This window comes from Nothobranchius furzeri, chromosome 5 (assembly GCF_043380555.1).
Source record: "Nothobranchius furzeri strain GRZ-AD chromosome 5, NfurGRZ-RIMD1, whole genome shotgun sequence".
Taxonomy (NCBI): Eukaryota; Metazoa; Chordata; class Actinopteri; order Cyprinodontiformes; family Nothobranchiidae; genus Nothobranchius; species Nothobranchius furzeri.
In genome coordinates, this window is record NC_091745.1 from 67,556,920 (window position 1) to 67,623,767 (window position 66,848).

At 42.1% G+C, this 66,848-nt stretch overlaps 2 protein-coding genes across 3 annotated transcripts; one reads left to right on the forward strand and one right to left on the reverse strand.

The window, feature by feature from the left end:
- Nucleotides 1-212: 212 nt before the first annotated feature.
- plekhf2 (pleckstrin homology domain containing, family F (with FYVE domain) member 2) lies at nucleotides 213-32,994 on the reverse strand. Of its 2 annotated transcripts, none has more exons than XM_015949968.3 (2): nucleotides 32,349-32,994; nucleotides 213-6,263 (listed from the first exon to the last, which is right to left on the reverse strand). In XM_015949968.3, exon 2 carries the CDS (start codon nucleotides 6,250-6,252, stop codon nucleotides 5,515-5,517), a length of 738 nt encoding a protein of 245 aa, XP_015805454.1. In that variant the 5' UTR covers nucleotides 6,253-6,263; nucleotides 32,349-32,994; the 3' UTR covers nucleotides 213-5,514. The 2 variants fall into 2 exon arrangements, with proteins under 2 accessions (XP_015805454.1, XP_015805453.1); XM_015949967.3 differs by having other exon boundaries at nucleotides 32,332-32,994.
- Nucleotides 32,995-56,857: 23,863 nt separating this feature from the next.
- On the forward strand, nucleotides 56,858-58,634 carry LOC139070144 (uncharacterized). Its single transcript, XM_070551840.1, has one exon. It carries the CDS (start codon nucleotides 56,881-56,883, stop codon nucleotides 58,369-58,371), a length of 1,491 nt encoding a protein of 496 aa, XP_070407941.1. The 5' UTR covers nucleotides 56,858-56,880; the 3' UTR covers nucleotides 58,372-58,634.
- Nucleotides 58,635-66,848: the final 8,214 nt, after the last annotated feature.

Consider the following 66,848-nt stretch of genomic DNA (forward strand, 5'->3'; position numbering starts at 1 on the left):
TGCATAAAGGAGAAATAAGGATTAAAATGGGATAACTATATCTTTGAGTGTATTTATGGGCTACCAAATCAATAAGTAAATAACGAAAAAAGATTTTTCCCACTAAAACCTTTTACAGAAAATGAAGTGAGCCGACACCACCTCTGGTTTCATCTCCAAATATTTTAACAGTTTGCTTCTCCCCCAAAAACCCAGAAAGAAAACAGAGAAACTCTAAGCAATACTTTTATTTCTCAACAGTGTAATTAAACATCTCAGAAAGCATTAGTATTCCAGACTATATGCAGCATTACATTCTGGCTGAAGCCCTTTTAGGGAGAAAAAATATATAACATGAAAGGAATTTAAAACGCCTCCACCTAATGATCAGAAACAGGAAATAAAACAGAAGCTGAGAAAGAACAGAAATAAACACATTTTTAAAAAAGGAGCAGAAACGTTCCTTTCTGGAGCAGCGATCTTCTCAGGATATGCAGCTCGGCTCCAGGTGACATCATCTGCACAGATGGCGGTCACGCTTTGAGCAGCGTGAGCTCTGAAGTACTCAAACCCATCGGATTTCATTAAACATTGATCAGGAAATTAACTGTCTCTCAAAAAAACTTTTCTTCTTTTGAGTTGTGTCAAATAATCTGGGACTGTTAATTCTTTGTTTCATATCCAGATAGAACATAAATGAGCCTTTGGAAAGTTGATTCTGCAAAATTGTACTCTATAAGCTTAAAAACCAAATACTACTCATTAGAATAGTTTAAAATTTGATTTCTAAATTTGCATCAAAGCATTTTTTATCCATTAGCTAAAGTTGAGTGGTGACGTTCTGCTTGTGTCCCGTGTGTGTTTGAATGTATTAGACGGCTTTTTATGTTCCCTTCAGACAACCGGAACAGTTGGTCCAACTGATCTGAGCTAAAACCCAAACTAACATAATCCAGAACCTGACATGGAAGTTATATTTCATTCTTGACATATTAGTTTTAGCACAACAGGAAAAATCCTCCAAATTCAACATTTATACCAGGAACATTGACAAGTCCTGGAGTTAATATTTCATGTGTTTTTCTCATTGCTTCACCAGATTGCACAGCAATAACTTTGAAAACGAGAGCAAAAAAACAACATCTGATGGAAACGATCAGCTCAACAAAAATAAATCAACATTGAAAACATTTTATTATTATGAGCTCAAACGTCTCTGCACTTGTTTCAACCACAAGCTGCTCAAAATAAACCTCAATTTAAATATGTATGAGAACAGAAACCTTTAATTTAATCATGTTCTAAGCATGCTGCTCACAGTGTGAACACACACACAGCTGGATAGTGTCACTGAGCTCTACACTTTTAAACACCGCCGGGGAGTTTCAGCAGCAGATTCATCCATTTAAAGAGCAAGTCACCCCCAAATCAACTTTTATTTCTGATAAACTATATAAATGCGTGTCTAATCTAGGGTTGTCACGGTAACCGGTGTAGCGGTAAAAAAGTTGACAATAATAATAACCATCTTGTTTTTAAAAAAACTATATTATCTCGGTGGGTTTACCGTGGCTGCGGTGTAGGTGCGGTGACCCTTACCAGCCACCGTACCATCTGCTGAAGTTGCCGGCGGCACATGCGCACTTTGTTGTTTACAACCAAAACTTTCTTGAAGCTAAAGCTGAAATAATAGCCAAAGGAGGAGACGGCAGCGCTCAGGACATTTTTTATCCCTCAAAGAAGACAAAGTCGGAAGTACGGGCATCTTTTGGATATTTGAAGAATGCCGAGGGACAGTTGAAGTAGAAGACGGCTATCCTGTTTGCAGCACGTGCAGAAAAAGTGTCTGTGAAAGGCAGCAACGCTTCAAATCTCATGACACATCTGCGTGACCATCACCCACAACTCTACAGTCAACGCAAGGCAAGCTAACGTTAGCGTTTTAGCTAAAATGCATGATCCGAGGATTTGGGTTGAGGGAGAATGCAACGAGTCTCTATATAAAGCAGTTGCAGCACCGCTACCTGCATATAAACCGTGTCGCGGACACCCCCATGTTGAAATGACGCTATGCATTACGGGGCTCCCAGGGGCAGATAAGAGTTGGTCTCTCTCCGAGAATAATTATCAATTTAACAATGATTACTGCCTGATGATATTTTCCCAAATCTGCAAAGCTCACTGGAAGGACACAAACCGAGGACAATATTTTCCTGATATAGGGTTTATTACTCAAGTAAGGGTAAAAAAGTATCTGTTTAGAAGGCTACTTGAGTACTGAGTGTCATCTGATCTAATATTTTTAAAATGATGACATCAAACAGACAAAAAATAAGAAGTTATGGGCAAATATTGGTATTTTAAAGACTAAAGGGAAAAAGTAAACAAGTAAACAACATTACAAAATAACACATTTTATGCAAAATTTTGACACAAACTGAGGACAATATTTCCTGACATACAGGGTTTATTTAATTGTGTGAAAATGTAGCACGTTTAAAAAAAATGCCGCAATAATACCGAAAACCATGGTAATTTTGGTCACAATAACCGTGAGGTTAAATTTTCACTGTGACAACCCTAGTCTAATCGTGCTGCAGACACGTGTAGTCAATAGTTTTGCACTTTAGTGCATTTTAGTTACATTTTTAATTTTCTGCCTAAAACTGTCAGTGTTGTGCCGTTGTCGAGTAAAAAAATCTGCACTGCATTTGAATTTAAATCTGCCATTGCTATTGGCTAAGAGGTACCCTAGGACGTTAGCTGGTACCATATGATGTCACAATGTCGTTGTGAGCCTTTGTGTGTGTGTGTGTGGTCTGCTAGGTAACAGCATTTGTTGCATTTTTCAAACAGGAGGTGGGAGTGGAATAATACTCTGGTAGGGGGTGACTTGCTCTTTAATTAGGAAACTGCTAGAAGCAGATATCTGTGTGCTGAAAAGTTCTTTATATTTTCAGCTACTTTATTACTTTATTTTTGGCTTAATTTTGAAGAAACTGTTCCACCTGATCAGAAATCAGGAGAAAGAGGTTACTTAAGTGTCATAAAAACACAGGAACTCAAACATCTCAATTCCCTGCCTGCTGCTGACCTTTGACCTTTCTGGGGAAAAGGGACTGACGAGCTGCAGAAGCAGCTGGTGGTTAAACGACCATCCGACGGGTCTGCTGCCGTGTCGGGTTCATGAAACACCTTCCTGCCTCGTCCGTCTGTTGTGAGCGAGTTAGCAAAGCTGCTGAGGTCTCACAGGTGCCGAGGAGGAAAACCTCGGGCAGAATCGATTTCAAAACAAAAACAAAGAAAAAACCAAACATTTCTGCACATATAGAGAAAATCATTAGGATTAAACATGCAGTCAGCGGATCTGACCCCGATCAGACTTTAGGTGCATCCAACCCGAGGCTTCTGGACATCAGCCACAGCAAAGCTTAGTTAGTTAGTGAACATTAACCGGTAATTCCTCTAATCACATACCATGCTTTTATAGCAGCAACATAAAGACAAACTAAAAGAAAATCCCTGTCTTTCTTCTGCTGTGCTGCTTTTAGAGCAGAAGCATTTAACATAAAACTGGATTTACAGTAACATTATAGACGATCGTCAGAAACTACCAGTCAAACCAGAACCGGTCTGAAAAATTTAGCGTCTAGAAACGAGCTCAGAACATCTGCTAAAAACTGAAATGAGACAAAAACAGCAGAGAAAAAAGGTCCCTTTAGGTCCAGCATTAGTAAATAACTCAGATTCACCCATTCATTCAGAAATAAGTCGACTAGACGGGCATTTCCTCAAACGTGGGCATAAACGTAAAATTTTAACAAAGAAATAGAACTAGAAACACCTCAAAGGAGACTTTTTGGAAGGGAAAAACTGATTAAAGGTGAATTTAAAAAAATGCATAATTTAATAAATTATATTATTACTTTTAATGGCATTATTGCTGTATATTCCACCTTTTATGATGCAAAACTGGAGATGTTTTTTTAATCTCTACATAAATACATCTAGAACTGTTCATCTGAGCTGAATCTGTTTTCTACCTTTTTAAAATCTGAACCTTCACAAGAAGCTGCAGCAGAAACTGAAGCCCAACTCGTAGCAGGTACGTTTGTACAAGCTCCACCCACAGCTGTTCTCAGTTCCTGGTCTGGAGACGGATCACATGACTGACGTCACACTTTGTGTCATGTGATATGTTACAATACAAAGTCATGGTGGTGCAAATGGAAGGAAGGAAGGATGGAAGTGTTGGCTTTCAGAGGAGCAGAGTTCAGAGGAGGTGTGTTTGTTTGATGACTCAGAGCAGTGGCGGGAGGAGTTACAGGCAGGAAGACGCCACGCTGATATCCTGACTCAGCTTCAGCTGCTGGACCGGATTTAGATTGTGAACATGGAATCAGGGTCCCACTTCCATACACCCCAGCTGTGAACTTAAACTAACAGATTCCATCATTGGAGATTCCATCAAGAATTCCCAGGATGGTAAAACTCTAAAAGCTGTTTGGGACACAAGAATACTAACACTGAGCGTGTCTAAATCACAACAGCAGAGGTGGGTGGAACAAATCATGATGTTAGCTCTTCAGTGATCGTCCCTCCATTTATTTATGCTCTGGGTCAGACAAAGGTAATCTATACAGATTCCTGAAACTTGGTTGAAATCTGCGCTTTAAGAATGACTGACTGGCTGACCAGAGAAAAACCCAACCTGTCTTTAGCCATTGGACACACAAACGCACCCAGGAAACGGTTTGCAGCCTGGATTCCTGTAAAAACAGCTTCATCCCACTAAAAGTAGTGATGAATTTGCTAGAAGGCACTAAATAACAATAAAGGCAGAAACGCTCACAAAAGCGTGTTAAAGAGGATCAACACTCAGTGAGATGAGCTGTAGTTGATTTGTCATAAGCAACAGCATTAGGTCTACTAGAAAAAGCTCTAGGTTTAGCGTGTTATCTACATTTTGTTATTGTAAAAGAATATTTACGGAGGACAAATGTACAAAAATAGGGCAGAAAATGCCAGTCTGTTAGAAAAGAGCCCTGCTTGGTGTCATTAAAGGGATAAATTAGGTGAGGATGAAAAAAAGTGACGAATTTTAGTTTCTTCGTTGTTTAAGATCATGAAAAATAAAGAAAGAAGAGCTGAGCAGATGGGAGAAACCATTAGCACCTTTGTTTCTGTAGTGAATATATGCTAACCCCAATGACTTCAGAGGAGAACTCTGAAGAGTCCAGATTAAATCCCAGCTTTCTGCCGATCATTCCAGTAATTCCATATTTTCTGATGAATTTCAGGAACGTATTTTATCCCAGGTGGATTTAATGGAAGGCATTTTTGATTTTTATCTCCACAGAAAGATTTAAACTCCAAAGCAAAAGGTAACTTCATTCTCAAGAGGTGAAATTCTCTCAGTGGTGAATCAGCAAAGGGAAGAAGCTAGATGGGAATATAGTGATGTGATAATCTGAGGGAAGAGTACGTTCTCCTTGGGGCAGAGGTGAGACAGGTCCTCAAAGTTCCGGCTGTCTTTCAGTCACTGCTGTTGTCGTCGTCCTCGTCATCTGACAGGGTGTTGTTGTTGAAGTTGGAGGTGGGCCGGCTGATGGAATCGTGCGGCCCGAGGCCTCCTGACATCAGCACCGTGTAGCAGTGCTCGCAGACGCGAACGGGTTTGGACGACTGGCTGGGCAGGAGGAACCTCTTTTCTGAGCACGGACCGCAAACCACAAAGCCGCACTTCCTGCAATGATGGCGCCGACTGACTGGCGTGAACTTGACCTTGTGGCAGCACATGCATAACGGCGCCTCAGAGTCAGGCACCCAGACCGCGGCATGCTCGCCCGTCGGGGATTTGCCGCTCTTTTGCAGCAATTCTCTCACACACTTCCCGATGTGGTTCATCCATTCAGATTTCTCCGTGGCGGTAGCGGCGTAGACAGCAAACGACTTGGTGGGGGTCTTGATTAACCAACCGTTGCGCAGCTCGCCTTCGTCCGGCACCGTGTCGATGGTGACGCTCTCAAGGGGGATGATGTGCTGCTTGTTGTACTTCTTCTTCTGGATGACGATGTTGCCGTAGACCAGGATGTCGTTGAAGAGGAAAAACTGCCGCGCCTTGGGCTTTTTTCGGCAGAGTTTGGTGAGGACGCCCTCTCCGATCAGTACGCGGCCCGGGATAGCTAGTGGCTGGCCCGCAGCGCCAAAGCAGCTCTCCACCAATCCAATCCGTTTGGAGTTAGCCTCACTGTTAGCAAGCCGGTCCACCATCTTCGCCTTATCTGTTAGGAAACCAAAACAAAGGAACCAATTACAAAAGCAGTTTTTACTGACAGCCTCCTAGACTTAGATGGAACAAAGCAAAGCTGGAAAATTATCTCATCGTTTTCCTTTTGACTTTTCTTTAAAACTACACTTAAGGATTTTAACACTTGGTAATTTTGGTCACATTAACCGTGAGGTAAAATTTTCACACCGTGACAACCCTAACACAGACCATTTTAGATTAGGTTACATTTCCTTTATTCCCAGAATTATGTAGTTTGTAGCACTCATTATAATGTTGTAGAAAATTTCTGGCCAATCCACGTGATCGGTATCGGTGATCGGCAGCAAAAAACCTGATCGGTGCATCCCTAATTAAGAGATTTATTGACTTCTTTAATTTATATTTCACACAGTGAGTGTACAGTTGTCTTTCACAATCCATGTGCTGCTAAAACACGCACATACATCAGCCTTAATAATTAGCTTTAGATATCGGCAATCGGCAACAAAATTCTTTTAAAATCTGAATCGGCCTTAAAAAAATCATATTTGTCAGCCACTAGATAAAAGTCTTTAAGTTGGGCCTTAAAATCTGAATCAATTACCTATTTACATTTGTTTCTACAAAGTAAACCAATATAAGTGTATTTTTCTGACTGGACTGTTTAAAAATAAAAGTCCTGTCCTTTTCACCTTGATGTAACACAATCCAAGCCGCTGAAGCGTACCACACCAATAATTACATTAATGTGTAACTGTCTTCCAAGTCGTGGAAAATCACTTTTTAGTTAAATGCGCTGTCCTGACAAGGAAATCACTTCTTTTTTGCCATTTCCTTTCACTTCAACAAAGTAGGAAATTGGAAATTCCCGATCATCATCATGGAATTCTGCATCAACAACGCATAAAACTTCAGTACCATGAAATGTTCGTAATGTTAGCCTTTAAAACCTCAAGCAAAACAGACGAAAGGACAAATGGTGAAGTGAAGGATTTATGGAGCTGATATGTGGCAGCATGACGAGCCAACTGGTGCTTATGTAAAGATCTGTCCTGCTGTGGGGATTTTTCCCTTCCTAAACCGGAGCGCCTTGTCCTCAGTCGAGAGGCTTTTTATCAGAAGAAAAACAAAATATCTAAAGGTCAAAATGAAGCATGGACTCTTTTGGGGATGGCTCAGTCAGAACATAATCAGTTTGACCTGAGTGGACAAAAGCTAAAAGACGATGGGAGGTCTAAAGTCAGAGACACTTTGGGTGGTGATGTACAAACACCACCTGTGCTGCTGCGTATGTCACAACCCCCCAGGTGTGCTTACAGGTAACTCTTTTTCTCTTTTGCTCCCTCCAGCTGTGAATTTCAATAACTTGTTTTTATGCATTTTATCTCCATTGTTGCTGCGTGAACAAATCCACCACTGCAGCAACACTTTACAAACACAAGACCAATAAAAAACTACAGATAATACAGACATAGAATCTCAAAGATAACATTAGTCCACATTTTTGTAGAGAATTGGTAAATGGTCTATCCTGAAGCTTGATTTGCTGCAGCGCTGAGAAACAAACATCCTGAAACAACAGAACACCACCTCTTTACACTGGTGAGCACAGAAGGATTTAGCTCCTGATGTTTTCATCTAGAGAGTGTGTGTGTGTGTGTGGGTGGGGGGGATTTGGAGGACACGGGAGAAAAACAGACCGAATAATTACTTTCATTCATATCCAACAGTTTGATAATGGGTAGCAGTCCACTTACAAATTTAAGGGCATTAAAGGTCATTGTGAAATTTCATTAATGTGATTTATGTAGGATTTGTACTACAGTTTGACTGAATAAACGCATCAAAACTGGACCCATTTATTTGAATAGTATTAAATTAAAGCTCTAATATTATGACAAATTCCACTGTTCGTCACTGAGATCCTTAGCGTAGCAACTGGATTAAGACGTTAACTTAAGTGAAACATCTGTATGAACATTCACGCTCCACAGAAGACTTGCCAATCGTCTCCCAAAACGGTAACAAGCAGGTTGTGCCTTTGCATAAAATTGATAGAATGTGATTAAGGGATCTCAACCTTCCATTTACTGCTCTTACATCACCACGCACATCCATTTTAAATTAAATGCACAATTTATGTTTATATGTATGCCTTTGCTAAAAGGTGGGTAGACTACCGTCAAGCAACTAAACCATAATGTACGGAAAGCAAAGCAAAGTGACGGTTTGACCGTTACCCACAGAACGAAAACTATGTTAATTAGCCAGCAAATGCCAACACAGCCTGGGTCAATTCCCTAGTGATCTGCACACTAATAACCCAGAGCAGGCCAGTGCGCTGCCTTTAAAGCCTTGAGGAGGACAGCGGGGCTTTGGACACGTCGTCCCTGTTAGCGAGGGCTTGTTGCCCAGAGCTGGCCACCTAGCTCCCATCAGCTGAAAGCAAAGGGCACAACCCCTAACCCCCAGCAGGAGGATTCAGAGAGAAAGAGAAGCATAAATACAGGCTGGAGTCTCTCAAACCCATAATCAAAGCTCAGAGTACAGAGACAGGGACAAACCAAAATACTACAGACAATCACAGTGACGGCTTTCATGATAAACACACTCCTAGAGAAAAATACACAAAACCGGATAGTATTTAAACTCCTGCAGTTTACAGAGGACTATCTAATATTACCAGAGGACGTTTACATCATACGTTGGGGTTTAACTTCCAGGGTTCACCTCAGAGAGCCTAGTGGAAAAATAAACAACGGAAGCAGAGCATGAGGATGAATATATATTAGTGCAGAAACCATCAAGATCCTGAATATCAGTGAATAAGCCGGTTTTCTATGGATGTTGACAAAAACAAAGCTTTTCTGATCTGCTTCACAATCACATCTAACCTTTTCAGGTTACTGACTCAATATCACATTCATTATTTTAATATATTAGATTTTCCCTTTCACTGTTTTACCTTTTTTGTGTTAGGATTGTTCAGAAATCCCAAATGAAAGATGAAAAATAAAAAACACCCAATACCAACTTCTAAAAACCACCGATTGTATCAATAACTTGAAGTAAACATTGTGTGTGTGACCTTATCAGCTTCTCACATCCTTGCATAAGAACTCTGACCCGTGTTGGTTCAGTCTGGACTTTGGAGCCGGTGACTAGAACAATATAAACACACTGAATCTTGTTTTTGTTGGCGTGTTAATGATCATTGTCCTGTAGCACGACCCAGTTTTCATCAAGCACATTCAGCGGACAATTCATAGCCTTTATCGCAGCAAACAGCCAAAATCTCAATTTATTAAACGAATTAGAACTTGATAGGGATGTTCAACATTATCAGCTGAAATTGGCATTGAAATTAGTTTCCTAAATTATTGGTATTGGGGTTTACTCTTTTAATGACAACGTATCTTATACATCAAACTCTTCAGCTATTTCTCCTTCCACTCAATAATGTCAGAATAGGATGGATGTGAGGTTTAGTGGTTGAGATACTTTTGTGTGTTTGGCACAACGCCTTCCGAATCTTCTGACAATTAGGGAGGCACCGATCAAGTTTTTTGCTGCCGATCACCGATACCGATATCAAAGAATGCTGATCACCGATACCGATCACGTGGATTGGCCAGAAATTTTCTACAACATTATAATGAGTGGTACAAACTACATAATCTGGGAATAAAGGAAATGTAACCTAATCTAAAATGGTCTGTATTAGGGTTGTCACGGTGTGAAAATTTAACCTCACAGTTATTGTGACCAAAATTATCACGGTTTTCGGTATTATCGCGGTATTTTTTTAAAACGTGCTACATTTTCACACAATTAAATAAACCCTGTATGTCAGGAAATATTGTCCTCAGTTTGTGTCTAAATTTAGCCTAAAATGTGTTATTTTGTAATTATGTTTATTTGTTTACATTTTTTCCCTTTAGTCTTTAAAATAACAATATTTGCCCATAACTTCTTATTTTATGTCTGTTTGATGTCATCATTTAAAAAATATTAGATCAGATGATACTCAGTACTCAAGTAGTCTTCTACTCAGATACTTTTTTACCCTTACTTGAGTAATAAACCCTATATCAGGAAAATATTGTCCTCGGTTTGTGTCCTTCCAGTGAGCTTTGCAGATGTGGGAAAATGTCATCAGGCAGTAATCGTTGTTAAATTCATAATTATTCTCGGAGAGAGACCAACTCTTATCTGCCCCTGGGAGCCCCATAATGCATAGCGTCATTTCAACATGGCGGTGTCTGCGACACGGTTTATATGCAGGTAGCGGTGCTGCGGCTGCTTTATATAACGACTCGTTGCATTCTCCCTCAACCCAAATCCTCGGATCACGCATTTGAGCTAAAACGCTAACGTTAACTTGCCTTGCGTTGACTGTAGAGTTGTGGGTGATGGTCACGCAGATGTGTAATGAGATTTGAAGCGAGGCTGCCTTTCACAGACTCTTTTTCTGCACGTGCTGCAAACAGGATAGCCGTCTTCTATAAACTCCCTCGGCATTCTTCAAATATCTAAAATATGCCCGCACTTATGACTTTGTCTTCTTTAAGGGATAATAAATGTCCTCCTGATCGCTGCTGTCTCCTCCTTTGGCCATTATTTCAGCTTTAGCTTCAAGAAAGTTTTGGTTGTAAACAACAAAGCGTGCATGTGCCACCGGCAACTTCAGCCGATGATACGGTGGCTGGTAAGGGTCACCGCGCCTACACCGCAGCCACGGTAAACCCGTTTTTTTTTAAAACAAGACGGTTATTATTATTGTCAACTTTTTTTTTTTTACCGGGGTTTACTGCTACACTGGTTACCGTGACAACCCTACCTGATCGGTCTGCTTTGATCTATTTTGAAAATTCCGATCAAAACCGATAGGGGCGCTATCGGCCGATTACGATCGAATGCCGATCCATCGGTGCATCCCTACTGACAATTGGCCTAACCAACGTTTAAAGTGCACGCTAGGAGATATGGGAAGTCATTTTAAGAGGGTTGACCCTGCATATATTGGGATTTAAGGGATAGAGTACTGGCATATTGAATACTGATTAAAAAAACGATATTGAACATCTCACATCTTTACTCATGGTAACCATGTCCTGGACGAATGAGAAGCTTTGTCAGCATCATTTAAGCATCTGAATAGCAACGCTTGGTGAATTTTATCCACATCATTATGAAAACTGGTTTGAAAATAACATTTGTGTTTCAGCAGAGACCAGATATGATGGCCAACCTCACCGTGTATAAAAGGAAAAGTGAAACACAGAAGTATATTTACAATTCTGACACCTTTCACACTTTCCTACTCTAAAGTTTGTGCAGACAGCTTTAATCATTTAACAAACTGCTGATAAGAATTCGCTCAGTGAGTGTTTACCTTTCATAGTGGCTGGTAGAAGAGATAAACCCAACAGCCAGAAACAATTATTTATTTGTGTTACGTTGGTGCTTGGTGTCAGTTTCCTGCACTATTGGGACAGACGGTCTATAGGCCAGCTGGAGTGGAGGTAAACTGAACTTTTGCTGCCAGCACCACCCTCTGCGGAGCTAAAATTCACCAGCTGCTGCATTATCTGACATGGTAACACATCAATTACCCATCTGTGGCTTGTTAGACAGACAGATATAGCTCACTATTATTTTTGTAATGCTTTTGAGACATGTAGAATTGAAAAGTGAGAACTAAATTTAAAAGTAGGCTTCAACTAAAATCTTAATTATTTGTAGCAATGTTTTGATTACACTTTTTTTGCCCCAGTCCAAGTCACAACTTATGGATACAGGGCAGATACATCACATCAGCAGGGTTGCTCTTTTCTGCAAAACACCGTAATGAGGAGAAAGCAACCGTACCACAGCTTGAGATGACCAAACCTGACGTTTGCAACCACAGACAGTCATCCAGTGCGATAAATATTGCAATCTTGACTGTGTCCTTTTTGCTGTCTGTGGAAAATTTCTTTTTTTAAACGTATCTTTTAGTGTCGACTGGCTCAGTGTTTGTCTGAGTTGTTGCTCTGAATTTTAAGTACCAAGCTCCATTTTGGGTGTTTGTTTTCAAGGTGGCTAAAGCCCATTTTACATTGAAAGCATCAGCAGCACGAAACAACAGCGGAACATTGCTGCTTCAAATAGAATCCATTATAGTCTATGGAGTGTTTCAAACCAGCCGCGACGCAGCAATTTTCAGGCATGTCCCAGAAGCGGATCGCCGCGCCGCACCGCCAAAGAAAGGGTCGGGTTCTAATTTTTGCCGCGTGCCGCTTCTGGGACACAATAATTTCCACAGTTAACATGGAGCTAGACAAGAAATCACTCTGTTTCAGTGTAAAATCTCTGGTAATTTTCTAAATAAAAGTACTGCAGCAATGTAATTTTATTCATACGAAGCTTACGAGTGACCCAACGACTTATTTCCACCAGCATAATTACAGAAGTGCAGCGGTGTGATTTTCATTGCTTGTGGTGCTGTGCCGCGACTCGCCATGTTGCTCCCAACTTGTTAACTTCCGGTGTTCTGGCGCATACAAGACGTCTCGCTACTCAAAAGACCAAGATTCCTTGCGAACAGAGCATGCACAGAACACACACATTGATGGGGATATCCCGATATGCGTTTACACGACAAAACATTCGGGTTAGAAAAGGGTTACCCCAGGTGTAGTAACTGGGTTTTTAAATACCCGGTTATGAGCATATCCGGGTTTTTGGCAGTGTTTACATGGCCGTGCGGAACCGGGTTATTGTGAATATTCGGGTTTTAAAAGGGTTACTGGCTGCATGTAAACGCACTCACTGATGCGCCTGCAGCCTCTCAGTTTCTGCTGCTCTAAACATTAAAATAATTATTTCATTTTCTGTTCCTCACTTCTGATTAACTTCAGTGGTGTCGGTTTGTTGCAACCACCAGGTACAAAAACTAACTTGTTTTTATTTGACTATTTTTCTGTCCTGTGTCTGTTAATTATCTTCCTGCATCTCCTCTCAATCCTAAAGAAAAACTGCTACCTGGGTTCATATATATTCACCTCATGAGTAACCTCTGAACTGCAGTTCTAAAAGATCTACCGACCGCAAAAACAGCGGAGTGCGCGCTGCGTGCCGGCCACACCAGTAAGGTGAAATCACCGGAGGACAAAACAGGTGATGTGCTCCGCTCCACAGCAGCGAAACGCATCAGGCACAAATAAAAGACAGAAAACATAAAAGTAAATGAGCCGACATGAACGATCGCGTGTTAAATTTGTTGTTGAGGTGGCGACACCTAATTTGATAATGTTACTGTGGCCGTGCTCAGGACGCAGATGTCTGGAACGTGTCAATGATCAGAGCTTTGCATGCGCTAGCTGTTTAAGATTAGGATGGGGGTAAGGGGAAGGTTAAATTGCAAGAGGGTAAAGGTCACAATTCGGTCAAATGTCCGTTTTACGGCGGGCGTCAGATACCAACGCTCTGGCACAGCGCGTCGCCTCCCAAAACGCAGGGGCTCGTCACCTGCTGTCTTTTCCGAGGACTGCATGTTGTCGGTCATTATCACGTGACAGCGACTAGTCGATGAAAGGCATAAAAAGTCCCTACAGAGCAGTGAAGTCGACTAGTTGATACAACCCCTAACGAGTAGTTCTGAAAGCTAAACAGGTTTGTGGTGTCAGGTTTTGCTACCTTAAGTTACAAGAACAGCATTGTTGTAGATTCACCTAATTATTAATTTATTAGAAATGATGTCCCGTCTCCACTTAACAAGCACATGTAATTTACACACAGAAAAAAGATTAATCCTTCCTCATTATATAAAGCACTCTTTTTCTCTAGGAGAAAACATCATGGCTAACAGTTGTTAGTATTCAGTGTGAATTTCATAATTTTGTGTTGTGTGTGTCTATTATACTGTTCAGAACCAATAAAGCATTTTAGCAAATAGCTACAATTACAGCTCTGGGATTAGAGTGTAGCTTTGACAATTTCATCTATTAAATTGGATCTGTACTGGAGCTGAGCCCAATTCTTCAGCAGACAGAGGTGGTTATTTTACAGATGTTTTCTTTACATAGTGCTGCCACAGCCGATATGAGATGTGGCTGTTGGTCTCTGCCGTAAATGTTCTGTGACAGACAGAGACTGGTCCACAAGCAGCAGAATGGGTTTACCGTAATACCTAGGGGTGTAACAGTTCACGGAGGGGTGTTGAATCGTTTCGGTTTGGCCTGTTTTGTTCGGTCCACTTACGTACTGCTTCGGTTTATTTTCTCTTTTAAATAATGAATTTTTATTTGCGTGATTTAAGTGCTGCGGATAAAAGTTCTTGTCGGCGAGTTTCCGAACGGACGCTGTATTGAGTGATGCATGATGGCTTCACAGCATGTGCCCAATCTCCGTTTAAAAAATGTGATCTGGAAATTCTGATCAATGCAGTTCAGAGCGGAGCAAACCAGCTGGCTGTCGCGGCTGCTTTGGAGCCCATGGAGACCAAGCCCTCATAATTCGGGTCTGGATATGAAGCAAAACAGGAAGTGCCAAAAATTGCAGTTCCACTCTCCTCCGCTGGGGGCTGGTGTCAGAAGCGAGCAAATCCTTATTGACACTAGGGTTGTCACGCTAACCGGTGTAGCGTAAACCCCTTTAAAAAAGTTGACAATAATAACAACAGTCTTGTTTTTAAAAAACTATATTATCTCGGTGGGTTTACCGTGGCTGCGGTGTAGGCGCGGTGACCCTTACCAGCCACCGTATCATCGGCTGAAGTTGCCGGCGGCACATGCACGCTTTGTTGTTTACAACCAAAACTTTCTTGAAGCTAAAGCTGAAATAATGGCCAAAGGAGGAGACGGCAGCACTCAGGAGGACATTTATTATCCCTCAAAGAAGACAAAGTCAAAAGTGCGGGCATCTTTTGGATATTTGAAAAATGCCGAGGGACAGTTAGGACGGCTATCCTGTTTGCAGCACGTGCAGAAAAAGTGTCTGTGAAAGGCAGTAACGCTTCAAATCTCATGACACATCTGCATGACCATCACCCACAACTCTAGTCAACGCAAGGCAAGCTAACGTTAACGTTTTAGCTAAAATGCGTGATCCGAGGATTTGGGTTGAGGGAGAATGCAACGAGTCGCTATATAAAGCAGCCGCAGCGTCGCTACCTGCATATAAACCGTGTCGCGGACACCCCCATGTTGAAATGACGCTATGCATTACGGGGCTCCCAGGGGCAGATAAGAGTTGGTCTCTCTCCGAGAATAATTATGAATTTAACAACGATTACTGCCTGATGATATTTTCCCAAATCTGCAAAGCTCACTGGAAGGACACAAACCGAGGACAATATTTTCCTGATATAGGGTTTATTACTCAAGTAAGGGTAAAAAAGTATCTGATTAGAAGGCTACTTGAGTACGGAGTATCATCTGATCCAATATTTTTAAAATGATGACATCAAACAGACAAAAAATAAGAAGTTATGGGCAAATTTTGGTATTTTAAAGCCTAAAGGGGAAAAATGTAAACAAATAAACAACATAATTACAAAATAACAAATTTTAGGCAAAATTTAGACACAAACTGAGGACAATATTTCCTGACATACAGGGTTTATTTAATTGTATGAAAATGTAGCATGTTTAAAAAAAATACCGCGATAATACCAAAAACTGTGGTAATTTTGGTCACAATAACTGTGAGGTTAAATTTTCACACCGTGACAACCCTAATTGACACCCATGTTAAAAATACCAATTTCACAGCAGAAATAAACATGTTTACAGCCTGGTTCCGAAACGTTTTAGGTTTAAATGATCTAGTTTACACTCATGACAACTCTGAGGGGGGTGAATTTTTTTCTCACTCTTCTGTTTAAGTCTATTAAATGCCTAAAATTCTGAATAATTAATGAGCATCAGACCCACCTGACCACAGAGCTAGCTCCGGGGAAAGGCCTCAACCTGAGCCTCGGCCTCGCCTGAAAACTGTTCAGTGATTTTCAGTCTCTCAACTTAGACCATTAGTTGTGCTGTTTGTGCATTCTGTTTGGATATTATTTGTGCAACTGTTGGACAAAATGATTGCTGTGGTATTAATTGCACTAATAGAGCGTCCAAAATGTCTCCACTTCATTTTTTTTGGTAAGTAAAATTATATTTGTGTATTTATGTAGATGATTTTAGGTCACTGCCGCTCTTGCGCTAGCTGAGCTTAGATTTTAACATGTACTGTTTAACCATGAAATTGAAATGTAATAGGGTAAAACCCAGTGCATTTAACATAATGCTGCATTTTAGAAAATTTGTTGAAATATGACATGTTGGTGGAGCTGGGTTCCGACTACTGGTATGGTCCCCTCCCCTCAGTGGCAGCTCGGCGCATCTCTGATCGCAGCGGCGCCCGTCTGCTGCGCGGCTGCCGGCTTGTGGAGCTCTCGGATGAAAACCGATGTTTTCCACCTGGTTCTCCCCAGCGGCAGCTTGGCGCATCTCTGACTCAGAAGCTCCGGTGTTGTGCACAATTAGCTCCAGTTGTAGCTAGGTAGCTACCTCCGTTAGCTTAGCTCCCACCTTCGCGTTAGCTTTGGGTTAGCTTGTAGCTACATCGCTTCAGTTCGACAAGTGTCATCCTTTGATCCCAGCCTAACAGCCCCACCCTCAGCTCCACCTCTTTTCCCTTTTATGGAATTGTCTGGGCGTGACGAGACGTGTGACACGATCAAAATGGCGGTGGTGGGCACCTCCCATGTCGGATTAAAAACTTATAATACGAGCCAATGGACAGGAATTGTCCGTATATATGTTGATAATCGAGACCCTGAATGGAGCATCGCTTCACCCTTCCCTTCCCTCACCTCCCTCTCTCACACTGTGCAGGCACGCAGCGGCAAAAATGTAAACAAATATGTCGGCTGAACATTTTTCCCTGGGACAATTGGTACAGTATAAAGTTTTTATCCTATATGGAGGAAGCTCGTTATTTAATATGAGTTTAGAGAAGAAACTCTGGGTGATGTGAGTTGAGTTTTTAAGACTCACTGCAGAAATTAAAACACGTGTGAGCATGACACTCATAATTGAGCAAATAACCTGTGGAATACTTAAAAGACATAATGCTAGATCAGCAGCTGTGATGACACCTGGTTCTGCTCACTATTGGAGCCGCTTTAGATATTAAATATATATATAATGACAATATACCGAAAATTAATCGAACCGAGCCCTTCACAACACTGAACCAAACTTAATACGAATTTGTCTACATATACATAAATACTGACAAGACAAAATTTTGTATTTGAATGTGCAATGCTTTGCAGCCAGGAGCACATCCCTTGAAGGAGCCTAGGTATTAGCATCAACTGTGAAAATTTATTTGTAGGAAAGAAGTGTGTCCCATTTATTGAAGTATTTTGTGTTTAGTATTTGAGAGTATTTGACGACATGTCCATGCAGAGCTTCCGTAGTTCAGTTACATCCATATATGCTAGCCAAGACTCAGTGGAGCTAAAGTCACGTACGGTTTTCCGGCTTTACTAAAATATCTGTCTGTACTAATTTGATTGATGGCAGTTTTTTACTTTTTATTAGACTCCAAATGTAATAATTTGGCACGTTCCTAATTCGTAATTTGCAAGAATGTCATCTGCAATATTAACATTAGCATCCCTATAGGTTTTTCCATGTATATTAGCATTGTGCTATCCACTTGCTGCCAGTCAAATCGCCTTTGCGATTACAAAATCTCCTTTTGTCACATCGCAATTTTATTGAATCGTTCAGCCCTAATGCGGAGTGACATTAAGCATGAAGGCTCTACCGTCATTAGACAGTACATCTAAATCAGCTGTTCTGATAAACAAAACAAGTCTTCTTTCCTACAACTGGAACGGAATAAAAATCCCCTTTTTGAGTCTCTTCCAACACTCTCAATAAACTAATAACATGAATACGCCAAATGCCACAAATCTATTTTAACTGCATAAATCTTGACAGGTTAATGTCAAGAAGTGCACTTCAATCAGCCACCCTTGGACAGGAAATCTAACTTTACAAATAACAGGAGTAGGATGCATGTATGAAAAAGTAGTGTGAAACAGCCATTTAAAATATATATACATGGGTAATAGGTGGCTGTCAACCCTTCTTGATGACCCGCAGTTAAGCCTCCAGTGGTGCCCAAATGAGAAGCCCAAGACTGAAGGGAAGCAATGAGTCAGACACTAAAGGGAGAGAGCGATGGTGACAAAGACCCAAAGAAAGTGGAGAAAGGGCATTTCTCTGTGCTGAAAACAGATCTGTGTGACAAGGACATGCATTCATCTAGCGGGAGACAGCACTGAGGATGGAGCATTTTCAATGCTCTGGTCGTATTTATTAATATTCTTGTGGTATTGAGAAGTTTGGTATAATAAATGATAATGGTAAGAACATCTGAAAAGTATTAGATCCCACAAGATTACAGTAGAGACTTTGTGATTAACTAAATTAATCAAGCAGCAAAACTTTAAAATCTTTAATATATTTAGGGTAAAGAGCCAATTAGAGCTGGGCGACATGGCCGAAAATCATCCATCCATCCATCCATTCATCCATTTTCATCCGCTAATCCAGAGTCGGGTCGCGGGGGCAGCAGCCTAAGGAGAGAGGCCCAGACTTTCTTCTCCCCAGCCACTTGGGCCAGCTCCTCCGGGGGAATCTCAAGGCGTTCCCTGGCCAGGTGAGAGACATAGTCCCTCCACCGTGTCCTGGGTCTACCTTTACGTCTCCTCCCGGTTGGACATGCCCGGAAAACCTCACCAGGGAGGCGTCCAGGAGTCATCCTGACCAGATGCCCGAGTCACCTCAACTGGCTCCTCTCGATGTGGAGAAGCAGCGGGTCTACTCCGAGCCCCTCCCGAATGACCAAGCTTCTCACCCTATCTCTAAGGGAAAGCCCAGCCACTCTTCGGAGAAAGCTCATTTCGGCCGCTTGTATCCGCAATCTCGTTCTTTCGGTCACTACCCAAAGCTCATGACCATAAGTGAGGGTAGAAACGTAGATCGACCGGTAAATCGAGAGCTTCACCTTCTGACTCAGCTCTCTCTTCACCACGACAGACTGGTACAAGGCCCGCATCACTGCGGCCTAAAATCAATATCACGATATATTGAGGATTTCACCGCGATAACGATAAATAACTAACTCAATAACTACAGGTATGCACAGAAACAAAGGTTGTCCACTAGATGGGGCTGTCACATGTATTATGTTGAGTCACATTTTTACGTGACGCAAGGTGGTACAGCTTCTTAAAAGGACATGAGTGTTGCCAAACTGCACACATCTTTTTATTTTTTTATTATCAAATGTATTGACATGGAAACAATTATCTCGATAAGAGCCAAGGGTTTTGATAACAATAAGTTTTCGATTCATTGCCCAGACCTGGTGCCAATACATGTTATACAAAAACACACACCTAGCTTTAGCTAGCAGAGCTCTCCTGACCTTGAAAAGCCTGAGGCTGTGCCACCGCCTGTTAGCAAACTCAGAACAGAACATTTCCAAAACAGATTACGGAGCCTTTATGTGGTTAATGACAACAGGAGGTCAGGAAAGATCTGAAGATCTCTGCTGCGCTGCACTACAATGACGGCTCAGCAATGTATGAAGAAATAATAACTTCTGAAGTGACAAGAAAATAAAGTAAAATGATCTTTGGTTACCAATTAAAAACCATTGCTTTATGTCTAAAAAAGCTTTAAAGCAAATTAGGGATGCTCCGATCCAATCACGTGATGAGAAATATAGCCCGATCACATGATTTTAAAATTGGGAGAAATAAATCGGATTTAAACTTTGAAAACAGCAAACATGACTTTTTAAATTCATCCTTTGATAGAGCTTTTCAAATAGAATATTAATGGCTTAGTTTTATTTTCAACAAGTTCCTACATGTTGGAGCGCTGATTATTACACGCGGGGTTCGGGGGCCACAAAGAAGGGGCCCGCGGGCTGCCTATTGAGGACCACTGACTTAAATCATAATTTTATTCAGAGATAGAATATTTAAACCATGGCTGATGTTTTTTCTTCCATTCAAATTAGCAAAGACAGCTCTTATTCTATGGGAGAACAATCTGTTTAATGATTTTAAAGAGACTATGTGTAGTTTATACCGTTAACTTCATTCACCTCCTCCTCACTTGTTGCCAGTGATGAAAGGGAGTCTGATGTACTTGTCATTTTTCTGGTGGCTGCACTCAACTGAGAAACCTTTTTTTTTTACTTGTTATTTTGAAATATGATCAGCAGGGTTTCTCCCAGAACACTTGATATGCCTGGCGGGCTGTGAGAGACTTGTGTTATTTGTGGAGAAAAAAACATCAACGTTGCAAAGCAAAAGGAATCTGTGGTAGAGTTACGTTGCTGTTAGCCAATCAGGGACGAGATGCCCAAACATCAGTAAATAATAGGGCTGTAGCGAAGCCTCGATGACGTTGATGGCTCGGATCTAAAAATTTGTTGACATCAGATCCGGTAGTCGACGCACCACGCCCACTTGCTGCATCCCCAGGAATTTGTAAATAGAGGTGGAATCTGCCTGTTTTTCCTCTGGTTCGCCCTCTTCTCCGCCTTCACTAACATCTCCGTCAAATACCGAAGACCCGGAACAACGTCCGTCCGCTACTAGATTCCTTTCCTGTTTTGCCCGCCTTTGTCTCCCGGCAACGGACAACAACTTCCGGGGTCAGATGCGCTGCTTCGTCTCTATCGCAGATGTAGAACATCACCAGGAGCGTTTCTCCCTTCATAAAGGAGTTTCTTTCAGACATGAGGAGAGCTGTTTTGGTAGTAGCAGTCTCTCCTCCGTGCTGGTCTGTTTGCTGCTGGGTGTTTTTGGTTTATTTAAACTTGGTAACTTGAACTTAACGTTGGTAAAGCTACTGTTAGCATCTTCGCTAACAGCTTATTGCGTTGGGATAAGCTGTTACGTTTTGGTTTAGAGTTCATCTTTTTTGTGGTGCAGATCTCCCTTTTATTACATTTAGAGTGTTGTGGGTTTTCGGTTTAGTGTAAAATATCACCTTGAGTTTGGTTTAACCGCCCAGTTTAGAGTTTGGACCTTTGGAGATCCTTATTTTGGTCCAGAACCCTGTAATCGTTGCCCAGTGGGACATTCCTAGTTATTTGTACTTTGTTTTAATTCCCCACAGGCAGAATTTGTTTTATTATTCCCAACCTGTGGATGGAAAGATTTATGATTTTTTGTAGTTGTAAATAAACCTGATCATCATTTTAACTTTTAAATCCCGTGTTATTGTCCCTTCCTTTTTGCACACGAGCCAAACTCCCCAGGAAAAGTCATAAAACCATTCGCCTCACGCACATAAGTGACCAAAACAAGCAGCATGGAGACATTCCATCTTAAACCACCTCTCAGGCAGCAGCCTGCTCTCCCAAGTTCTACATGTCACCAGAACATAACCAACCGCAACACAATAAAAGCAGTGTTATACAAAATGGAAGGCCTGTAGTGTTTATTCTCCTACAGTAAGAATTTATCAATTTTTTTGAGGAATTTATTTGAGATTTTCTGGTTTTTGTTAATTGTGCAATAGAAAAATAATCATTAGATTAATTTTCTAAATAGTCATTAGAATAGTCGACTATTCGATAAAATAATCGTCAGAATAATCGTTTTAAAAATAATCGTTTACCCCCAGCCCTAGTAAATAAGACTCTAAATAGGGAGCCTATGCCTCCTCCTTTTCTGGTTGGCTCATGGGTCCCTGGAAGAATAAAAAAATGAATGCAAGTCGTTGGAGCTAAAAGAGATATTTTCTAATCCATGTTGCCTTACACCCTGAATCGCACATATGTTGTACAGCAATTTGTACAGCAAAAGTAAGGATGGGTGTTTCGACCATGCCAGTCACGTACATTGAGATGTTTCAGCTTGTAAAAGTTTGTAATTAGCATGACTACATCGGCACATTGCATATTATGTCACCACATAATCTCCTCTCTCCTAGCGTAGCTGCTACTTACCAAATTACCAGATTTATGGTGGTTATTTCCTCCTGTGGGAAGTTTGCTGAACTTACAGCCTTTTTCCCTCCGTTTTCTCTGTGTTTTGTACGATGGCGTCGCGTTTGTGAAGCACATTTGTAGTCCTGGACTAATTTTCGCACAAAACCTAAAATAGCGTCCGTTTAGAAACACTTTTAAAATTTCAGGCTCATATATTTGAAGCCGGCATTCAAATTAAAATAACTACCCACAGGCCATATAACATTAATGACATCATTAAAACCACAACATCTCTTAAAGGGGAAATAAATGCACCAAACAAACAAATGCTTCAAAAATGCAAACAGATGTCAATCTGGAAAACCACAAAAGTCAATAATCTGACCACAGAAATCTTTATGACCTTCATGCAACCTTCGGACAGTAACTAACCCACCCGCTGTTATTTTAAGCTCAGTTTTGGACTCGGTAGTCATCAAAAATTGACAGAACAATATTTAAAAGCTTCTTAAACCTAAATGTGTATCTTTTTATGATGGCATAAGCACATACATGGCTTCTAATGGACAAGACAAAACTTGTACAAGTTAAACTGGAGAACTCTTGTGTCAGCTTGTGGATAAAGAGGTTGTTCAAATTATGAAACCATCAAGTGGAAGATGGACCTGTATCTGTTAGAAACAATCAATTTACACAATCTCCATCAACAAAACATCTCAGCTTATTTCAGAACAGATTATTTTAGAGAGCATCTATACGCCAAAGGTATCCAGCACATTTTGGTTTTCATCCTGCTTAAAAACACCTGATTTTATTTGTAGAGGTATTCTTTAACTGGAATTTCTCTTTTCTGGGAATACTATTGAGTAATCATGTGACTCATGTCTTCATGAGACAGGTCGAAACATTTAGTCAAACAGGTTCAAACAAAGTAAATTCTTGAAACCGGCAGATTGAGAAACTGAGTGGTTTACTGCATGTACACATATGCAGATGATCAATGGACAAAAACCATTACATTTTAAGTCACTAAGACTGTGTAAGTTGTTTTCATTGAGCACCAGTGTGATGTAAAAATATGCATAAATGTATTGAAAATGTATGAAAAGTGTGTGTACCTGGTACTGTATGCGTTACATTTGAGTGAAAAAACAAATGTCAACCTAAAAGAAGCATCTGTTCATCATGTATCCTATCACTCTTTTCCAACCTGTTCAACCATTTGTTCATTTATTTGCCATGAAGATTGCTATGATAAGGTAAGTAAGTGGGAATTAATCTTATATTAAAAGAATCAAAGAAAGGCAAATGTGATGTGATCTGCTCTGGTGGCCAGACATTTGTCATAAAGTTCATTTCCAGTTTCCGTCTACAAAAACGGATGTAAAACCACAGCAGATAACGTAAAAACTGCCACTTATCTACCAAGAGACAAATACTAACAGTTCTAGAGCAAACAGAGTCCTGATCTGTACGAAGTACATCAGTAAAGCTGGGCGGACACCGTGCGACTTTTTCACTCGTAGCACTCAGCTTCAGCTCAAACTGTACGACTTCCTCGCAGGGCAGATCTAATGAGTCATGCGCTCACACTGCACGACCCAGGTCTTGGATGCGACCTGACTGCTCACACTGTATGTCTGGTAGCAACACGATGGCCCTAAAAAATATGCTAAAATAGCAGTTTTTACACGTCAGACTTTTTTGTCTTGTTTTGCCTGTTGTCCTTCAGGAGTGCTGCAGGAGGACACACAGGGATTTATGGGGGTTGGATGAGGAAAACGAAATAAAGAAAGTAAATCTGTGTTTTGTGATCAGTTTAATTTGACATGAACACGACAAACACGCTTTCTTGAATATCTTTGCGAGTAAAAAAACATGTAGAAACAAAAACGAACAACATGTGTTATTAGGGAAATAGCGGGCGAACGGTGTTGATGCAGGATTGCGCATGCACCGTGAGCGGTTCTGGTACTTTTTGGGTCGCAGCTGCTCGCAGCGCCGCTTCAACAGTGCGATACCCTCACGAGGGACGAGCAAAATTTCAAACACGCCAGAAGTTTGTGCGAGCTCACGATTGCTGATTGGTAGCTGGTCATGTGGTGTTAATCACCTCTCGTAACCCCCTGTACACTACACGACGCTCGGCGCAAAACTCGCCCCAATCTCGTGGATTCTCGCACGAATGGAAAATCGGCTCAAAAAAGTGAAAAAGTCGCACAGTGTACGCCCGGCTTAAGGTTTCCGTTTGTTTTTGCTTTATTTAGAGCAGAAGACTGATTGAAACCTAGCCTGGCAAGCCAGACTAAATAAATGTATTATTTACTTTGCAAAGCAATAATTTGGTCTAGTTCACTAGGCTATCTGAAACCAGCTTCAAGAGTGACTTTAACTCAGACTGATGTCCAGCTGTAGACTATATTGTAACATTGACAAAACTTTTAATTAAACAAAGAAAAGAAACTACTTGAAGTATTTAATTAAAGGTGCATTATGTAGAAATATAGTAAAAATGACATCCTGTGATAACATTTGGTTACTGCAACCACTTTAAACAACTCTGGAGCTTTTGGCTGGCTGTTGTCAAATTAAATTGTCGGCACTGCAGCATTAGCTCGCAGTAGACACGGCAACCCCACCTTCACTGATACTGAACTGTACTTGTCCCCCCTTCCTTTGTTTTGAAAAGAGAAAAACTGACAATCCCGGCAGCCTGCTGGATACAACATGTTTCAGTATTGACCCTTTGCACCGACGTCACCTAATCACGTGGGTCCACCATGCTGGACGGCAAAAGCATGTAAACAGTGAGCAACACGAGTACTAAACAAAGGGAAAGAAACAATTAGTGGCAGCTTCTGAAATGAACACAAAGGTAATGTGACTTATTAAATTAAATCAGTATTCAAGTTTGTTCAAGTCTTTTCTAAATGTGCACTTCATTTAGTTTCATTTAACTAAAAGAAGAAAGAAAATAAGTGTTTATATCCTGTAATGTTTTTTAATAACAGCAACATTTAATGATGGTGTCAAAATAAATCAACTTTAAATTTACTTTAATTTGTTTATCTTTGAACAACTCCATTTCTGTATCCCTTTAAACTTTCCTCTAAATAAAACTACATTTAAAAACAGAGCTATTAAATAACCAGGCCAGCAATGAACGAGATATACAAAATAAATTGTCATTTGTCAAAACTGTTCCTTTAATAAACCCTCATCAACACAGACCTCTACATGGTAACTTTTTATTTTATGTTTGCATACTTGTGTTTGTAATAATGAGCTGTACAAATACTGACTACACTAACCGTCGTCACCTCCAACACTTACAGGTAATCTGTTTACCTGTGACCTGCTTGGTGTGGCTGGGAGGAAGTAACATGGAAGTAATCTGCATCCATTTATAAACCAAGACATGTCAGATTATAGCATTGGATTACAGAAGTAGAGAAAGAGATGAGACGTCTTATGCAACAACAGAATGGATGACGTGCTGGCCAGTCTTGTGGCTTACTTTTACTCTAATTAACCCTCTTCAGCTCTGGAAGAGCTGGTTTTACCAGATGCATAGTTGGAGAAAAAATACACTAAAAATAAATTAAAGCTTTTAGATTATTGCTTTGAAGGACTGTGCTGCTTTGACAAAGTAATTGAACCATGAACGTTTCAGTTTGAACTGCCTGCAATCAGATTATTCGTCTTCATATCTGACAGAGCTGATGGTGATTTCCTACCACACCTCCTACTTTCAGTCATCTAAGGAAGTACAAAGTGAGAACAACCAACAGACACGTGATGCTTCAGAAACTCGACTTTTCTTTGCTAATAGTTTTCATGGAAAAGCAGAATTGGTCACCAAGTTGAGGTTGGCACTGGTGAACATGTTCGTCAGGAGCTATTTTAAAGTAACTATTATCATTATGTGTCCCCAACTCGTCTTCAGGTGGTACAACCATCTAAAAACAGCACTGACATTTCTCCTCGCCATCCAGACATGAACTGTTTTTTTGTCCAGATGTTGAATCTTCTCAACTGAACCATTTAAGTTTTGAAGGCTAGATTTGTGGAAAAGACCAAACGGGAAACGTTCTGTAAACGGTTCTGATGTAGCCTCTTTTTAATACGTCAACGCTTTATGATTGGAGCAGCAAAAATAAAATGTAAAAAAGTTAGAGATTAAATTATGAGTTTATTTTCTGGCTTATTAACATTTGCAATAGATTGAAATAATATAAGCAAAAATCAGTTGCTTTCTAAAACTTGAAGACAATTTTGAACCCTTTTCGTCGAAAAAAATTTGTGGATGTTCTCATATTTGTTTAATCTTAATGTTTGCCTAGAATTGGGCCAGACAATAGGACTGTTTTATGCATTAGAATAATACCAGACCATTATTGTTATTAGTGTTTAAGAAAGGGCTATGCAATTCTGGGCCTTGAGGGCCGGTATACAGCACGTTTCGGTTTTAACCCTGCTTCCACACCTGATTTCAATCAGCAGGTGATTAACAGGCTTCTGCAGAGCCTAATGAGCTGCTGCACAGGTGATTCAACCACTCAATCAAGTGTGTTGAACTAGAGAAACCACTAAAATATGCTATACTGGCCCTCAAGGCCCAGAATTGAATAGCCCTGGTCTTGTGTCTGTTGTACGCCATATTTGACGCCATGTTTCCTTCTGGCCGGCTCAGGGTCCTGCACCTGTCAATGACATCACACTAGATTGGTTGGATGTATGACTTACAGAAGTTATATTAAGCGCTCGCCCCGTAATCGGAAGGTTGTGGGTTCGAGCCCCACCCTGCCTGCTGGTGATGGTTGGAGGGACCGGTGGCACCAGTGCTCGTGTGTGAACATGTGTGTGAATGGGCAAATGACTGATTGTGTTGTAAAGCACCTTGGGGGGTTCCAGGACTCTAGAAAGCCATTTACCATGCTCAAGAACATTGAGGGAGTACGAAACATGGATTCTGCTAAACTCTTTCCAAAATATATGTGAAAGAACATATTTGAAAAAGATATGCAATATCAGGAGTGGACCTTTAGGGGCGACGGTGGCACAGGAGTTAAGTGCTCGCCCCGCAATCGGAAGGTTGCAGGTTCGAGCCCCGCTCAGTCTGTCGCTGTCGTTGTGTCCTTGGGCAAGACACTTAACCCACGTTGCCTGCTGGTGGTGGTCGGAGGGACCGGTGGCGCCAGTGCTCGGCAGCCTCGCCTCTGTCAGTGCGCCCCAGGGCAGCTGTGGCTACATTGAATCTCATCCCCACCAGTGTGTGAATGTGTGTGTGAATGACTGATTGTGTTGTAAAGCGCCTTGGGGGGTTCCAGGACTCTAGAAGGCGCTATATCAAATACAGGCCATTTACCATTTAAAACGCCCGAGCGCTAAATTTTCTCGTAGGGCGGTAAATACTTGACGACTTACCGCCCGGGTGGCGCCCAAGCCTTGTTTGTCATTTACACACCGGCTTTCACCTACATCATGGCCGCGCCCTGTAGGAAGCCGCCGTTTTCGTTTCGCGTCCGTGAACCTGCACACCTCTAGCCACGTACTGCACTTATACAATTCGTGCACGTACTGCACGATTTTAGTTATAGTCACGTGAACTATAAGTTCACTATTAAAGACGAAGTGGAACCACGCTAGAAACACACAAGCACGCAGGAAGATGGCGCCACCACAGGGATGGGATTTCTTGATTAAATCTCCGGCAAAACGCTTTAAAACTGGTGAGGAGAAGCGAGACAGTTCGAAACGGTATGAAGCAGAGAAGTGTGTGCGTAGGTCGAATGATTGTTGGCAGTTTAAAGAAGACGGGAGGCGCAGAGAATGGCCGTGTTAGAGTTTAGCAGCGCCTCGCCTGGAAAACAGACGAGAGCAGACGGAAGCAGCAGGGGGAGTGGCTGAAAGCCGACGTTTAAGTCGGACAGATTTCCCTACATGTGTAGCTCGGGGGTGACGATGGCTGAAGATATCGCGTTAGCGTTCACACTTGTTCAATTTTCAATTTTAATTCTGGTGCCTGTTAGCAGCTGAAACACATCCTCACGTGCTCGTGGATATCATATATTGTATATGAAGACATGACTGTAATAATAAGTAAAGGTTAGCAGCTGTAGCTTCAGTGTGCTCATAGGAAACGTGGCAAAAGAAAACAAAATACATTTCTCTTTATGGCCTATATAGTTGTCATCATCAACATAACATGATTTACAGAACACATGTGACCAACTAACATTTCATGTTCTACCACCAGATGTTTGGATCAAAATATGAACCAATCAGATCTTAGATCAGGTGAGAGCCAGGCGTTTCCCGTCATCCTCTAGGTTTTGCAGCCAAGGGAGAGCAACTGCAGCGCCTTGCTCCAAAATCTGCGGCCGCCTTGATCTCACGAGGTTATCGTTGCCTACGTATGCATGACGTCAGAGCAAGTAGGCGTCAAGTCAGACACAAATCTAACCGGCATGCACTGCTCGCCGATCACCGCTGGTCTAATCTGCACAGAACTGGCTCATCTTGAACACAGCCAATGGCTCGAGTACAGCAAAGCGGAGTTGGTGATGTACTGCGTTGTATGCCGGAAGTATGCGACGACAAAATTGAGTTTTGTTGAGGGAACAAACAAATTCAAACTTGAATACGTTATTATGTTTGTGAATGTGTACAAAATAAAGGTTTATTACATTTAAAACGGTTCAGTTGTTATTTTGACTCGTTTTGGCAGCTGACCAGCGGGGCCAGTAGATTCTTGGCGGGGCCGGTAAATATTCAGAGTTACCGGCCTGGCTGGCCGGTTGGTTTAGAAGTTAATGTCCACCCCTGAATATATTTTGGCCAAGTGGTATTGCCATAGTATGATGAAGGCATAGTCAGGTGCAGGACCCCGAGCAGATCTGGAAACCACAGCGCCAGAAAACTACAATCGGCATTGCATTCTGGAATTAACTGAAGGACCATCAAAGTCTGAGGTTGCATGCTTTCTGCTCCACAGGTAAAATTTTTCGTAATGTTAGGGCTGGACAATATAGAAAAAAGTACATCGATAATTTTTTTTATACTGATTGATAGAATTATTGAAAATAAATTTTTATGGTAGAAAATATATTTTACATGCAGCCCTGACCATTTTATTTTTGGTATTTTTATTTTTCTCCACCTCTTCTCGGTGCGACATCTTGCTGTCTCATGCCCAGTTTTGGTGAGAGGGGAGAGACTGGTGATGCAGCATACCCGAGTCTGTGGTTTTGATGGGTTAGGAGTAAGTAGTGAGTCTAGTATGCTGCTACCTGATAGGTTATAATGAAAAAATAAACTTTTTATTGAAGTTTAATAGACCCAGTTTTTTGTTTTTATCGCACCACACACCTATCGATAGATATACTGGACTACTGAACTATCGTCCAGTCCTACGTAATGTGTTTTTAAACTACGACAGACACGACGATATGGTGTAAAACTACCCAGAAAGTTATGTATGTACTGCCCCTTAGCGCCAGGAAACTACATACTACCACTTTAATTGAATTATTATCAAAAAAGTCAATTAAAAGAACCCATCTATGAATGTGTTCAGTGTAATTTCCTGCATGGCTTTTTATCCTCTGTGTTTTCCCAGTCTGGTCATTTCCATTTTCTTTTAAAGCCTGCTGCACACGAGAGCAATCGCTCGCCGTGTGCGCCTGATTTTCACTTAAATTTCCGCCTCACGAGACGCTGAGGATTCTGGGTCTTTCAGTCGCATCTCTTGGGAGTAAATTGGCACAAACTCTTCGCCTGGCCCTTATTTCCAGCCACCGTACCCATAACTTTCCTAACCTTGAAATGCCGGTGGCGGCGCTTCGTCAACAAAAAAGGTAGAGGCATTTCCTCCGTTTCCAGCTCTGTCTCCGTTTTGCTTATTTTCTGACATGCAGACAGGGGGCTGCCATCTTGGAATCATGTGATCAGAGAAGGCGCTTCGATTGGCCACTAGAATAGTTCAGCTCAGCCGGCAGCTCAGTAGTGCGCACACGGTGAGTTTCTACCCCCCGTGAGGCGGAAAATATCTGAATGGTCAGATATTCGTCTCAGCTTCTTGTGAGGTGGAAAACTCAGTGAAAATCAGGTGCACACGGCGAGCAATCTGCTGAGCCAACGGTCATTCGAGGCCGTTTGCTCTGCAGATTGCTCTCGTGTGCGGCAGGCTTAAGATTCCTGAGAATGTTTTAAACATAACTGTGGGCATTCCTACCTCATTACGCAAATGAAGAGGATCACATTTAAAACTGTGTCATTTAAAATGCAACACATTGCAACAGAGGCTATGCTAGCTGTAGAGTAACATGCCACATCCTGAAAGACCACTGCCTTCATTTGTAAAGCTAGAATGCAAACAAACATTAAAAATACAGCCTGAAAATAAATTGGCTTTAATACAAGCATTGAAGTTTTAAAGTTTGAGTACATTTATTGATGTTTTTTTTGTCTGTTTGTTTTTTTGCATCTTCTGCTTGAACTCCTCTTTGGTGGTGGGGGTCTTGACTACTACTGGTAACAAAAATCACTGATTTCATTTTACTATTTATATATAATTTAGCAGAAATTACAGCGGCATGTTATTAATGCTTGCTGTTACCAAAGGTGCAATATGTAAGGATGAAGTAAGAATGACATTCTGTCACCAGATTTAGGCACTGCAACCCATTTTTAGAAACAAAAAGCAACTCTCACTAGAAAAACTGTCATCTATTTTAAAAGCTTGTTTTCCCCAGAAAATCTTGTTAATTTTTTTTATTATCTAATCATTTGTTACCATGTAAAAAAAAAGTTGAATAAAAAAAAAAGAAAATCTCAACTAGGGAAGAAAATGAAATGGATTTCATAGGGCTCTAATTTTACTACTTTAGATCCTTAAAAAATAGAAAGTTAAGCTTGTCCCCCTCTGACACTGGTGCGGGTGTAAATATTTTGCAATGTTGTGTTTTCATCTATGACTGAACGACAGCTTGTCTCACCTGGTTTCATAATAATCTTTGCAATAATGTGAAGTCACAGAAACTTAAAAAAGAAACTGAATTTGAAAGAGAAGTAGAAAATTCTATAAGAAAATATATAAATAAGAAAAATGCTACAATTTTTAATAGACACATACTTTAAAGAAATGCAAACTTAGAAAAATTAAGGGGAAAATACAAAAACAAATGAACTATTTCAATCTAAAACAATGTTGTGTGCAATAGATATCAAATAAGTTTTATTTTTATTTTATTTTTTTACATTTTATGTTTAATGTTTCACTCTTCTTTGAGACAGTGTTAATGATTTAAATAGTATTGCTCTAACCTAAAATGTGTGTTGCTGTAAACAGATAATAAACTCAATACCACGGGGACAGAATATGTGTAAATAAATGTTGCTTTATTATGCCCTCAGTCATCTGAAGCTAATGGAGATTTTATGCACTTAGACACAATGAAGACATATCAAACTTCCCTTTTTTGTGGTAGAAAACTCGAGTACACACGTCCACAACTGTGTTGCGATAAGGTGGACTCCCAACTGCCCGAATAGTTCAGTTTCCATTTGTTACCATTAGCCAAGACACATTGAAGTTAGTAGTTTCTGCCCAAGTATTTCCACCTAAACTGTTCAAGTGTTTCCAGTCTGTCCAGCACTTCCACCAATTATTGAACGTAATTATTCCACAAACAAGTTAAAGTCTTATTATCAATGCCTCACGTCTCAAAGTTCAATTTACTTTTCAACTTTTTGTCCAAGTTGGCAAAAGAAAGTGGTGCCCGTTGGCAGACTTAGCTAGCTAGCTCAGACGTTAGCTTCCAAGCACTTCATACATTTTACTTTAAAGCTAATCTTCACTCTTTTTTGTTCGGTTTTGAGTGAAAAAGCGGTTCCCAGTTTCGATAATCGATAAACATTTAGGAGAAAGGAAAAGAAAAGCACCCACACAACGCGGGCTTTTACAGGCTATTAACATGAATGAGGAAAAAGTAGCTGAAACCCACGGAACCAGCTTTAGCCAAAGAGTTAAAGTATCATCAGTCAACTTATAAACCCAAAGAACTACATACCCGACGGTAGCACTCACTGTGAAATAGCTTCTGCAATAGATCTAAAGTTCTGCTGTATTCCAGGTGATATCGGTAAAGTAGTAAGTCTGCCTCGAGAACTGACCACTGTGTCCGCAGACACCGACAGCAGCTGGAAACTCCGTGGATAAAACAACAACATGGCAGCGTTAAGAAGATGCGTTCAAGGGCAATCTAATGGCTGGTAAATCCGAAGTGAAGCTGTCTGTTCTGAGAAGCAAATCATTGCTGTACTTTTATTTGGGAAGTCATATTTTTGACCTATTTCGAAAGAAAAATAATCTTTTCCTTCTTCCAAGTCGTGTAGTGAAGTAGTTCGTTTTTTTGATTATTCCAAGGGACAGTGAAGGCATCATGAGCAAGAACAGAAGCCAAGTTTTTGGGAGGAGACCTGCCTGGGGTTCAAAATAGTAAACAAGATGGTACATGTTGTGGCTTTGTAGGAAAAATGCACTGACACCTTAACAAAAAAATGAAGAAAATAAAGCACAACGGTTTCCATAGTGTCCACAAACAACAGGAATGGGAATAAACTCCCCATAATTTACTTTCCCCCTCTTAATGCCTGTGGCAGCAAAAACTCTACCCTTAAGCTAGGACGCTGCTCATCTGCATCCAAACATTCAAAATTCATTTAATTCAAACTTTTAGGGAAACACTACTAGATTTTGGCTTTCCCCTTTAAAAACTGAAAACATTTGCACTCATTAGTTGTTTAGCACCCAACTCTAGTTCATAACACATGCTGTTGTTTTAACCCCATCATTTTAAATTCCTGGATTTAAATCTCAGTTTTTATCAGCAGAGATGGTCTGCAAGTATCAAATTCATCAATACAATACACAACATAAGTTGAACATACATTGCATTATTATTTTTTATTTATTTTATACTTTTACAGGCCAAATCTGCTTCTGGATTCATTAGTTTTTGGGAACTATTTTAAAGCGTGTAGAGCACATTTACAGTTGGATCATTCACCACAAACTAGATCTGAGTCTGTTTGCTTCCTAAAACTGGAAGACGGTGCTCTTATCAGTTCATCCAAACACCCAAAGAGAGTCAATGTGATTATTCACTTGCATCATCAAAGCTCTTAAATCTGCACCGAGACACCGGAGGAGATTAGATTATGCCACGATGCTTAGAGCAACACTAATCGTGTATTAGAAAACCACTGTGACCTTACAGGGTTGGTCAAATATCCCAACACTTCAAATGAATGAGTCCGAGAATATTTCCACACTGCTGGAATGTCAGAGAGTTTGGTGAAGGGTGATAACAATTTATTTAATTACCCAAAGGAGAAAAAAGGAAGTCATTCACTCTCTAAACCAAATATACATGCTCTGTTTTGGTTTGGTTTTACACCACAACAACTCCTTTGTTTAATATTTCTTTCATCACAAGTAAAATTCTATTTCTTTGACCTAACGCTGCTTTTCTTCTATGTTGGGTTCATCCAAATGTACCACACACCAAACGGATTACTTGTTGTGGAACATTAGCTAAAATTAGAATATCCCAATTTTTGGAAGTGATTATTTGCTCCAAAGTTTATTATAAACCTGTTTGTCATTTTATACATCACCTTGCACTGTTTTCCATTTCCCCTCTGCTAAAAAGCTGTTTCCATCATTTACAACCACCCTCTACTGATGACTAAACATGTGGCCTTTGGTTCACCTCCGGTTAACTGAAAAATGCCTCATGGAGGAGTGCAAATCTCCTCTTTATGTAAAAACTAAGTAAATTCACCTGCATGTTGCTGGTATCAAATAAAAAATACCAATATTTTTATTTAAATACTTATTTCTATGCAATTAAACTTTTATTTAAAATAAGAAACTAGTTAGTGTTGGCTTCAGCTGATGTGTACACTTTTCATTCTGACCTTTTTTAAAGGTTTCTAGCAATTTATTTAAATTTTTTTCCAGATTTACTTAATGACAGGTTGAGCCTTGAAACAACCAACTCTCTCCGTGTGAATGCCAGTATTACAGAAGCAGAGAATATTCCCATCACCGCAGGGTTTCCACCCTAATCCATCCCGAAGCTCATTTTTGTTTTTTCTCATGTTCCACAATTTAACCATTTTCATAGCTCCATCTTATCTACCCCGACCAGCAGGAGCTAATAACTGGTCAAATGGACACTGACTGCAGTGATAGAATTGTGAGAATGGGTTGTTTAAACTTAATTTTGACGTAAAATGACGTAAAATGATAAAATCCAACATGCATTCTGTTTGATTTTGTTATTTAAGACTTCTTGAGGAATTTTTTTTGATCTGTGTGTGAGACAAAAGGGATGTGTTGTCTTGTTTTCTGTCTAGTCTTGTGTTTATAACTTTTAACTGCTTTTACTTTCATCTTTTGCTTTTTTTACTAGTTAAAAAGCATGTTTATTCACTTGTTTAATGATCTTTATTTATTTTTCCTTTTAATTGATTCTTAATTTAGATGTTTTTTTCTGACAACTGTGATTTTTTTTCTGTGAAATTCAAATAAAAAACGGGGGGTTCCTCAAGGGTTAGTCTTAGGTCTGCTGTTGTTCTCTGTAGGCCAGACCTAATAGCCTAGAATCTAGACATTTACTGAAACAAAATAATTTTGTAATGCATGATGGTCTAGCAATGCTCCATTGGAAGCTCCACAGCCCCCATCAGTATTGTGGCTGGCCAATCACAGCACATTTATCTAGATAAAATGTGTTTTCATCTTTCTCCCTGCTTCTTCCACATGAATGTCGGGCTGCCCCGTCGACTGACATCCGTAGTGGTCCAAATGCAATGCTCAATCAGTCAGCTGGGTTGGATGTTAGTGCAAATGAGTGAAAGGTGGCAGCAGCTCTTTAGCGGTCCTATCACAGTGCTTTATTATTTTGGTGGGCCAATCACAGCACTCTGTTGATGGGTAGGATCTTACTGAAATAAAACAAAAACGGCGACGGCTCATTTGAAATGGCTTTGGTATCAGCTTTCGACTATTTAGACTTGGGCTTCAAGGGCAGATATCGGTACTTAAGTTTATTTAGAATATGGAGGAATTTGTATCTTCTTTGATGGAGTATGGCGGACTGCAGAGACTGTTTCAAAGACAGTCGTAGATCCCGCCTCACCTCTGAGAGCTGTCGATGGACCGTAGCCAGACTGTCTTATTCACGTACAAAGGATGGCTTGCCAGGCTACATATCTTATGCTCGCTAAATATAAATGATCATTTCTATGCTGATGATAAAGCACTTTGATGAAAAGCACTACATATAACATGTGTTATTATTATCATCATTATTCTTAATGTTAAACCGTTCACAGAATGACCAAAGGTCTTCACATCATTATTACTAAACTCTACAAAAATAAAATCAAATAAAACAAGCAAAAAACAGCCAAGTGACTCTCAGTGCCCTGTTTCATCAACCTCTGAATCTGAAGCTTCTCTTTTGCAGTTTTCTTTGTAGCCACGGGTTGGTTCTGGGCCATGGAGTGAGATGACTCTGACATCTTCCTTCAGCAGCGAGGTTCTTGTATCCTCCACATATTTAGCTATGGTTATGGTGTTATCTGTAGAAGCTATCAGCTGATTCTGCTATTGCCTTGTCTCCAGTCTCCATTTTTCGGGATGAGAGCAGAAGGAGGACTGATCAGAGCTGGAAGATAAAAACACATGCTCGGAGGATGTGTCAGCTGTCAACGCTTTCATACTCTGCACATAATCAAAAGATTCTGTATTTCTGGTCCCTCTTCTTCGTTATCTTTCATGTTCCAGCATCCTCTTTAAGTTTTCCTGAATTTGGACACATATTTTCCTGGCAGATAAATGCAACCGCTCCAATCCTCTCTCCACATTAGCTTTGATGGTTATCCCACTGCTTGATTATGGGGAAAACTTTTAATCATGGTTATTCTGGTTGACATTGACATCATATAATTAACCACAGACTTATAAAACCAATCAGAGTTTACATTTTAAAAAGACTCTAATTTCTGTATTCAGGTGGCAGATTTAAGACATTTAGTGATTATTATTTATAACGAGACTAAGATTAGTTTTATCATACCAAATCAGTCTACACTGTCATTAACAAGCATATTTAGTAAATGAAATACAACAAATAGGTACATTTTGAAGTATCTGGATGTTAGCTAAAACTATTTAAACTAGATTTTCTACTTGATTTGATGAGACTCATTAGCAAAATGTAGTCAGTGCTGCAGTAAAAGCAGAGAGGAAGCCTGAAGGACCAAGAAGGGTGTCTGGTGTTGTTTTGGGATTGTTTGGAGCCTAAATCAAAGTTAAAACATGAATTTGGTTATATTTGCACAGACTTAGTAAACCCATGTTTATGACCTGTATCAGAACCACATTCATAAGATCCTAGAAAGATCTATATTTTAATGTGCATGAATAAATGTGTTTCTCGTTTCGAGGAAAATCAACCATGGTTAGCCTTCGAACTTTCATTTTGTCTCCAAGTAAAATAGGGTTTAAACCGAAATGATGACATTTTCTTGAGTTTTGGAACAGATTGTTCAAGTCATCAACGTAAACAGTCATGAGCACCACCAGGGTGAAACTGCAATCACAGATATTTGAGATAATTTAGATTAGCCCATTTGCACTAATTGATTTTTTTCACCCGCATGAAACAGCAGGTGATGCTAGCAGAAATATCATATCCCATGTTGTTTCCCACCAGCTGAATGTGATTCATTAGATAATGTGTACTTGTTGCGCCTGTTTCCAGCTGAAAGATCTCAGGAATGATTCAAGCGGACTCACGCTTTAGGGAAAGCTTGGTAAAACTTTTTTATTTTTTTGGTTAAACTTGTTTAGTTTTACAAAAGTAGTTTCAGTTTTAGACGTGCTGAGTTTAAGTGATTTAAGGTTTGGTTTTAATCAAAGTCATCTTGATTCTCAAAGGGATAACAATCCAGAAAACGACCCTGCACCCCCTCCAGTTTTATGGTAACAACGACATTAAATGTGATAAATAAACTAAATCCTGAAGTAATTGTTACTTATTCGTGACAAAAAGAAGAAAAAACACAAACTGCTCTGATGCTTGTTTGACTCATGAGGATGCTAACCATCTGCAGAAGCACTTTGGGTGACATAGTGATCTGAAAATCGTTTGCTACAATGAAAGGTCACAGGTTCAATCTCAACAGCAGCTCAAGTGTCCTTGAGCAGATTTATCTCCCCAAACTAGGCGCAGACTGCGATTCGGCCCACCCTCCACCAAATGTCATGTGGTGCAAGTGCCATTAAGGCTCTATGTGGAGTGGGAATTAAAACCGAATGTTCTAAATCAATGGATCGCCACAGTGTTTCAATGGGGTGAAGATGGAATTGCTTCCAGATCATGTGTCTTGGTGATGCTAAACGATATCTATTGGGAGTTAACATGAAGATCAATACTTTCCCTGAAAGTTAAAACATTAGGTTAATTTTTTTTTACATTTAATAGTCTGGTTTGCAAAAAGTAAAATGATTTATCATCAGATTTAAAAATGAATGAACCTGAGCGCTTGCACAAATGTTGAATGTGCTGGCTGAAATTTTGAAACATGCCACTTGTTCTTCATTCCCATTCCATCAGACTTATAGATTTCCTCAGGGAACCAATGGCTTTGCTTTCAACCAATCAGTCAATCAATCAAACTTTATTTGTATAGCACTTTTCATACAAAAGAAAATGCAGCTCAAAGTGCTTAAGAGATTAAAATGACCATATATAACCCATATTCCCATCCCCTCCCCATAAATATAAAAACAATTGTGACAGTTACACCCCCTATCCCACAACCCATTTGCCAGGCGCCCCCCCCACACACACACACACACACAAAACCTAAAAAACAGCATAAGTAAAGGAGTTCAGCATGCCGACTAGGTCCATGGACTTTCATTTAATAGATGTTGAATGAAGATTGTTGTATTTGTACTGATGGATCGATCTTCAGGGTGATTTTACCAGACCTTTTTGACATGTGTTTCTCCATTTCAACATGGTGGCCCAAAAGGACCACTTTCTGGGCCAGTTCAGGAACCAACCAAGAACCTGCTTTGGAGTGTGTACTCAGAAATGGTCCATTTAGAGTCGCTTGGCAGGACTTGTGGTTAATTCCCGTCAACTGGTTGTAACGCAGTAACAAATTATATCAGCAGAGGTTGCTAAGCAACTGGCATTTGTAAAATTGGAAGAGATGCTGGCGAAGCAGAGTGGAAGAAAACTACAGTAATTTAGCATTGATGCTGCTTTAAAATGGTCATTTCTAAATTTTCTATGCCAGAAATCCCTCCACAACACCGTAATTAACACTTTGTGGTCTCCTGCAGGGCGCTGTAAAAAACAGCTTCCTCTGCTTATTGAACACAACTTTAAAGTGACAATGTGTAGTTTTTAATCATTATTCTCTGGGAATATCTATCAAAATGTTGAAAATGAATAAAATGATGTCCAGTTGTCGAAAAATATTAGCAGCTTCGTACCAAAGAATCATATAAACTGGGTCTAAAATACATAGGGCACGGGTCTACGTCTTTTGGGGATGCCCTATTAGACTCCATGTTTCTTTCTACGTAGGCCCTGCGCCTGCTGATGATGTCACACTAGATGATTGACTGGACGTATGACTTGCGGAGGTTACGTTACCACGTTCGAAAACATTTAGGCAGTAAGAAACATGAATTTAATAACAAAACTCCTAAACTCTTTCCACAACATGTGTAAAAGAACATAATCGAAAAAGAGATGCAATATGTGTTGGCTGAGTGGTGTTGCCGTAGTTTGATGTTGTCAGCAGGCGCATGACCCTGAGCACATCTGGAAACTATAGCACCAGAAAACTAGCATCAGCATTGCATTCTCTTGATGGAATTAACTGAAGGACCATCAAAGTCTGCGGAGTCACGTCAAGGTTGCACGCTTTCTACTCCACAGGTAACAACATTTATCGTAATGTCTTTTTTAAACTAGCAACAGTCACGGTGATATGGTGTAAAATTACCCTAAAGTGTTTGTACTGCCCCCTAGTGGCAGGAAACTACATCCTGTCACTTTAATTTCACACACCGCATGGCATAAAATACACCCGATTGGCATAAAATAGAACGTTCTTAAACGTCTTTAATGCTGATCAGTAACGTCACTCACCACAGAAATGGTCACCATATGCTGACGTCTTACCAAAGTTCTTAAAGGGCCGATTTATTGTGAAGGCACAACGGCTGATAGGATTCAGCTAGCATGCTTCTCTGTCACCTTCCATCTCCCAGAAAAGTCCCAGAAAACGTAGCTTGTGTTTGTATTTACAATCATCGCTTTCATTAACTTTGTGTTTTCTGATGATTTTCTTCATTCTGTGTTTGTGTCTCTCCCTCGCAGATCCCAGTTAGTCATTGCAGAAGCCATGTTCCAGTTCTGCAGTTAAAACTGAATTTTTCTTTCCACTGTCACCCATCGTATTGGGCTTATTAGAGTAAAGATGTAGCTGGTTTTACTATTTTACTTTTTCAGTTTGAATTAGCAGCTGGCCATTTTTGGGGATTCCAATGGGTCATCGTGTGAGTCCTGCGGGGAAATGGGAGTCAAGTCATTTATAATCACGTTACTGGGACAAAAGATTAATGTAACGTTTTAATTTACATTTAGTTCTGTCTGACCTTTCTCACTCACTAGCGGCAGATTTGTCACTATAAGTCACATGACCATGTGCCAAACGCCATCTCGCAATGCACAAACAGCCACAAGCCACCACATTTGACAACATGATCAGAAAAAAGATGAGTTGAAGCAGCGAATTAAGGGGGAAAATGCCCACATCACCATGAAAACGCTGTCAGGGAAGTTGAAAAGTTTGCTGGGAGTTGTCAGTGACGGAGTGGAAATCCCTTACGCTGTTGTGATTGTTTGTTGTTGTTGATTGTTTATTTTTTTGTTAGCTTGTTTTGTTTTGAATACCTGCTGGGACTGAGAGGGAATTATTGTATTAGGATCTGGATGGGAGGTAATTTTATTTTTCCTTGCTTCTGGGATTGGGACAAGAGGATTTATTTTCAATGGGAGTGGGTTGGAAAAGCAAAGAAAATTAATTCCCGTGTCACCCTCTAGTCTGAATCTGAATCATATTGGATTTGTAATTGGAGGAAGAACTTAAAATGACTTTGTGGGTAAAATTTGATGTTGGTGATTCTTTTTACTTTGGACCATTTGACACAGCCTCAGTGGCGCTCCCAAGGGGTGGTGATGGTCACTCCTTGAAATTGCTGGCCACCCCACCGTCCACACCCAAGACCAGTGTTCTTTGATAAGTCATATTAATGTTTTATTTGTTTATGAAAACAATTAAAGGAGCATTTAGGCTAAACTTTCCCAGAGTTACCACAAGGATCAGTTTGGCGTGCCACCCCTAAATTTTCTCTGGCCTCCCCTGTGAAACTTTTCTGGGAGCTGTCCTGCTCAGCTGATCGCAGCATCTCACCTTTGCTCCATCGTTTCTCCAACAGCTGATCCGATCCTAGACTTAATACTGAAACTTGTCAAACAGTTAATCAGAAAAGCCTAAATGGAAAAGCAAAACTTGATCTGAAATCTACAAAGAAATTACATTTATGAAACTGCTATGTTGATGTAGTCCCATTCAAACATGTTTTCAGTCAAATAAAATTATTTTTTAACTTATATTTTCATAATAAATCCATATTTTTCTTCTCACTCACAATTCTTTCTCGATCCCAATATTTTGATCATTATTTTGTTCTTTGTCTGAATATGTGGTGTGTTTTTGGACTCCTGTGTGAGTAATAAATAATGTATTTTAGGAAAGAAGCTACCGGTACCTTGAGAATTTCACAGAGGGCTAAAATCGACCCTGAAGCTGAACTCCAACCAGGTCTGACAGACTTTACATGACAAGTACAAAGTTAATTAACAATGTTTGAGCATTTCAACATTTAGGAGCATTTATATAAAATAAATCTTGACATTTTAAATAATTTACTCAATGCAAGTTGAACCCAGAGAGAAGTGTGATGGTTAAGAGAGAATAAATCATGTTTTTACTCTGTTTATGCTCATGTCTGATGATGTGTGTAACTGATGTCTGTGAGTCACACATGTTGTTTCAGAGATCCTCCTGCTGAGGATCCTTACCTCAGATGTATCTGCTCCTGCAGGAGGAGTCTGTCTAGATGCAGCTTTCTCCATCATTACAGGAAGCAAATGCGGTGTGATTACAGTGACACTCAGTCCATCTCTGCTGACTCGAACATCACAAACTGATCCGTACAGGAGGCTGTCTTTCATTTACCCAGCATGCTTTGATGTGAATAGGGCTAAACAAAAGTGATGAATAAAACCGAGATATTCATCATTTTATTCCTGGCTTGTTTTATTTATTTATTTATTTATTTATTTATTTATTTATTTATTTATTTATTTATTTGCTGCAGTTCTCAAATAAAACTGTCTCTGCTTAAAAAAAAGAAAGAAACAATAGAACAAAATAGACGATTTAGCAGTTTTTTGAAAAAATGTTCAGTTTGCACCATCTGAAACATCTTCAACCATGTGTGTTTTTTATAAGAATGCATTGTTGAATTGATGCATAATTTAATCTCTCATGGATTGCATTGAGGTGTCACAGTCATGCTGCAAAGAGGAAGGAAACTTCAATATTTGTTTTGAGGGATCAAACTAAACCAGCAAAGTTTTACGTGTCTTTCATGAGTTATGTCAAGTAAAATGTATAAAAGGAGGGGGAAAAAAGGCTGACCTAAGGCATAGTTGAGCTGAAGAAAGTCCATTTGTGAATGTCATTCCTTCGAATAAAGCATAAACTTAACATTTAGTAACAATTCTTGTTCTGAGTGTCGATATGTGTTGTTTTTAAAGAAAATCCAGTATATCTTCATGCATGTCCTCTACTTTGGTCTCTATTGAATGTCAAATTAGAGACTGCAGCTGACTCTGAATCAGCAAACCCGTGATGCATCAGTGCACCTGTCACTTATTTGACTGACAGGTGGAAGGTCCTGTGTGATGCTGACAAAGGGAAACAGGCATTGACTGCTGTTTATGTCAGTGGTGCATGAGTTATGCAGAATGTGCATCTAAACAGAAAAGCATGTCATTTCCTGGTGTGACAATGTTTTAAAAGAAGTAATGGATCTGAACTGCTTTTTCAAGTTTTTGCTACATGCTTTTGTTTTTTTTATTGTTTTTTTGTTTTGTTTTGGGGATTTCCCTCTCTTCAGTTATTATGCTGCTGTCGAGGGTTTTCATCTCCCTTCTCAACATCCCTGTCACCTGTCCTGTTGTAATGGATAGGTCCATCCATCCATTCGATCCAATTCATTTGATTTGTTATGTTTATGTTTATTCATTTCGCAGATGCTTTATCCAAAGTGACGTACAAGTTTTTTTTTTTTTTTATAACCTGTAGGGCATGTTGTGATCTGTGGGGGAAACCGGAGTACCCGGAGGAAACCCACGCATGCATGGGGAGAACACGCAACTCCACGCAGAAAGGCGAGTTTTGAACCTGCGACCCTTCGTGCTGCGAGGCAACAGTGCTAACCACTGCGCCACCATGCAGCCCATGGTGGCGCAGTAAAGTGCCAATTCATGCGAATTGCGATTCATGTCACTTGAATACCGCAAATCCTCTAATATTAGCCTGTATTTAATTAACTGCCGGGTATCATATTTTGGCCGGTGTCGGAGGCGGCGGAGGTGAATAATGGCCGTTTTTTTTATTACTGTGGCCGGGTGGAATGTGGTAACAAGCAAGTGTGGGGGGCGGTTGTGTCATCCGTCTCACTTTTGATTTGCCAGTGATAGACCGCGAGGGTAACTTTAACTGTGCGGAGCTGAAGAGGAGGCGAAAATTTGATATCAAGTTCAAAGAGAACGTGCTGATTATGCTGCAGAACACTCTGGGGAGCAGTAGAGGTTGTATGAACTAGTCACTCACTAGTCGACTTCACTGCTCTATAGTGACTTTTTATGCCTGTCATCGACTAGTCGCTGTCACGTGATAATGACCGGCAAGATGCAGACCACGGAAAAACAGCAGCCTGCTGTCAGCAGGTGACAAGCTCCTGCGCGTCGGGAGGCAACGCGCTGTGCCAGAGCGTCGGTACTGACACCCGCTGTGAAACAGACATTTAACCAAATTGTGACTATTACCCTCTTGCAATTTAACCTTCCCCTCACCCCCATCCTAACCTTAACCAGCTTGCGCATGCAAAGCTCTGATTGTTGACGCGCTCCAGACACCTGCGTCCTGAGCACGGCCACAGTAACATTATCAAATCAGGTATCGCCACCTCAAAACTAATTTAACATGTGATCGTTCATGTCGGCTCATTTCCTTTTATGTTTTCTGCCTTTTATTCTTGTATTTGTGCCTGCTGCTTTTCGCTGCTGTGGATCAGGGCACATCACCTGTTTTGTCCTCGGTGATGCACCTAACTGATGTGGCCGGCGGGCACCCCGCTGTTTTTGCGGTCGGTAGATCTTTTAGAATTGCAGTTCAAAGGTAACTCATAAGGTGAATATATATGAAGCCAGGTAGCAGTTTTTCTTTAGGATTGAGAGGAGATGCAGGAAGATAATAAACAGACAGGACAGAAAAATAGTCAAATAAAAACATGTTCGTTTTTATACCTGGTGGTTGCAACAAACAGACACCATTGAAGGTAATCAGAAGTGAGGAACAGAAAATGAAATAATTATTTTAATGTTTAGAGCAGCAGAAACTCTGAGAGGCTGCAGGCGCATCAGTGAGTTTGCGGCCGCTGCGCAGGGGGAGGGGGGAGAGGGCTGAAGCAGAAACTACCGTTGTTAAAAGAAATGTGTTTAACTTTGAAAATGTGGGCGCAATTTTAATTGTCAAAAACTCCAGCGAACCATTAGTTCATTTTGCTCAAATAGAAATTGAGGCCTGCCTCTAATTCTGGTCCTCCTTCCAATAAAGGCCTGGAGCTTGATGAGCTTGAGTCAAATACAGGCCCGGGCCTGTATTAGAGGATTTACGGTATACCAAGTAGTATTTCGATGGCTACATTGTGATTTCTTTGTAGATATTCTCTTTAGTAAGAGATGAACTTTAATGTCTTTATCTTAGTGAATCTATAATTAATTCAACAGGTAAACTAGTAGAAGCACATTCCATGACAAAGAAAGCAAAATGTTATTATTAGGTGAGGGAGAATGTGGTTAGCAGCAGTGTGCCAGCCAATGGCCCCCTCCATGAGGCCCCCACAGCTCAGCAGAACACCGTTGTAGTTTCTTCTGAGGAGAAAAACACTTAGAGAGAAAATAAAGTTAACAGATGAAGTAGCAGGAAATAATGCAATTACCGGTAAAGACAAGTGGTAGAAGAAAGTAGTAGAGTGGGGAAAGTGGTCAGTATGTGTTCCAGCAGCTTAAGCCTAAAGCAGCATAATTACAGAGATAAATCTGGATAACCTAACCTTTTAGATGGAGGCATGTTGGAGGCAGGGCAAGGGAGAGCCATCTTTACCGACTATATTCCCCACTGCAAACTCTACTTCCCTTTACTCCCCCCACTTGTCCAGATCTGGGGTAACATCAGATATTAACCATAGGCCCTATCAACTAAAAAAGTTTTAAGCCTAGTGTTAAAAGTAGATAATGTGCCTCACAGGCTAAAGCTGGGAGCTGGTTTCACAAGTGAGGAGCCTGATAGCTAAAATATCTGCCTCCCATCCTATTTTTAGATATTCTAGGAACCACCAATAAACCTGCAGACTGAGAGCAAAGTGCTCTGTTAGGAACATATGGAAAGATCAACTCACTGATGTGTGATGGAGCTTGATTATGAAGAAACATTCCTCCCCATCCCCGCATATTTCTCTCCTCCTGCTCCCTCACATCATCACACAAACATACACATAGGACCTTGGGGGGTGGGCAAGTCAGGGAGTGCGGGTATGGACCCCATTTCCGCATTCCTGTGGGAACCTGCCCCCCAATTTTATTTGCACCTTATACACTTCCACTGACGACATTCCACACAAACACACACTTAGGGCCTTGGGAGTGAGCACATTCAACGGCATTTGGCAGGGGGATATTTCAGCCTCCTCCCGAGTGCCGGTGCCCACTTCCAATTTTAAACCGCACTTAGACACTGATGGCTGAGGGTGTAAGTGGGGTGGTGCAGTGGCATCAGCTGGCATATGCTGGATGATGCCCGCACTGCCCACTCACCACAGCCATGGAATACACCTCATGATCACACAACACTATATTGGAGCAGGCGGAGGGAGTCTAGGGGTCTTAGCCACCTCTGTTGTTGCTAGGCTTTCTGGGGCTGGAGGCTAGGAGGGAGATCTGGCCGTCTGGTTGGGGTCTGGGGTGGTGGGTTGCTGTGCTCAGCGTTGGGCGGGGGAGCCTGCTCATCAGCACCCCAGCAGAAAGGGTCAAACTCTGGTTACCGGTGATGGTTGTACCCAATGTGCAGCAGTACCGGGACCAGAGTGAATAGGGTGTGTATGGGGAGCATGAGTGGGTGTCCGGCGTGCATTTTTGTAAGTCTTGGGTTGTATGTGCATGTGTGAGCATGAGGGAGGGAGTGTGTGACTGTGTTTGTGTATGACTGTATATGTCAGGTGGGGCCTTTGGGTCCTCCCCTCTCCTGGAACTTCTCTTGATGATATAGATCTCTGTCCCCCCTCCCCCTGCCACACCTGGTGTGGGGGCTTGTGCCATGGTCTGCCTGAGTGTTCGTGGCAACCGGGTCTGGGGGTTTAAGATTTTGGCATCTGCCTGTTAGATCCCGGTGGCTGCCTGGTGGGGTCTGGGTCCCTGGGCTCTGCTGGGTCCCCGGCGGGGGTGGTCGCCCCTGGGTCCCGGGTCGCTGGGTCCCGGGCTCGGCCGGCTAGGGGGTGGGAGGCTGCGGGCGGGCCTGTGGGCTTGCCGCTGATATCTCCAGGGACTCTGCCGGCTGCTGGTTGTGGCCCCCCGGGGCGATCCTCTGTGCCTCTCGAGGGGGGCGGGGGCCTTCCTGGTTGCAGTCTCCTTGGGGTTCCTGCGTTCTGGGGCAGCGCCTGGACCTCTGGGACTTGGAGCTCCCCCCGTCTCCTGCGCATCTTTGGGGGGCGGATCTGTGGTCCCTCACACTCTCTGTTGGACGCTCCTATAGATAAAGCTTACATAAACAAGCGCGTGTACACACACAGGTGCTCACATGGTGCTCTCAAAAGTATGGGCTTGGGCACGTTAAACACAGGTCTTAAGACTATGGTGGGCACTTAATGCGTTGTGATTTATTATCGTGATTCTTCAGTTAAGCAATGTTGATTATATATATATATTTTTTCTTTTCATCAAGTTGACGCAGTGATAGGTAGATCTTGTTGTATTGTTGTTGTGTCCCTTTTTTTGTGTCCCTTTGTTTTTTTGTCTTTTTTTCTTCAGGTCTAGAAGCAGACTCTTGTTCATTATTGTTTATTTTTGTGGAACCCCCCCCCCCCCCCCCCCTCCCCACCTTTTCTTTTCCTTTCTCTTTCACCTCTGTCTCCGTGTCTGGTCGGAATTACAAAGCATTCAACAACAATAACAATAAAGTTTTAAGTATCAGGCGTGACATTAAAAGCAAACGCTTTGATGCTCCACGTGAGAATAAATCTGTAAGGCTTGTCATCAGCATTCAGACATCAATTCTGCTTGCTTCACAGCCAGACAGGACACGGTAAAAAAAAAAAGAGCAGGAAAGATGTCAAGTGAGTGCACGGGAGTTGGAAAGTCCATTGCTGTCAGAGTCTTTGCCGCTTCCTACTGAGCAGTTTTCATCAGCTTTCCCCTCTCTGCCTGAATCAGCTTATTTTCTCATGGTTGTTTAACTAAGAATGTTCTTCTAAAAGCTGTTTTAGCAGCTATTTCACACAGTTTGAACGGAGAGTGAGCGCACACGCGAGCGGGTTGATTAGCAACAGTGACGCTGTTGTTTTTGTTGTTCTTTTCTTTTTGTTGTTGTTTGTTGTTTTCCTTTGTTTATTGCCCATGTCAGTTAGGCTGGTTTTATGTGAAGAAGGCTAGTTTTAAACACAGGGCTCCCACAAGGCAGTGTTTTATCCCCAATGCTTTTCTTCATTTACACTGATGACATCACCTGTAGTAGGGCAGGAATTCCGCTTTTAAAATATGCAGACAACATGGCCCTGGTGGCCCATGTGGACAGTGGGGAGTCTCTGGCTCTGTCAGGATCTGCTCCTATCCCTTTGACTCTTGGTCTCATCTACCCCTGATTAGATGTTTATTGGACTCACCTGCCCCTTGTTATCCTGCCCATGTGTTCCTGATTGTTCCTTGTGTATTTATTCTCCCTGTTTGCTCTTGTCCTTTGTCGGGTCACTGTTGATTTCCACCCCGTTTCGTTGCTCCTCTTGTATCATCCCACCTACCTTCATCCATTAAATCCATTTTATGTTACCTGAGCTGCATTTCTGCCTCCTGGTCCTGCTCCACCACACATGGGTCCACCTCCACCCACACCGCATCGTGACAGGCTCAGTAGTAGATGACCTGACCACAACTTGTAAGGAAAAATCACTGGAACTCAACATCTCAGAAACAAAGGATTTGTGCTGTGCAGGCAGAGAAAGAGCAACTGCATCTCAGCTTTTAAAACCGGTGATCATTCAGGGAGACCATGTTGAACAGGTGGAGAGTTTTAAATAATTGGGAACACAGATAGATGCTCATCTGTCCTTTCAACAACTCTCAGATACACATTCACAATAAAGAACTCCAGCGCCTCCATCTCCTCAGGACATTAAGGGATTTTAATGTCAGGAAAAACATCTCAACTATGGTCTACCAGTCAATCATAGAATCCATTTTAACGTTTAATAGTACATCCTGGTACAACTTTCTCACGTGTAAGCGCAAAAATGAACTCCAACGGATCACACATCAAGTAGGCAAAATAATTGGTTCACTACAAGCCCCCTTTTCCCTTCTGCACGAGCGCTCTGTGATCAGGAAAGCCACACTGATCACAGAGGAACCTTCTCATCCCCTCCACCATTCCTTCAGTCTTCTATCAGGTAGGCGATACAGAATCTCACTGTCCAAAAAAGCAATCCATAACAAATCATTCATTCCATCAGCAATCACAGCCCTCAACAGACACAGAACTTCAATAACCCACAAAATATTTTATGCCTTTTCGGCATGTAGTTTTATCCTTGGTTTCATGGCTTTTAAGCTTATATCTGTGTTTTTAGTTTTTGTGATTGTTATGGTAATTTACAGTTTCATTCAAGTGTGAATGATGAGGTGGGTGATGATGATCCCTGTTGAAAGACCAATTTCTGTAACCGCCTGGTATCAGACAATAAAGTTTTTCTGTTCTATTCTATTCTCGTCTTCCTCCGCTTATCCGGGTCCGGGTCGCGGGGGCAGCATTCCAACTAGGGAGCTCCAGACCGTCCTCTCTCCAGCCTTCTCCACCAGCTCCTCCGGCAGGACCCCAAGGCGTTCCCGTACCAGATTGGAGATGTAACCTCTCCAACGTGTCCTGGGTCAACCTGGGGGCCTCCTGCCGGCAGGACATGCCCAAAACACCTCCCCGAGGAGGCGTCCAGGAGGCATCCTGACCAGATGCCCAAACCACCTAAACTGACTCCTTTCGATCCGGAGGCGCAGCGGTTCTACTCAGAGTCCCTCCCGAACGTCCAAGCTCCTCACCCTATCTCTAAGGCTGAGCCCGGCCACCTTACAGAGGAAACTCATTCTGGCCGCTTGTATCTGCGATCTCGTTCTTTCGGTCATTACTCAAAGCTCATGACCATAGGTGAGGATTGGGATGTAGATCGACCAGTAAATCGAGAGCCTGGCTTTCTGGCTCAGCTCCCTTTTCACCACGACATATCGGCTCAGCGTCCGCATAACTGCAGATGCTGAAACAATCCGCCTGTCGATCTCCTGATCCCTCCTACCCTCACTCGTGAACAAGACCCCGAGATACTTAAACTCCTCCACTAGAGGTAGGACCTCCCCCCCGACCCGGAGTTGGCAAGCCATCCTTTTCCGGTCGAGAACCATGGTCTCAGATTTGGAGGTGCTGATCCTCATCCCAGCCACTTCACACTCGGCTGCGAACCTACCCAGCAAGAGCTGAAGGTCAGAGCTGGATGAAGCTAGGAGGACCACATCATCTGCAAAAAGCAGAGACGAGATTCTCCTGCCACTAAACTAGACACATTCCACACCACGGCTGCACCTATAAATTCTGTCCATAAAGGTAATGAACAGAACCGGTGACAAAGGGCAGCCCTAGCAGAGTCCAACCCTCACTGGGAACAGGTCCGACTTACTACCGGCTATGCCGACCTAACTCACGCTCCTCTGGTAAAGGGACTGAATGGTCCTCAACAGAAATCCACCGACCCCATACTCCTGGAGCGTCCCCCACAGGGTGCCCCTGGGGACACGGTAATAAGCCTTCTCCTCATAAGCCTTCATCTATTCTATTCTATTCTATTCTATTCTATTCTATTCTATTCTATTCTATTCTATTCTATTCTATTCACAGGTCTTTAAAGCATTTTGTATATGTTGGTTTCCTTGCTTATGATCAAATTCTTCTGTTATTATGTTTGCCCGATGGTATTATGTTCTTATCACTGACATTTTATGTATAGTAGTGTGCTCTGATGTCCATAGTAAATATTGGTCTGTGTGTGTTGGTCTCCAGTATGTGTTTATATTCAGGGTCCCAACTCTGCATACCGTGCAGTGACCTTCTCCAAGATCACATCTATCTTGCACACTGGGATTGCAGCTACTAGAACCTCTAGCTTGCAATTCACCTTGAGTAACGTCCCAGTCTGAGCACTTTCCACATGGCTGAGACTTTCCATGGGTATGGGTTCCCTCCAATCGCCCCTGACTTCCCAATTTTCCAAACCAAGAATCCTCCCACTTCAAACAGAAGAAATCCAGTTATTATCCAAAAATCCATACATCTTGCGAGTTCAGGCGCCTTGCTTACGAGGACACTGTACTTCCTTGGTCAAAGAAATTGGCAAATGGAACAGACTTGCATCATGCGACCGCTGCGGTCACGCATGTCTCGTGACACGGAAGGTAACGTTATTTTTATACATATAAGTTTCAATATAAATATTTAACGAGTCTTTTAATTTTTAAACTGTGTATATCCATCCATCCATCCATCCATCCATTTTCATCCGCTTATCCGGAGTCGGGCTGCGGGGGCAGTAGCCTAAGGCGAGAGGCCCAGACTTCCCCCTCCCTAGCCACTTGGGCCAGCTTCTCCAGGGGAATCCCAAGACGTTCCCTGGCCAGGTGAGAGACATAGTCCCTCCAATGTGTCCTGGGTCTACCTTTAGGTCTCCTCCCGGTTGGACGTGCCCGGAAAACCTCACCTGGGATGCATCCAGGATGCATCCTGACCAGATGCCCGAGCCACCTCAACTGGCTCCTCTCGATGTGGAGAAGCAGCGGGTGTACTCTAAGTCCCTCCCGAATGACCGAGCATCTCTAAGGGAGAGCCCAGCCACTCTTCGGAGAAAACTCATTTCGGCCTCTTGTATCTGCGATCTCGTTCTTTCGGTCACTACCCAAAGCTCATAATCATAGGTGAGGGTAGGAACGTAGATCAACTGGTAAATCGAGAGCTTCGCCTTCTGACTCAGCTCTGTCTTCGCCACGACAGACCGGTACAACGCCCGCATCACTGCGGCCTAAAATCAGTATCACGATATATTGAGGATTTCACAGCGATAACGATAAATAACTAACTTGTTAACTACAGGTATGCGCAGAAACAAAGGTTGTCCACAAGATGGGGCTGTCACATGTATTACGTTGAGTCACATTTTTACGTGACTCAAGGTGGTACAGCTTCTTAAAAGGACACAACTGTTGCCAAACTACACACATCTTTTCATTTTTTATTATCAAATGTATTGACATGGAAACAATTATCTCAATAAGAGCCAGAGGTTTCGATAACGACAGACCGGTACAACGCCCGCATCACTGCAGATGCAGCACCAATCCGCCTATTGATCTCACACTCCAGTGTTCCCTCACTCTTGAACAAGACCCCAAGATACTTAAACTCCTCCACTTGGGGCAGGACCTCATCCCTGACCCGGAGAAGGCATTCTACCCTTTTCCGAATCAAGACCATGGTCTCAGATTTAGAGGAGCTGATTCTCATCCCAGCTGCTTCACACTCGGCTGCCAACTGCCCCAGCGAAAGCTGAAGATCATGTTCTGATGAAGCCAACAGGATCACATCATGTGCAAAAAGCAGAGACCTGATTCTCAGGCCACCAAAACAGATGCCATCCACACCTTGGCTGCGCCTAGAAATCGTGTCCGTAAAGGTTATGAACAGAATCGGTGACAAAGGGCAGCCTTGGCGGAGTCCAACTTTCACTGGGAACAAGCCAGACTTACTGCCGGCAATGCGGACCAAGCTCTGACACCGGTCATACCGGGACCTAACAGCCCGTATCAGAGGGCCTGATACCCCATACTACCGGAGTACCCCCCGCAGGGCCCCCCGAGGGACGCAGTCAAACACCTTCTCCAGATCCACAAAACACATGTAGACTGGCTGGGCAAATTCCCACGCACCCTCCATGTTTCCCCTAAGGGTATAGAGCTGGTCCAGTGTTCCACGGCCAGGACGAAAACCACATTGCTCCTCCTGAATTGGAGGTTCAACAGTCTGACGGACCCTCCTCTCCAGAACCCCTGAATAGACCTTACCAGGAAGGCTCAGGAGTGTGACCTCCCTGTAGCTGGAACACACCCTGCGGTCCCCCTTTTTAAATAAGGGGACCACCACCCCGGTCTGCCAGTTCAATGGGACTGCCCTCGATGTCCACGCGATATTGCAGAGCCGCGTCAGCCAACACAGCCCCACAACATCCAGAGCCTTAAGGAACTCCGGCCGGATCTCATCCACCCCTGGAGTCTTGCCACAGAGGACCTTTTTAACCACCTCAGAGACCTCAGCACCAGAGATTTGAGAGGCCAACCCAAAGTCCCCAAACTCTGCTTCCTCACTGGAAGACGTGTCGGTGGGATTGAGGAGGTCTTCGAAGTATTCTGCCCACCGATCCACAACGTCCTGAGTAGAGGTCATTAGCACACTGTTCCCACTATAGATAGTGTAAATAACCCAGATTATTTGTTTATTTTGGTATTGTTTAGATACTAATATCCATGAGTAATTCATGTTTTTGGGTTTACATGACTCTTATTTTGAAGTTCAGAACGCTGACTTCCGGTTTCGGATCTTCGTCAGTTTATCTTCATGTAAATACTAAATAAACGGCTCACACTATATTAACTGCCAACGTTAATGCTCGTTATCTTGTTCTCTAACCCAAGGGCCCAACTTGTAAGCTTTATTTGGCAGAAATACGGCACCTTTAACTTATTAACGGAAGCAGGTTAGGCAGTTAGCTAATCAGTTATGCGTTTGCTGGTAACTACGCTGGTGCTCTTTTAACACGGAGATGGGAAGGATTTTGTTTTGCCTACCAGAAGGAAGTTAAGAAGAAGGTTAGAGTTTCTCATCCATCTTCAATTTAGCATCTAGCTGGAAGGCGAACAGCTCTTACGATGTGTCTATGGTAATTTCATGAATAAATGGGTTGGAATACCCCACCATGGTCCATCCGTTATGATCATTGAGTGCATCGTCTGAATAAAGTCCGGCTGGAATGCTACAGTAAGAGCTGCACCTGCATCATCCTGCTGCCACTCTGCTACACGGAACCACAAGGACAAGTCACGAAGCTGTGTTGCTACTCGACTGGTGTTGGTAACAGTCACTTCATCGAGCGACTTGGCATCATTTTCTGGGTCTTCTTCACGATCATCAGGCAGCTGGCTTAAAGGTGTGATGCGACGGTCAGACAAGGTATTGAACATTTATTTTAATTGACAAAGAAAGAACATCGATTCTCATCAGCGGTGGTCAAGGAACATTAGGACATCAACTTCTGTGGACACTTACTTTGCTGAAACACTACGGACATAAAGTATTTGCGAGTAAAGGAACTTGTTTTGTGGCATTTACCACTGCCACTGTTTATTTTTTATTCTATGTAAAAGAAAAAAAAAAGGAAAAAAGGTGTTTAATGTGTAACTGTACAGTCTTGATGGTGTATTGACTTGTGTTCAAAATAAGAGATTTACATTACCACATCAGTCAGCAACAAATAGTAGCTTACATTTATTATCTCATACATTTCATCTGAGCAGTGTGTTGGTTATCAGTTTCTGTTTTAGCTTGGCAAAAATTCTCTTATGTTAATGTAGTCTACAAGTCAGAGTGAACACAAGCAGCTCATTAACTAAGGTTTATTAAACAAAAAATATATGAAGGAGATGGAGAACCCCTCTTTACAAGCAGAGCTAGAGAATCAGATAGTCTGTCTGCAAAATGAAATCAGAAGACTTAAAGCGTCTCTTGAAAATACACTAGAAACTATTGAGATTGCACCTTTAGAAATGGAAATACAGAGCAAAGAAGAAACTCTAAATAGCTTACAAGGCAAACTTAAAGAAAGCCTCCGACGCTCAACTCGAACAAGATTACCGACTCCAAAAATTCTCGAAATGCAACAGGAAGAGGCAAAGAAAAAGGAAAGAAAGTTCATTACAACCTACAAAAGATGGAAGATTCGGGCCCGAGAGTCAAGAGAGCAACTCAAATCAGACATTAGTAAAGGTGAGCTGGCATCCTTGATGGACGCTTTGGAGAAGGAGAAAGAGGCTGTGTTAAACACTTACTTCGAATTGCAAAGTCACATTACACCTTCTCCAGAATTAAGACGTCACGTTGACAGTTGTGATGCAGTTACAGCCGAAATTATGAAAGTTTCCTATGAGAGGATATCAGACATTGATGGAGATCATGATGCAGACCAAGTAAAATGCCGTCTCAAGGAGCTACTTAAGAGCAGCTATGCACGCTCAATCTATGGATCTACTGCCTCTGGAGTAACAAGGTCAGTCTGCAGTCATGAAAGCATCAGTCTAACACTCAAACGAGTGGATGCAGCAGCAGAGCTAGCTGAAGGAGATTGAATTTGAAGGATTGCTGGAAGAAGAGCAACAAAGGGAAAAAATAGAGGAGCAACAGAGACAAATGGAAGTAGAAAAGCGCAGACTTGAACGCCTTCAAGCAGAAAATAACTTAAAGGCTGCCCGGGCCAGATTGCAAGTCTACAGCCAGGGAGCCTCACAGAAAGGCAGTCTCCATTCAGCCAACAGTTCAGTTGGAAGTCATCATGGCCCCCCTACTGTCAGCCATCCAGCTCCCGATGTCACGGCATCACCATCTGATATAAATGTGTTATCCCTCGCTCAAGCCTTACAAGACAGTATGGCACTAAACAGACTTCCAGTACCAGAGCCATCTTTTTTTAATGGTGATCCCATTCAATTCATTGAATGGAAAACTTCCTTCATGAAACTTATAGACAAAAAGGCCATCTCCCCAGCAGACAAGCTTTATTATTTAAGGAAGTATGTTGGCGACCCAGCTCGTAAAACACTGGAAGGAATTTTCTATAGAAATGACAGCGACGCTTACAAGGATGCGTGGAACAAACTAGATAACAGATATGGCCAAACCTTCATTATACAGAGAGCCTTCAGGGATAAGCTTGCCGACTGGCCAAAGATCCAACCAAGGGATGCAGAAGGATTAAGAGACTTCTCAGATTTCTTGAACGCCTGTCAAGATGCGATGACACATGTGAAGAGTCTCGAAATTCTGAATGACTGTGAAGAGAATAAAAAGCTGGTCCTCAAACTACCAGAGTGGATGGCATCTCACTGGAACAGGAAGGTTACTGAAGCCCTAAAGAACACTAAGGAATTCCCTAGTTTTAAAGACTTTGCCTCATTTATGGCTATGGAGGCAGAGATTGCTTGCAATCCCATCACCTCAGCCTATGCCCTCCGCAGCTCTGAGTCAAGCACTATAAAACAAAGCAGCAGGGAACCTAAGAGGAACAAGGCAAGCGTTCTGAACACTCAGGCTGAGACAGAGAGCGAGAAGCTGAAGCCAGTTAAAGGAGAAGAAAGGCCCCCATGTGCCTTCTGTCAAAACAATCAGCACAGACTACATGCATGTCCCAAGTTTATCACTAAAACGCTGAAAGACAGACGAGAGTTTGTCAAGGAACATAATCTCTGCTATGGCTGCACCAAACCCGGACATAGTGCAAAGGACTGCAGACATCGACATTCATGCAACACATGCAAGGGTAAACATCCCACTTGTTTACACGATAACAACTATGTAAAGAAGGAAATGGTCCCGCCACAGGAGACCGCTATTCCAAGCAACGATGTCCAGACTGAGGCTGCTGCAACCTCAATGTCAGTGAATACTGGACAGTCAACCAACACGTCAATGATTGTGCCTGTATGGGTGTCAACAAATGATACAGGAACAGAAAAATTAGTTTACGCCCTGCTGGACACACAAAGCGACACAACATTTGTTGACCAGGAACTGAGCATTGCTCTAAAGGCAGAGTCCTGTCCAGTCAAACTGAGGTTAACGACTATGATCGGACGTGACACGATCGTAAAAAGCCAAAGGGTTTCTGGTCTTCGTGTGCGAGGTTATCGCTCCTCTCTCCTCAACGATCTTCCTCCCGCTTATACCAAAGATTGTATACCAGTAAACAGAGACCATATCCCAACATGCGAAACAGCCAAAAAATGGAATCATCTCTCCAAAATTGTAGAGGAGATGCCACCTTTGCAGGATTGTGAGGTTGGTCTATTGATAGGATATAATTGTGCACGGGCAATGGCACCAAGAGACGTAATATCCGGAAGAAACGAAGAGCCTTATGCAGTTCGTACCGACTTAGGAGCATAGTTGGTGGTTTGTCACCATGCCTGTATGCTTCAAGTACAGTAGGACAGTGCTTTAGGGTTGCAGTCAAGGAGATCCCTTCAGTCACCCCAGCAGATGCCATTCGTATTCTGGAGTCTGACTTTAAGGATGCAAAGGAAGATAGAAAACCAGTGTCACAGGATGACATCCTGTTCCTGGACAAAATGAAGAACAACATTAAAAGGAACAGTCAAGGTCATTACGAGATGCCGCTACCCTTTAAGGAGAGGCCTACCTTACCTGACAACAAACAGCTTGCCATCATGCGTTTGAGCCATCTAAAGAGGAAACTGTTAAGGGATGAAAGGTACAAGGAACAGTATGTCAAGTTCATGGAGGAGGTCATAGATAAAGGTGATGCAGAGGAGGTCCATGATGAAGGGAAGGAGGGAGAGAAATGGTACATACCACATCATGGTGTATATCATGCCAAGAAGCCAGATAAACTGTGCATAGTATTCGACTGTTCTGCCAAGTACAAGGGAAACAGTCTAAACGATCATCTGCTCACTGGTCCAGACCTGATGAACAATCTCAATGGTGTTGTCCTTCGCTTCCGGCTGCATTCTACCGCATTGATGTGTGATATTGAAAAAATGTTTCATCAATTTCACGTGAGGAACTCGGACCAGGATTATCTGCGCTTCCTTTGGTGGAAGAAAGGAGATCTCAGTGCACAGCCCCAAGAATACCGGATGAGGGTTCATATCTTTGGTGCAGCCTCATCGCCTGGCTGTGCAAACTATGGCTTGAAGCACCTGGCCACAGAACACAAAGACCTATACCCAGTAGGTTCTCAGTTCATCATGAAAGATTTTTATGTCGATGATGGGATCACAAGTACAGATGGCTCAGACAAGGCTATTCAGTTGGCGGAAGAAGCCAGAAGACTTTGTGCCCTAGGTGGTCTTAGGCTTCACAAATTTGTGTCCAATGACAGAGCGGTTTTGGAAAGCATACCATCCTCTGAACGTGTAGCAGACATTAAAGACCTCGATCTTACATTTGACAATATACCTTCAGAGAGAGCATTGGGTATCCAATGGCACATTAAATCAGACTGCCTGAAGTTTAACATCAATCTCAAAGACCAGCCTGCAACACGCCGAGGCATTTTGTCGACAGTTGCCTCCCTATACGATCCCTTAGGGTTTGTAGCGCCCTTTTTGCTCATAGGAAAGGGAGTGCTGCAAGAAATTTGCCGCCATGGAACAGGCTGGGATGACCCGCTGACCAACGAACTTCGTCCACGGTGGGAGAGATGGAAAAAGGACCTTACCAATCTGGAAAGGATAAACATACCCCGCAGTTATGCACCGACAGGCTTTGGAAAGGTAACAAAACGTGAGTTACACCACTTCTCTGATGCAAGCACAACTGGCTATGGGCAGTGTTCGTATCTGCGACTTAGAAATGAAAGGGGAGACAGCCACTGTGCCCTAATCATGGCAAAGTCTCGCGTCGCTCCAACAAAGGTCACCACGATCCCAAGATTAGAGTTAACCGCTGCAGTTATCTCAGTGAAAACTAGTAATGTTCTGAAGAAGGAGCTGGGATGTGCTGACATTGAGGAGTACTTCTGGACCGATTCCAAGGTCATCCTTGGGTACATCAACAATGAGGCTCGGCGTTTCCACACGTTTGTGGCCAACCATATCCAGAAAATACATCTCAACACAACTCAAGAGCAATGGAGATACGTACCTACCAAAAAGGAAAAGGAGAAAACGAAAAGGAGATGGCGCCACATACAATACTTGGTTGAGCAGTTCTGGAGCCGTTGGCGGAAAGAGTATTTGTCAAACATTGTCCTCAGACAACGCTGGCACACCCCGAAGAGAAACCTGCAGTTGGGAGATATAGTCATGATGAAGGATGAAGGTTTACCTAGAAATGAATGGAGGCTGGCCAGAGTCGTACAAGCTACAAAGAACAGAGATGGACTTGTTAGGAGAGTAAAGATATGCTTAGGTGACAATAAACTAGGTAAAAATGGTGAACGTCTCACCAAGCAGTCAGTGCTTGAACGACCAGTTCAGAAACTGGTCTTGTTTTTACACGGTGACTAGTTCAGTTTTTTCTTTCTTTTTTTTTTTTGCACAGTAGACCTTTTGTTTGTGTTTGCAAATCATTTGTGTTCTTTCTTCCTATGATGAAAGAATTTATATTTGGAACAAATGATTGGTGGGAGTGTAAATAACCCAGATTATTTGTTTATTTTGGTATTGTTTAGATACTAATATCCATGAGTAATTCATGTTTTTGGGTTTACATGACTCTTATTTTGAAGTTCAGAACGCTGATTTCCGGTTTCGGATCTTCGTCAGTTTATCTTCATGTAAATACTAAATAAACGGCTCACACTATATTAACTGCCAACGTTAATGCTCGTTATCTTGTTCTCTAACCCAAGGGCCCAACTTGTAAGCTTTATTTGGCAGAAATACGGCACCTTTAACTTATTAATGGAAGCAGGTTAGGCAGTTAGCTAATCAGTTATGCGTTTGCTGGTAACTACGCTGGTGCTCTTTTAACACGGAGATGGGAAGGATTTTGTTTTGCCTACCAGAAGGAAGTTAAGAAGAAGGTTAGAGTTTCTCATCCATCTTCAATTTAGCATCTAGCTGGAAGGCGAACAGCTCTTACGATGTGTCTATGGTAATTTCATGAATAAATGGGTTGGAATACCCCACCATGGTCCATCCGTTATGATCATTGAGTGCATCGTCTGAATAAAGTCCGGCTGGAATGCTACAGATAGTGTTGGTAGCACACTGCTTCCCCCCCCTGAGGTGCAGGATGGTGGACCAGAATCTCCTCGAAGCCGTATGGAAGTCTTGCTCCATGGACTCACCAAACTCCTCCCATGCCCGGGTTTTTGCTTTGGTGACCACCCGAGCTGCGTTCCGCTTGGACTGCCGGTACCTGTCAGTTTCCTCTGGAGTCCCACAGGCCAAAAAAACTTGATGGGACTCTTTCTTCAGCTTGACAGCATCCCTAACCACCGGTGTCCACCAGGGTGTTCGGGGGTTGTCACCACGACAGGCACAGACGATACTGCAACCACAGCTCCGGTCGGCCGCCTCAACAATAGAGGCACGGAACAGGGTCCATTCAAACTCAATGTCCCCCGCCTTCCCCGGAACTTTTTGGAAGTTCTGTCAGAGGTGGGAATTGAAGCTCCTTCTGACAGGAGACTCTGCCAGACGTTCCCAGCAGATCCTCGCGATACGTTTGGGCCTGCCTGGTCTGACCGGCATCCTCCCCCACCATCTAAGCCAACTCACCACGAGGTAGTGGTCAGTTGACAGCTCCGCCCCTCTCTTCAACTGAGTGTCCAAGACATGCAGCCGCAGGTCAGATGAAACAACAACAAAATCAATCATTGAGCTGCGGCCTAAGGTATCCTGGTGCCAGAGCACATATGGACACCTTTATGTCTGAACATGGTGTTCATTATGGACAATCCATGACTGGCACAGAAGTCCAATAATAAAAAACCACTCGAATTCAGATCAGGGGGGCCGTTCCTCCCAACCACACCTCTCCAGGTCTCACTGTCGTTGCCCACGTGAGCGTTAAAGTCCCCCACCAGAACGAGAGAGTCACCGGAAGGAGCGCTTTCCAGCACCCCCTCCAAGGTCTCCAAAAAGGGTGGGTAGTCTGAACTGTAGTTTGGTGCATAAGCACAGACCACAGTCAGAACCCGTCTCCCCACACGTAGGCGGAGGGAGCCTACCCTCTCATTCACTTGGGTAAACCCCAACGTACAGGAACCAAGATGGGGGGCAACTAGTATGCCCACCCCTGCTCGGCGCCTTTCAGTGGGAGCAACTCCAGAGTGGCAGAAAGTCCAACCCCTCTCAAGGAAACTGGTTCCAAAGCCAGAGCCATGTGTAGAGGTGAGTCCGACTATTTCTAGTCGGAACCTCTCAACCTCACACACCAACTCAGGCTCCTTCCCCACCAGAGAGGTGACATTCCATGTGCCAAGAGCCAGCTTCTGTAGCCAAGGATCAGACCGCCAAGGTCCCCACCCTCAACTACGACCCGTCACACACTGCACCCAACCCCTTTGGCCCCTCCCACGAGTGGTGAACCCATGGGAAGGGGGACCCATATTTCCTCTTCAGGCTGTGCCCGGCCGGGCTCCATGGGTGAAAGCCCGGCGACCAGGCGCTCGCCAACGTGCCTCACCTCCAGGCCTGGCCCCAGAGGGGGGCCCCGGTGAGCCACGTCCGGGCGAGGGAACATGGTTTCCATTTATATAATTCATCATAAGAGGTCTTCGGGCTGCTCTTTGTCTGATCCCTCACCTAGGACCTGTTTGCCATGGGTGACCCTACCAGAGGCAGGGGATCTGAATTCCTCGCAGTGCTCTTTGCTGGACTCACGAGATTACAAGAGCCCTATAGAGACTTTTGTTTCACTGTTTGTTTATGCAATCCGCCATTAAACCAAAAAGAAGAAAATCACGTTTGATATCGGTGTTTGATGTCATATATGATGTTGTTCCTCTCCACTGCCAGGATTAAAGCCATGAAAACACACCACTGCAGTTCTGGAATGATGCTGTGAATAAATAAGTTGTTAGGTCACACGTAAGCTTCATATATATGAAATTGCATCGCTGCAGAACTTTTATTTTGAAATTTACCAGTGATTTTACACTGAAACCGTGTGTGATTCTCTGTCTTGCCCTATGTTAAATGTGCAAATTGACACATCCCAGAAGCAGCATGTGGCAAAAATAGAACCCGATCCTATCTTTAGCGGCGCGGCGCCTGGAAATTGCTGCATTGCTGCTGGTTTGAAACTCCCCATAGACTATAATGGATTCTATTTGAAGCAGTGACGTTCCGCTGCCATTCTGCGCCGCCGATGCTTTCAGTGTGAAAGCGGGGTTATTGTTATGCACCTGCATTCTGCGGACGGTGTTGGAGCTCAAACAGCAGCGTGCACCCCCACAACTTATATATCAAAACGAGCGGCTCGGCCATGGGAGGTGTGCCATTACTTTTCTAAGCGATCTGATTTAACATGGCTAAATAATTAACATAGAAATGAGAAAAATTTCTCAATTTTGGGCAGATTGTGCTACCCTTTTAAACTTTTAGTGTGTGATATTATTTTAACATTTGCATAAAAACTATCTTGTGCCAGGTGGCAGGTCCCTTTTTAGAATTTCTTCAGGATCTTTTGGGTTTTCGACATTAATGGACTTTTTTTTTAATTAAGGGACCTGTTATGTCCGTTGCCCTGTCCAAGTCATCCTACTTTCCACATCCCTTTCCCTTGTCTCCCTAGTATTCATTTTAGTTCTCCGTGTCCCCCAGTGAATCTTATTTTCCCTCATAATTTTACTTTATCATCCCTTCCCAGTTTAAATTATTCATTTTAGTCCTCCTCATATGTCCGTCACCCTTGATCCCTGTTTTCTCTTAGATGTTTCATCTCATATTGATTATCCTTCATCTACTTATGTTCTGTTCATCCCTTTAGCTGTTGTCCCATTGTATTGTCTGCTTTTCGGTGTTGTTGCAAAGTGTAAACTTTTTTTTTAATATGTTCTCTTTTGCTTCTGTTAGTTTGTATTGTGAAAGGTTACATACCTATGAGCTTTGTGTAGTCTTGTTTTACTCGCAAATACAAGTGGCCGAAACGAGTTTTGTCCGCAGGGTGGCTCTTCCTCAAAGATAGGTTTAGAAGCTTGGTAATCTGGGAGGGGCTTGGAGTAGACTCGCTGCTCCTCCATGTTGAGAGGTGGCTTGGGCATCTGGTCAGGATGCATCCTGGATGCCTCCCTGGAAAGGTTTTCTGGACACAGTCAACGAGAGGAGACCCAAAGGAAGACTCAGGATACGCTGAAGGGACAATGTCTCTCAGCTGGCCAAGGAACGTTTCGGAGTTCCCCCGGAAGAACTGGCCCAAGTGGCTGGGAAGAGGGAAGTCTGGGCTTCACAGCTTAGGCTGCTGCCCCCACAACTCGACTCCAGATAAGCGGAAGAAAATGAATGGATGTCTAAAGGTATTTTTAGTCTTTTCCAGCCTTTTTTTCCCCAGGCTGTTATTTTAATCAGCACTTCTTTTGCATATTTTTACATTCCTTTAGTGGTCAACATGTTGACACACATTTATTATATTAGTTTTTGTTCTATTGTAAAATTTATTGATCATTTTCAAAGAGAATAAATATGCAAGGCAGCTAAATGCAGAAATGATCAGTTAACATTAATATGCACACAACATATAAAAGAAATTTCCTCCACTGGGCTTTAATACATGTTTTTACATTTCAAATATATATTTCATCACGTTTTCAACAGGTCGGCGAGTACAAAATGATTTTCTCTGTCAGAAATCACTCTGCTGTTGCATAACTATACAATAGTGTACACACAGCTGACCAGGCCCAGCTGCTCCTTTATAATGATCTTATTGCAGCAGCTGAGGCAACCTCCGCTACAATCCACTTCTCTACTACACCCGCACACTTGGACATATAAGGCTGAACAAAAATGACATCATCACACGCTCAAACGTGACTTCGAGCGAGCTGAGCCAGCGGGCTGTGAAGCTCAGCTGCATGCAAACTCCCCCATCTGTCGCCTTAAATCTACAGCATCAGGCCCCCAGCAGAGCCTCAGCAGCGCTCCAGAGATTCACCCAGCAGGGGCATGGGGAGTTAAGGGTGAGCTGGGTGAAAATGATGAGGTGGGGGTGTCAGGGTCTAAAGAGTACGGGGGAAGGAAGAGGTCTCATCTTCTCCGGGAGACAACTGAACACATCACAATCAGAGTAAATTAATCCTACATTCCGTGGTGGCGTGCCCGCTGCAGCCCTGGGATTGCCCTTGCCTCACAAGCTGGCATACTATCATCCCCCAGCGTTCCTCCCCCCACACCACATAGATGATGTCCATCTCTGTGCTGTATAATTTCCCCTTTGGCTTCCTGTCTCCTGCTGTTGATCTTCTGCTCTGCTGCAGTTATTTGAAGTGGAGTGATGACAGTGAAGTGCAGACCCTGAATCTACAAACAAGACCTCATGTCCTGTTTGAAATGGATTCATCTTGATCTTGGTTTCTTTTGAGTAAGGGACTTTGACTTTAACAAAAACAGAAAAAAATCTGAAAAAATAGGGAAATTAAGATCGTATCCTTCGTTTGTGTGCACGTGTTTTTTGTTTTGCAGCTCAAGAAGCATTAAGACTACTTTTAAGTAGATCGGAATTGTTTATTTGCAAAAACTCTGCCCTGAAATTTTAAGATCACAGACCAAAGGATGTCATCAACGCTCACATGTGTCCAACTTTTCATCATTTGGATGAAGTGAGATTGCAAACTCCCTTGAACCGACATTGCTTTAAAAAAACTTCTAAAAACATCCAAATAACTTTGAATTTCATCATTATTTTGATGCTTGCAACATAATAGGTAAATCTACGTTACATTCTGAGAAAAACTTACGTCACACCAATATTTTTACATGACTCACTTGCGACTGGCAGGATTTCTTGTTTCCAGACTACAGCCACATTCATGTTAACATAAAACCCGCATCAGGGTAACATCTAACATGAGAAGAGAGTAAAATTAAGCCCAATATCCAAAATGCACGCAATTGTTAACCAAAACACAAACATTCGTTCATTATGTAAACTAATCAATGGTTTTAATGGGGGTGTACCAAAATCTCAATCCTGCAAAGCATCCTGAATGTTCACATTAATGCATTTAAAAAAAAACGTGTAATTTTCTGAGTCAAGGTGAGTCTTGCACATACTCATTGTGACAATGACGTGATGAAGAATGGTTAAGGTTGCTTAGAAGAATAAAGGGTTTCTCCAATAGAATTATTTGGTCCTTTGGCCATCCATCCATTCTCATCTGGTAATCTAAGATCCCGTTGCCAAGGCAACAGGTCCTGGACGGGGACCCAACATCCCCTTTCCCAGAGAGATGCTCTCCAGCCCCTCCTGGACAACCCCAAATGCATTTCCCCTTAGAGAATTCTGGTTCATCTGAGTTGGAGCTCAGAGAAATATGAGGACTAAAATGTGCTCTAAGTGGTTGAAGGATTAAAATTTAAAATATGAAAATAGAAAATTTAAAAATCAGACACGCCAGACTTTAAATACTCCCATTTGGGAACAAGAGAGTAGAAAAAAAAGAGCTAAATACTTTAGATCCATGTAACCACTGCTTGGTTAGGTTTAGGCAAAACATTTAAATATTAGAAATACCTCCAAAACATAAAAATAAATAAATAAATTACCACTTAGTTTCTTCCTCATATGATTAAAGGATTGAAAGAAGCTATTCTTTCTTAAAGGTCAACTTTACTCATATTATTAATACATTTGCAGTGGACTGTAATTAATGCCTTGTAAGTTGTTCTCTGGAGAAGAAAAGCTCCAGTGCATCTGTTTGAGGACGTAGAAGTCAGCTGGAGTAGAAAACAGCTTCAGACGGCAGAAGTCTCATGTCCTGATATTTGGACATCTCATTTCTGACTGGCTAACAGCAAGGCGACTCTACCACTCACACTGTTTGCTTTGTAGCGTTGATGTTTTATCTCTACAAATAACACAAGCCTGGGGGAGTTCTGCTGTGTGGTGGAGTTGCTAACGCTAACAGTTAGCTTCTACTAGTCGAGATGTTCTAGCCTGTCTCCTGCACGCCAAAACAGCCATCCCAGAAGCGAATGCAGGAAACAGGGGTAGAAGACCATTTTCATGTGCAGCATCACAAACTCAGACACTGATTATAATCAGAAATAATAATTTAAAAACATTTATCTGTGACGTTTAAAACAAGAAAACTTTGTCAGGTTTTTACTGAATTCTTTAGGAAAATTAAGCAGTCATCAATGTATTTCTGTCAATAGACCCAGGTGGTGTCCGAGCTGAGCAGCAGACTGAATGACACGCTCTGAGCCATTCTGGAAGCTATGGGCTAAAAACATGAGCTTTAAGTTCCTCGAAGAGACTGAGCGTCCTGTTCTTTCTCCATTTTTAGATCATTGTCAGGGAGGTTTTGCACGTTGTCTTGAGCTTTGTGGCTTCAGGCACAAATACCTGCATGCAAGCTGAGGCGGCTTGCTGTGCATCTTGCTTCTAATAACTGCCCTCATATGAACCAGGGACTTCTTGGCAAAAAGCATTTAAAATGAAGCAAAGGGGCATCATAAGATGGGTTTCTTTCCATTTTCTCTCGTTTTACTTAACTGACTTGTTTATAAGACACAAAGCGGCGGAGATAACCTTTACTTATCTGTGAGCTATTCAGACCCAATTACTGGAATCAACTTATGCTTTGTTATTGCATTTCCTTTTTCTATAATCAAAGAAAGAAACCTTATCTGAGTGAGGAATATAAACGATTGAACTGCAATGGAGGGGGGTGGATTGAGGACACCAGCTGTACAATAGGAAGTAAACACTGAATGGCAGAAAGGTGATGGCTCAGTAAACACAGACTCATCAGAGGAAAATGATCAGTTTGTTTTGGCTAAAAGCTAATTTACTGCAATCAATGTGTTTATAAAAGGGCCGGAAATGTTAAATGGACTAACGATCCCTCAGCAACGGGACTTTATAGACATTCACTGAAAATTGTTGGCTTCCTGGTTGAAGGGCTGACCACAGAAACCGGGAATCTGCAAAAACACAGATAGATGAGTGTCATGGATTTTATCAATATGTTTATCAATAACCAATTACCTATAGTGAAGAGAGAAGGAGACAATGAGCAGACAAGTCCAGCAGTTATAACTGTGGCAAGATGCTGAAGCAAATGCCCCGAACATCTGTTCACAGACTTTATAGAAAGGAAGATAAGAAAGGAGGAGTGAGGTCATTGTGTGAGAGAGGGTCAGTGTGTGTGTGTGTGTGTGTGTGTGTGTGTGTGTGTGTGTGTGTGTGAGAGAGAGAGAGAGAGGATGCAGAGAGGCATAGAGCAGTACATATTACATCCAGCTGGTTGAGTCCATGATCAAGAATTAATAATATTAAATTAAATTAATGAACATAAACATAACAATGAGAATCAGCAACACACCAACAATGAATTTAATTAAAAAACCCTCTAAAGGAAATAAACCGCCCTAAAATGCACACGTGCTTTATTAAAGAAAAACAATTGAATTTTTTAAATTTATGTATTTGTGTTTTGCACAAAAGGATCTGCAAATTATAAAACTGTGCTCACGTACTGATGAAAAATCATCAATTTCCCTAGTTTCTTTGTCTTGAATATATATTTTAATCCATTATTAAAAACAAAAATCAGACTTTTGTCACTCTTTTGTCATCAAAAGCCCAAGCTGGAGAACTGAAGTTGAAACATTCTGGATTTGTTGTCAAGAGTGGCAAAAATCAATTTGAGGCCCACGAATGGTCTGTGTGCTGCACTTTGGACACCACAGCCCTATAATCACGAGAAGCACTGTTGCACCCCTTAACAAAGCAGCATCCAACCATAACTGCATATCAGCTGCACGAAGAAGGAAATAATGAAGACTTTCTCAGAATGCACTTTGAGAGT

Coding starts and splice junctions, on each gene's coding strand:
- LOC139070144 (XM_070551840.1), top strand. CDS start 56,881: ATGTGTGATATTGAAAAAATGTTTCATCAATTTCACGTGAGGAACTCG.
- plekhf2 (XM_015949968.3), bottom strand. CDS start 6,252: ATGGTGGACCGGCTTGCTAACAGTGAGGCTAACTCCAAACGGATTGGA.